This window comes from Thunnus maccoyii, chromosome 5 (genome assembly GCF_910596095.1).
Source record: "Thunnus maccoyii chromosome 5, fThuMac1.1, whole genome shotgun sequence".
NCBI classification, from domain to species: domain Eukaryota; kingdom Metazoa; phylum Chordata; class Actinopteri; order Scombriformes; family Scombridae; genus Thunnus; species Thunnus maccoyii.
Window position 1 is genome coordinate 22,382,283 of NC_056537.1, and position 72,089 is coordinate 22,454,371.

Here is a 72,089-nt window from a genome sequence, read left to right on the forward strand (position 1 = left end):
TCAAAATCAGAAAAAAATGCTTGTGACACAATCATGAAATGACTTTCCTTTTTGAAAGGACAAAGCTCAGATCCTTGTGAGATTTTTATTGAAGTTAATGGTTTCTCCCATGTCTTTCAACAAGGTTATCAGTAATGTGCAGATTCCTGCAACACCATAGGGCCACTGTTTCACCAGCATACATGGTAAATGAAAAAAAGATGTTATCACTTCCTGCAACTGGATCACATCATGTACATTCAAAATGCAACTGTCAGGTCACAATATGGAGTTTTTACAGTAATGTGACTGTCTGATGTATAGGCTGATACACACTTTATAATTATTGTAGTTAAACAAGAATTGAATATGTTATTTTCAACAGACATATGGATTTAATATTTTCTTCTAATACCAGCGAGCAAATTTCATTCCATCACATTGTAAAGTAAACAGAAAAAGCTGATTGGTTTCAATAGTGAATGGAGACTAAAATTTTTGTTGTGTGTGTTTGGCAAGGGTATTCTACAAACAGAATCTGTAGATTCTCAATAATAAATACATATTTCCTCTCTGCAGTATTTGTCTCATTACAGTGTCAGTTCCGTGTCTGTATCTGTTTTGACTGGGACTGCAGAGCAGATGGTGCTGAGGTATGGGCAGGGAACAGTTGGTCTTAATTAACCTTTCTATTCTGTAGTGTCATTAATGTCAATCGGGTGCTGTCACCAGAGATGAGCTTGGACTGAAGAGAATGGGTCAGGGTGCAAATGGGAAGATGAGCTCGGAAACTGAGGAAACTGTGAGGGTCAGAGAAGTAGACAAGTGAACAGTGATACAGAGGGAAGAGGGTTGAAGGTCAGATCAGAGGAAGGGGAATATATGGGGAAGCGGGAGAGTGTACTTTGACTTTGATGTGTGAATAACAGATGAAGAGAGGGAGTTTATAGTTGGTTCACATTGAAGAAATGAAGAGGGCTAAATGCAGGCTGAACCATTGACCTGCATTCTGATGAACAAAAGTTGTTGTTTTGTAACATGACAATAGAAACAGATTAGGAAAAACAACTACTTCAGAAGCTTCTGAAATGCCATGGTCTAGTTCTCTCTCATAACACAATAAAGTAGGGCAGAGAAAGTTAATGGCTATCTTAAAATGGGGGATTGAGTGTTTGGCAGCTTCTCCAGCCAAATCCTGGGGCAAAAACATAGATTAGAATGTCCACTTCACATTTCCAGCATCAAAGAAATCACTGCTTTCCCAAAGCATTTATAAAAAAAAACAAACAAACATAAAAACACTACACAGTTTTGTTCACATTGGACAATACATCCTCCAAAGTTAAAATGGAAATGATGTGGGTGAGGATAACATTTTTTTTTTTCCAGGATTAAAAAAAGGTTTCATATTTAACTCTTAAAGGAAGACAGTGCATCATTTTTTTTTTTTTCAACTAATCTCACAATACTTGTAAGTGGGATGAGTTCATTGTTGATTTGGCTCTGCACATGAGATTTATTGACAATAAGAATAATATGGAAAATTGTCAGCTTTATCTTTTACATTTTGCAGCTACTGATGTAAACATTAAGTGTTAATACATATATTTAGTTACAAATCGTTTGCAAGACGTAGTCACAGCCTCTTACTCATAGGCATCATGCCCATTGTACTTGAAAAAAGTATGTCCCCCCTTTAACTGTTTTACCCTGTTTCTTTTTTTAATATTTACTGTTCTTGTGATGATGCAGTGGCATGAAAAAATATTTTTCAAATTTATACATACATCAATGCCACCAAAGGCATATTGGCATTAGATTTAGTTCATAGTTGAGCAACAGATTAAAACCATTAAAATTTTGCTGCTGGCAGATATGAATAGACATGCAGCCTCCAGTGTTCTCTCACTGTTGTAATAGTGAAAGATTGATCTGCAAGACATGCTCAACAATTAATTAATGAATTGATTTTCTGCTTGGGATTAGTATAGCTGTGCTCTTTTAGAAAAGCAGTGATGTCTTAGGCCTGGAGCACATTTTGTTCACTGATAAGTCAAACAGAAAGGACATTAAGGTCAGGGGAGTGTTCGACAGAGACAGATTGACTGAAGTGAAGGGCAGACTGAGCATATGTTGAAGTGAGGCAAGTGTGTACACAACTGTTCCTACAGTCTAGCAGAAACATCAAAATAGTCAGTTGGTAACAACAGCATTATTGTTGTTACATCATGGTCACAATCTAATGGCTGTGTGTCTTCACCTGAGAAGAGGCACCAGGATTACAGGGACTTCACTTTACAAAAGCTTTGCTCTGAATTCACACTCAAATCCTTTTGATTAACATGTTGATTTATCACCCAGTTGAAAAGTATATGATCTGAAGAAGGAGCACCTGTAGCACAAGTGGTGCTAAATCATGATGGGGCTGCATTTTTTATGAGCTCACTGCATAAAACTATCTGGAGATAATGTTGTTTTTCATAGTTAGGTAAGGAGCATTAATCAATTACTATGCTGCAGTGATGACCCTTGCATACTGTAATAAGCTATACATGAAGCACATTTCCTTACATCATTAATTGATTGTTTTTTATTATTAGTGTGTCATGCCTCATTGGAGCTCAGGCCATATGGACAGAAGACATTACTCTTGTTCAGTGATCAAAACATTTTTTTTGTTGATTACACATTTTTCTCATAACAAGGAATGCCTAACAGCAAGCATACTGTCTAAATCCTGACTTAAACGAAGATGGATGGTAATGACCAGCCTTTACGTGGCTGTGAAGTATGCAGCTACATGGAGTGCCCTCTCCTTCTGGCAAGTCATTAAGAGTGCATCATTGGGGTCTTCCTTCACACCTGGAGAAGCAGGTGCAGGGCCTCGACCTCATAATGGGGTACAAGGTGAGCTCAAATCGTAGACAACTCCCTGTTTGGAAAGTCGGGGATACAGTAGTAGTGCTATGGGTGTGTGTATTTATGTATGAATGAGTGTGTGTGTGTAAAGCACTTTCAAAATTAAAAAAAATCATTTTTACTTTTAGAATGTTTGAAAGCAGTAAACGACAAACTACTCTGTCAATTATAGACTGCAGCTTGCAATCGTATCCGTTTGATGTAAAATATTGAAAGAACACATGTCACATCCAAGCAGTCAGATGATATTTTGCATTCAAAGTATTATCATCTCTCATACAACTATAAATCATTAATTTAATTACCAGTTTAAAGGAGGCTTAGATTAAAGAACTCATTTACAATATTCAACATCAGACCACTCTAATATATGTACTTTGTCAGAGAGATAATGACTCAGTCAAAGAAAATGGCACAACAAGACAGCATCACATTTTACTGTACATCATAAAATGAATCCAGGGCATAGATTAAGTTGCATGAGTGTGTATGTTGTATGATTGTGTTTGTGTGTTTCACGGGGAGTGAGAGAGACATATAGTAATTCTCACCTCATTTTTTTTAATTGTCATTACGCACAAGATGTCTCTCACATGGCAGTTGTATTGAACGAAGACTCCCCATACTCCACTATCCTGACATGAATACAAAGCAGCAGACCCGTGTCTGTAACCTCAAGCCAGCCATTTGCCATGGCATGTGTGAGGGTAATGGGAGAGGACAAGAGGGGGTAGGGATGTGACACTCATTGCATGCACCTCTGGCTATGGCGGGCATGCCTGAAGAGGTATGTGAAAGTGAACTGATTTAGGCTGCTAAGACTAGCGACCGTCCGTCACACCAGCAGCAAAGTAAATTTGAGAGAAATGAGCCCTTATAGATAGTGTATTGGTCTTGACTGCAGGCAGTCAGCATCCATTTATGGTAATGGTGAGGCACACAAACCAAGGTGCCTGCCTCAGGTCTTGCTTATTTCCTTTTTTTCCCCCTTCCCTTTTTCTCTGCATTGTGTGTGTCCTATTGTTAAACCATTGTTACATTTGTATTTTTATTGTTATTCTTTGTCTCCTCAGTTATGTTCAGCACTGACTGCTTTTACTGTCACCAATTTCTAATATTAATTGTCCTTGAATCCTGGGTGCTTGAAAGATTTTAAACGCTCCCTAACTTTAAGAGGTCTTGTTTTCTCTTTTATTTTCTTTTAAACTACTTTGACTGATTTAAAGACTCCTTCATATTTGATTTATGACGATATTTGACTAAATCTGATATAATTCCACAATGTTGAAACATGACACCAGGTTAATATCATACGTTAATATTTCATTCTCCTCTGCTGTAACTTTGGTCATTGAGACAGTGTTCATAGGCCATTATTAGTGAGTGATGGAGTGATTGCTAATGAGGAGGATAGAGTATGCAGCCAAGCCCTAGTTGATGAAGTGTGATAGATAAAGGAAGAAATTGTCCCACTAATGTGTAATTGAGTTTGAAAAGACATCATCATCTTGAGGTGTGGGATGATTATAGATGACCCCCTATTATTTTATTATTGTGGCAGCTTTTTCGATATATTTTTCATGTTTTCCATGTCACTGCACTTCACAATTACAAAGGGACTTGAAGAAACAGGCCTGCTGAGGTGATAATTTCACAACTGATTCAACCATGCACAGGTGTTCATTTTCTGTATTTCATAAACTGTTATATCCAGAGACAGAATGGGACAGACACGTTGATACTGCCATATAATTAATGGGTTAATGATTGGTCAAACATATATCTATGTCTCAATGTGTGTGTCCCTCTCTCTCGTCTCCCTCTTGACCCACTGACACCATCATATATACCATAAAAATGAATGCCATATTGCTCATATTGCTCACATTGTACATTAGGCATGAACCAAGCAGCAACCACCACAGCTTTATATTGAAGCCAGCACGGAGGTCCCTTAAAGTGCAATACCACTGACAACCACTAGGTGCTGGCTCCACAAAGTCCCTGGCTCCAACAGACTCTCATTCCAAAAGGCTCAAATTCTCTCATGAAAAACTAAGTCAATAAATTTTTTCAACAAGTTATTATGGTGTAAATCGCTAAATTCAGGCCCCCTAATAAGTGTACTGGTGGTCATTTTGGAAATTATTGCTCCGTTCATAAGATATAAAGATATAAAGTAGCTTTGATGTCTGCAGTGTGGGCATTGATTGACAGCTGTGATTGATAGTTGGCTTGCACTGTGTTGGACAATTATCGCAATATTTTGGTAAGTTTAATGTTACTTGATAATGATACCTACCATGTTAGTAAGCTAATATTAGCCCAAGTCTGCACTGCTCAGTGTCCCCAGTAAACTAGCATTAGCTTGGGTCTGAGGTAGCAGGGCGTGTTTTCAGAGCATCAAAGGCAACATCCCACACTCCTTATTTGGAAGGTCCTGGCTTCAAAAGGAAAATATGGCGATGACTGTAAGCAGCAACTCTGGGCTTCAAACCAGCTCCAATGCAAACCAATGAGTAATGTCACATCTTGCTATGTCCATCTTTATATAGGCCTACAGTCTATGGCATGAACATAAATATAGGACAGAGCTTAAAGGCAGGCAAAGTGGTTCATTAACATACACTAAAGACACAATGTTTATGTTGCATTTGCAGTTAAATCACATAAGTAGTGACCTCACCATTTTCTTTCTTCATAAACAGCCACTTAGGTTGATTACCTCCTACTCACTACTCTCCATCTCTCGCAGGTCTGTCAGAGCCTCTTCCTCAACAGTATCCCGCTGCTCCATTGTGACACTGTCTGGAAGATTAAACGTACAGATCACAGTTTCCTGGGCCAGACCACCTGAGTGGCAACGAGTCGGGATAACATCACCTCCCTATCTGGGCCATGCCACAGTACACTCAGGTTCCAGACCAGTGGGAGTCGATCAGTCAGCAAGCAAGGCATTAATCTGCTGTGACACACTGACTCTCCCCTTGGAGGACGTCCGGCACTGGGAAGCAGTCCAGCAGCAGTGCCCATTGCTGCTAGAGTAATGCAGGGTGTCAGAAGAGCTGGCATGGATGGAGGGACAGGGTATGGAAGTATAGAGGTGTACAGACAGAAGGAGGGGGAATGCTGAGATGCTGGATCAGCGGAAGAGAGAAGAGGGATATGGGAAGGAATAAGAGGGATGGAATGTGGCATGGAGCAGATAAGGACTATAAGTAAGAAGTTGGTTGAAAATAAGCTGAGTTTAGCTGTAAGATTAGAATGAAAGCTTTATTGGCCTTTTCCTGTTTTGAGTTCAGATTTTGAGAAGTGACTATTTCATCTTTACAGGAATCAGAATCTTGATATATCAGTATTACAGTTTAGGGTTCAGAGTTTATCATGCAAGTTCTCATTCTCTCATTTCACGGAGGCAGTTTCTTTAAAGAATCTGCTATCAGTCCCAAAATGATTGACTTACAATACAAAGATTGACATTCATTTAAAAGAAAAAAAGCTTATAAATTGAGGAGCTGACAGCTGAAGGTGTCATTTGAGGTGGTCACACAGTAGAACACAACATCTCTGATGAAAGCAATATTTTATGTAGTCATTTCATCTGTTATACTTGTTTCTTTCAGTTCCCAGAAGACAAAAAGATTTCTGCACACTGCTTCTGCATTTAAAACACATGTTGAATTAGTACATCAATCAATCATTCCAGTCCCTACAGAGTTCTTTGTTAGAATGACAAGAATTAGATAACTTATATAACGTGGCCTTTTCCTTTGCACGCTGAGGACACTTATTACAGTTAGCGTTAAATACTAATCATGATCTGTAGGAAAAAAGAGGGCACACTCAAAGGCTTATATCCAATGCGCTACAGGAAAAAAACAAAACAAAAAAACCCCCAACATTAAGTCAAATTACACATTGCAATTACTATATATGAGGAGTGTTGACTCACTCAAACACTGATGTATTGATTCAATAAATGTAGTAAAAGCAAGAGCACTGTGCAGGAAATTAGACATTTATCTCCAATGTACCTGAATGGGAAACATTACATGTGTTTTTTTCTTCTTTAAAATCTGTATGTGGCACTTTCTAAATATGTTATGAAACCACCTTGGTAAATTGTTTGGAACAATGAAAGTAAGACATTTGTCAAAAGCTCTATATCCTGCTGTCAGATAAGCAATGACTCACCACATTTTTAATTAAAGCCTATACAAATGCTTACACAGGCAGAGATATATGCACACAAAAGAAATGCATGGGATTGTTTTGTGTTTGAAATGCTCTCCAAACATGGGCAATAACATTTAACATATGCAGTTTAAAGGGACCATATTATGAAAAAAAATCACTTTTTCAGTGCTTGTGCATATGTATTTGGCTTTCTGATGTGCCTACTAACACACAAGCTATGAAATAAGACCACCCAGTCAGTTTGGTGTGGGCTGGCTTGTTCTGTACTCATGTGATTCAACAAGCCATTCAGATTTGATGCCCCCTCTTACGTCACATGGGGCGAAGCTAGGTTAAGCTCAGCTAAGCTAAGCTAAGGGTGAAAAATTTGCCCGTATGATGGGGCTGGACCGGGGGACAGAGCCACTGCTTGCCGACAGACGACTGCTGAGCTATGGCAAGCTCTGCAGAAGAGAGCCAGCTGAGGAGCAGAGCCACTGCTTGCTGAAATATGGCTGCTGAGCCCTGGTGAGCTCTGCAGGAGAAAGCCAGCCAAGGGGCAGAGCTGAAGAGATCTATGTCGCTGCTGCTGCAGCTGCAACTGCAGCTGCTTCCTTGTCTTCTGGAGGAATAAACATCTGATTCTGCTCTGATCTGGAGCAGTTTACCGGCGGGAGGACTTTGTTTTTTGTTTTTTAAACTTCTGGGATTAAATGCATTTATCTTCAAACTGGATTCTCAGCCTAGCCGGAGCTAACACTGGAGTCACACAGCACTACAGTTGCTGTCGTCAATAATAAACATTTTAAATGCTGGTGAGTTTATATGATTTTAATATTACAAAGTATGTACATATCCTTGTATATAAACAACAACGTCGCTGCTGTATTTATGCCTTTAGATGACGTTATTTTGAGTGTGGATGGAGCAGCTACAATGTTAGCATAGCTCTGATTAATCTGAACTCCATTCAAAAAACAAGCATTTTAACAGTTGTTTGCTTGTTTTCATGCGGACAGACCTGACAAAGGATGAATTCAGGTTTTTTACAAATCAACATCATGATGTAGTTATTTCAGCATCTTTCTGATCCGTTTATTGCAATTAAATCACAGCAACATCTAAGTTTATTTACACTCAAACTGCCCATTCTGAACAGGGCTTTTTAGACAGGATGAGAAGGATGGGAAGGCTGCAGTGGCGCTTGATCTTTGTGGTATTTTGACCAAAGCATGTCAGATACATTTTATTAAGACCCCAGGGAACTGTGTTAACTTGTGGAAAAGGGGCATAATATGTCCTCTTTAAATTATCACCTACTTAATAGTTTTTTGTTATGGCATCTGATTTCATTTGGCGGAGATAACAGGATAGTGGGTATGTGGGTGCACACAGTAAACATTGGTTATTTACTTAAAGTTGAATTCACAAAATGAAACTGTCCAACATTTTGGCTTATGTGCACAGGTGTGCAATATAAGACAATATACTATTTACGTAATAAAAATCTTGACAGAAATCCCAAGTTAGTTGCAGTGTATTAATGAAATGCTGTGCAAAGTGGTGGGATAAATCAAATAGCTCTTGTCTCAAGAGTCCCTTCTTCCTCCACCGCCCAGTTTGTCTCCAAGGAATGTTGAGCATAAACATCAAAGCAGAAATTACATTACTCTAGCACTCTGATGTTGAACTATGTTCCAGAAAGTTTCTTTCATATGAAAATACAGAAGGAGTTCCTGTGCTTCTGTGCATGCTAATCGTTCCACCCTCCAGTTTACATAATCAGTGTCCTGCACTGGTGCAGTGACACCAGGGGAGGGTGCGAGAGTAATGGCCCAATGCATATGCCATACAGGGGATCAGGTGCAGTGAAGTCATGGTTGCTGCACTCCCTTAGGGCTTGGAAGACAAAGGCTGAAGACCTGCCCCATAAATGTCAGAGAGAGCACCTGCTGCCATGAATAACTACACAGATAACAGAGGCAGGACACATGCCCACCTGCTGGGAGGGCACACACAGGCCACGGTGCTTCACACAAGAATGAAAAGATTCAGGAAAACAGAGAACACATGCACAGTGTGTTGGTTAATTACCACAATGCATTGTAAAAAAAAAAACAAGATTTGATGTTCTCATTTTGTTATGCTTTTACAGTAGAATTGAAGAGGTTGGAATTTTTTTACAATTAGACCTGATAACTAACCATTACAGTTCCACTGCAGTCAAAAGCAATACCAACAATGAGATTTTTTTATTGTACAAGGTACAAGGTATTTTCCTTTAATTTGTCCTCCATAGGCCTACCAGAAAGAATCATTCAAATTTGAGGTTGTTGAATTCATTCTGTATTTGTGGGACTCATTTAACATTGCCTTGGTTTGTCTCTGAACCTGCTGAGAGTGCAGCTGTCTGTGATTTCTTTGATGTAATCCAGCGAATTTAGAGCACCTGCTGACAAAGCCAGTCTGTTTCTGATAGAAAATAAAATTTAAATAACTCTACAATAAGAAGGAAAAGGAATAGAAATCCAATCACAACTTTAGCTTGGTTAAGTTAATTCACAATCTGCTAATATTAATTTCTGTCAGGAGTGTCAAATTCCCTGTTGGTGGAAAATTCACTTTGCCTCTTAAACCGAAGTGTTGTCAAAACAGAAAATGTATAAACACCTCACATGCATTAGTTCATATAAAAGACTTAATAAGCAAGGAAGTCTTAATAAAAACATAACCAGTTGAAGCAATAGCTATAGTACGATGACAATAAACCACAATGACCATCACAAAGAATTTTGCAGTGTATAATATAATATAATGTGTCATAATCAGTTCAGTTCAGCATCACAAACCCACACAAGCACAAGTAAGAAGACTAACAATGCAATAATAATAGTATTTTTCACAGGACAAAAACACAGTTACCTTGCCCGTTACCTTTTAGAATGCAAAAAAGTTGAGTTCGCACTGTGTTTGCTGCTGTCAGTGATAGCATATAGTAGATGTCTGACTCACCCTTGTGTGTCATCCCTCAAATTTGATGGGAAAACAATACAATAGTGACATCTTGAGTAAATTATGCATCTTTTGTTGCCTGAAAACTAACATTAACTATAGAACATTTTGGATTAGGGTTTGCTTAACTCCCACGGTACAATTAAATACAACTTAAAAGCATCTACAGTTGTTGGTTAGTTTATTGACTTAAATATAACATTACACTTATTTATAATAACTTAACATGATCAAAAAAAAAAAAAAAAAACATTTGGTCCAAAAATAAAAATCCATGAACACATTAGTAAAACACCATCAAGGGTATTCAGTTTATCTGTCTTTAGTTTTCCACCATCCAATGCTTTGGCTGCCAAGGCTATGGAGCAAATGTGGTAAAAGTAGAGCTGATGCTGACATATTTGGCAGCAGGGGTGAGATTATATACTACAGCACTCCCACGACTGCTAATCTAAAACCTTGCAGAACACCCAGATTCACACCATTAATTATTTGTTTTCAGCAAAAAAAATAGCAATACACTACACTCCTCTTCCCTGTAATCTCTCTTGACAGAATCACCATTGTAAATGAAGATGCTGTGTGACTTTCATTGCTTAAAGGGTGGGACCACAGTTGACAGTCAATCAGTGACATGAATAGCAATTTAGTTGGAACATGCATTTTGTATGCGCTCTGGCAAACACAACGTTGAAATTCCATCTCCTACCCAAACCAAGTACGCCTAAACACTGTCATACTCAGTACACTGCACCAATTTAAACTTCAACATAAAATGACAAGTTAGCACTCAAGTTGGATGACAACAAAACCTCCATGTTGACCTTGTCTTTGTTGCTGTAAACAGACATACAAATGACCCGCATCAGAAACAAAAAGTGACACAAAGAGTGTCTTTGAATTACAAAAGCAAAAATGTCATGTACAGTTGCCTGCTTGAGGGCACTGTTTTGAAATCTAGACTACATTCCCTTAACAGGCCTTGTACTTCTATTCGTCTTCTTTCAGAAAGCCAGAGAAGTAAATTAGTTTGTGAAACACAAGTAGAAGGTAACACAACATACTGTATAAGGTGCATGAGAAAGGAGTTAGAAAAACTTCAGGTCCTTGTTCAAGTCATTGTGACCTTGAGCAAGTTGCATTGTGTGATTGTTTTGCCTCTTCTGAAGTTGAATTGTAATGTCCTTTTGTGTGTGGGAATGCCTAAACTCAAACTTATATGTACATATACATATTTCAAATGATATTCTGGTTGTTTGTGGACAGGTTTGTAAAATATTTCAGTACTGGTTTGATTCTAAAAACACATGTGCTTGGTTAGTTAATGCAACACAGCCCTTGAGCCATGACCTTGGCAACTGCCACACGGTGATGTCATGTGCATACATAAAGGTAAACCTGCATCATACTTTGAAACCCTGGTTAGATTAATTGGTTAAAATGTAAGAAAAGATCAAACAACAGATAAAAAAAAACCCAAAAAAGACCCAAAAACAAATCATATGCGGCACAGACAAGCAGTGTTGGGCCAGTTACTTGAAAAATGTAATCATGTACATATTACTCCTTAAAAAGAAGTCAGCCTACACTTTTGGTATTTATCTACCATCAACAGCTAGTGTAATGTTATCCTCAGTTACTGCATGAAGTCCTGTCCTCTTAGTGAAGCTACATTGTTCTCACACCCCACAACGCTGAACTCACTACTGGATGTAGCCTTACCATTAGGCCTAATAGCAAGCCAGCTAAGGAGACAAAACATGCAAATTAGACAACTTTGGAATTACCTGTAGTCACATTTCTCCTCTATTGGTGGATGCTAACAATGATCACCAGCACCCACTGTTGTCCTAACTGGACTGATAGCTACAATTTGTAATTTCATGCAGCATGTTTCAAACACTCTCAAATCTCTGTCCTGTCTCCTCTGTCTTTCCTATTAAAACACCACCAGTCAACTTGTCAACTGGCTTCAGCACAGAGGTTTTGTTTGTTTTTAGATCTGCCTAGCACATGTGGGTGGTGCACTGATGACTGTACAAAAACCGTTTACCCACAACAGTCCAGAGACTGAGCCTTGCCTCTGACTGACAAGATGTACAGGAAAAAGACACTGCTGGGCAATAATATATGCAACGTACCTGTATATAAATACATACTGCATGAAACCATCACTGCTGTATTCAGGTGGGAAGCAAATTAAAATTTTAATTGATAAAATTTTGAATTGAAAAATATATCATTAAGCTCACCACTCTGGTATCTATTTCTGTAGCAATCCACAACCTTGAGCACATGACTATGAAAAAGACTGTATGGGTGGTTGGTACTTCATATTGAGCACAAACTTTGCAAATGTAGTCTGATGGTGAAGACAGATAGGGGTGCAGAGGGCAAGAGGGGCACTATAAATCAACATCTATCTGAGCTGTCACATTTAGTTTGGAGTGATGTCTTCTCAGCATCCCAAAGGCACTGGATGCAGACCCTATAGTACCTCTCCTGCTCCATGACAGTGGGAGTGATTGCATGTTTCACAACAACATTGCTCAGAGAAAACACTCTTTCATTCTCTCTGTCATGTTGTTCTTTCTCTTTTTAGGAGCTACATTGCATTAAATGGACTCAAAGTGACTTTCTGCCCTCAATAGCAGCAGTACAAACTCAAGTATATCAACGTTTTTACAGAATGGACTCTTGGAACATGTCAGATTTGTTTGTATGAATTTAATGGTACTCTGTTACCATATGTAATCTGATCAAATCCCCACCACCTACATTCAAAACACATGAATGGAACCTGTTACCTAAATTGAGCAGATTGGCGTATTAGCTAACAATGAATATTCTTATGAAAACCTTTCTACAAACCACCTATCACCTGTAGGCTTGAAGAAAGCTTCTGAAAGGTTTGTTTCTTGTTCAGCACTTGAAGTCACCTTGGTTTCAGCAGTTACAATAGATTCCAATGGTAGGAAAGGCAGGAAAGCTGTATCAAACATTCACAGAAACTTTTCAAACTACTCATGCAGCATAATCCATTTCTCTGCTGTTCACTTTGCTTTCAGTTTTTCAGCTACTTTGCATAATTTGGAAAACACATTTTCACTATGTATGCCAAATGACTGCCACTAAACTTGGTACATAGCCAGAGATGCAGTCTTGTAGCAAATTTGGTATGTATGCCTACCTGTGAGTAAATAACAGGTGAGGCCAATGGCATTTTCAGAACCTTTTGTACTGTATCTCTTCATCTGGTGGATAAAACTCGATGTGTTAAATTGTGGTCCTATTTTGTTTGTTTATGGTAACAGTATCACGATGCCTTCGACTAATCAACATCAAAATAAATAAGATGAGTCTTATCTTTTCAAGTATTTTTCCATATTTTGAAGCTGTATTTCATCAGACAAGACAGTTTGGTGCTTTATAAGCTATATTAATTATTTTTTTCATTTAAACTTTCTGCATCAACATTGGACATTTTGTGCAGTTATGTTAACTCAGAACATAGTTGTGAGCGACTTGAAGCATGTGTTCTAATAATAGTTGCAAGATATCCTAACTCTTTCTCTGAATGGTGTCTATACTGTTCAAGTTATATGTACAGCATGTCTTAATCCCAGATGTGAATTACAGTCTGTAGGATCCGAGGGAATCAAGGGATGAACACTGTGCCACTATGGCTACTGTAATGCAGATAGCCCGCTGAGTGCCAACTCATCCTTAATTTGAATTACAAAATAAGTAACATCCCGACAGAAACCATGTGTGTGTGTGTGTATGAGAGCAGACCTGCCAACACTCCCTTTTTTCCCAGGTTTCTCCCGTATTTTCACCCCCTCTCCCGCTGTGCTCCCGTTTTGTTGTTTCTCCCGGGAAACTCCCACAATTTGCATGGCCCTCAATCTTTATTATGAATAATCGTCATACAAACGGATCCATAAGTTTTGTATGTTACCCTAGTTGCCAGATCGTCTGTGAAACACAATCTACACACACAATCCACACATGACATACAATTTCAAACCATCTGTCACTACAACCCGATTCAAGGGGCGTGTGCACAGCTGCTCTCTGTGCAGGCAGTCTTTCCTCCTGTCCTCTGTCTTCCTCCCTCTGCTGCTGATGTGATACACTGCCTGCAGGTACTGCTGGTAGAGAGGAGGGGCTGGTTTGTCTCAGCCAGCAGTTAAGTTTACAAGAATTTGCCAAATTTTAAGATACGTGGCAAACTCAGATAAATAGTTAGGCTACATACAGACAGCTTTCGTGTTATTAGATTAACCAGTGCACTGTGGTTGTGTAAAACATACCAGCAGTGGACGGGACGCTGCAGGCAAAGCAGTTGAAAATATTGCTTTTCTATATATTTATGCTTGTTAAACAGGTGGCTTGATTAAGCAGCCTACTTATTGGCTTTTTACTCATGACGGTTTTGTTGCACTTACAGTAACAAGCATTGTTGTTGTCAACTCGAGTAACACGTTATCCTCTCCCAACAGGAAAAAAGAATATAAATCTAGAATATATATGTAAAAAAATCTAATATCTACATTGCTACTACTCAACAGCCCATTAATTAAATCCCCAACAAGCATTTTACCATACACTTGGGTCAAACTTTCATTTTCATTTTCAGTAGAAGCAATCAATAAAAAAAAAAAAAAAAAAAAAGAAAACTCATAATGTAAAACCCTGTTTTGCAAATTCTAATTATGTTAAATTCATCATATTCCTTGATGTTTTTGCTTATTTGGCACAAAACTTGTAATGTTGTGGTCATCTATAAAACATTTTTCTTCAAATTAGGGTATGTCAAAATGACGACTCATTAAATTACAGTACTTTTATTTTTTGATTTTTAACATCTGAATTGTAATAGCCAGGGTAAGAGGTCTGTCAGTGCCAAACTCATTTGGGACTTGAGCAAGCATTTGGGGTTGGAAAGCAATTTAAAGCAACAGAGTGCAATCAGTGAATGTGCCCAAGCTCTTTGTCATGAGGAATTAGCAGCAGCTTGTTTAATGTCTTTAGGATTATGATTATGATGTGAATGGTAATTATGATCATGGTAATGATGATTAAAATGTGAATGCCTCCAAGGTAAAACAAAATGAGAGAAAAAGAGGTTGTAAATGAATCGGTTTTTAAATGATCAAATGCTGGCTATCAGAATAATAAATATGCTGAATGATCAGCTTTGCTTTGATCAATGAATGACAATTTCCTTTACCTTTACTCTCTTCCCTCTTCATTTGTCATGTAAGGTGTCATCTTCATATTATTGTCACACTGCTTGTTTCAATGTTTCTTCAAGAGAACAAATGGCTGTGACATCCATTCTCAGTGTAGTATTGTGTTCACATACTCAGCTGGTGACCTAAACAGCATGTTGACAGTCATTGAGGTTGACTAGTGCTGGGCTGTCTGTGCCCAGCAGTTGATATGTTATGTATGGGTCGACTCATGAAACATTCATTTGAATTATATTTTAACACCAGGAAGACCAACCATGAAGTGATGGCTATTTTGAATCTGTAAACAGAATCTCATATTTTCAAACTGGGCAGACATTTCACTTCTTGACTTTTCCTAGAACCACTTTATTCAGAGATAAGTAGTTTTAGATATTCACAAACACACAAGGATTTTTTTCACCCTCTTGCGCCAGGCAGCTCTATTGATGGGCCCATGTTGACATTAAGAGACACACTAATGTTGCATGTACCAGGACAATTCTCTGGAACAGTGGCCAGCAAAGCTTCTTGAATATAAATTAAGGAAAGGGTACCATTAAAATCCAATTGAAACATTTCATTCATGTTTCTTGGAATGTTCTGGCTCAGTTTTTTTTATTTTTTTTGTTTTATTTTTCATGGTGATACACAGTGTTTTCAAGGTAAAACTTCACACTGGCAGTGTCTTGACGCACAACGTCTTGAGTTGAAGTGAGTAAACAACACGGGAGGATATGCCACTGTCATATTCACCATTGTCCACCAATGCACATTCACTTCTTTTGTCTGTATGGCATGTCCAGTCTGTGCTATGAGCTTCAATTTAGGGGCGTCAAATGGTACAACATTTGTGACTCAGATGATTTGAGATGCCCTTAAGTACCCTTAAGTAACTTAAGTGATATCAAATGTGATTGGAACTGAAAACAACACATTTAAAAAGAAAAAAAAAATCCTCAGAATTCTTCTAATGGGATTGCAAGAAGTGAGCATAGGTCTACTATCTGCTGAAATAAGTGTTACTTAAGACTGCAAAGTATATTAATTCAGACCTCAAGTTTCAGTTCAATTCATCTGCCTCAGACAATGAAATCACATTTACCTGAGCCATACAGCATACAGACTGCATCCTTCCTCACTTACACTATGTAGTTTATTTACATTATTAACACATTTCTTTGGGTGAGAAACTTTTCATGACATTATATTTCGCTGTGATAAAGGCAGCAGAGCTATGATTTCTTCCTTTTAGCTCACAGATCTCTTTTGACTTTGTTACTCTTGAATGTTCTGTTGGAATATGTGCTGGAAACCTATCCAAGGGTGTCCGCTTTTTTGTGCATAAAGTTGCTGTTTTTAATGTGAAATGAGCGCAGATTAAAATAAATACAGTAATCATCACCTTGTGTAACCAAAACCTCCTCAGTAAACACCGTCTCATTTGTAATAATTGTCTACATGTTCTAACTACAATAATAAGCACATGAAAAGCAAATTAATGCATCAATTTCCTTTCAACAACTAAGATTTTATTTAGGAAGAACCTTCAGTGTAAACCACTAGATGACAGTATAACATAATGATCTTGAGATCATGACGATATTTAAATCGTTTGATCTAATTAAATTGACCAAAAGTTCTGGTTGGGGGGATAATGTCATATTCAGACCTCCTACAAGTCAAAGCCAGTCTACCGTTGTCATTGTGGGTCTGATGCGTTGTATGCCACAGTTTTACAATATTACAGACTAGTAGCTACAAGTACTGTCAAAAGAGACAAAACGAGTGTAATATTCCTTCTTTATTGATGCAGTTCTGGAAATGCTTGCTGAGGTTTTGACCAGGATGACATGATGAAAATAACATAATAGACTTGATTATCCAGCACTGCCTCATTGGTTAGTAAAAAATATGTTCTAGATTTGGGAATACAAGCTCATTTCACTCGATGCAGTGGTGTTTTGTTTGGTTCGGTGAAAAAAAAAAAAGAGCAAAGGTGGATCTCCTCTATAGCTATAATGCGGTATATCTGTATAAAAAAGTGAGAATATATGAGATGAGCCTCGGCAAGACCCACGTATATGTATTAACATTAATGTTAGTTAGCCAAATTACTAACACTATATTGGCTAACGTGCCAGACAAAAGACACTAGCGTTAGCGTTAATATTACTTATCATAAGCAAATCGATTATGTTTGCTGGCTTGGTGCCGATGAGCCAAACACTTTTTTGACCTGTTCGCTTCCTTTGATAAAGTTGTGTTTACTTTTTTGCGGTTCCAGACTATTTTTGGGGGGGGTGAGCCTTGCATGTCTTGCAGTAGAGGAGAGTCGTCTTATTAGGTTGCTTTCATCGGGTGGAGCAGTTAGAATTTTTGTAAGAAGGGAGCGGTCCATCCTGGCAGCGAACTTCACTGCAGGTGCAGCAGGAGTGCAACACCTCTGTCAGGTATCATAGTGCGTAGTGTGAACAACAGCGCTGTTTGTGTTTATGTGTTGAAATTCATATTAAATGAATTGAATGAATTAAAAATAAAATGATGGCATCATGTAGAATTAGGATATTGACCTAAACTGGTGAGGATAAAATTATTTTTTTCAAATTTTTGGGGGCAATTTCTTCCCCTTGATAACACTTCTTAGGGGCATTCTGAGATTTCTTGGGGCATTTTTGCCCTTGCCCCCCGCTAATTTCCGACGCTGATACTGGCACTCACTATCCATTCCATTCAATAACTGTACAAGATACAAACGTTCATTTGTATCAGCCAGTGCCATATACTATACGCTTTACATGTAGCTAAAGCTACTGTTGCCTGGTTTTCAGATTTCCATGAAATAACAGGCCCATTCTTAGTTAAATTAAACCGGTACCCTGGTTGCTTGCTTCTGACAGTTTCTTTAGTTCATTTTTAAGCTGAGCCGTATATTGAGTAATAAGCTTAAAGTAACTAGAATAACTAGTGGTGTAACGGATTGTAGTTGATCCGTGATCTGTACGGATCGCTCCCCACGGTTCGGCAGGCATATGAACTGCGGATTAATTGCAAAATTTAATGTCTCAGTTAAGACAAAGTAAACAAGACAGTGTGTCGCTAACGTTAACAGGGATTTTGAAGAGCAATGATAAAACCAGCATCTAACGGTTCCGAAGTAACATTTGAGTTATATTTACCTGCTGTTTAATGTGCTGCAGCTGAGCAGCTAATTAGCATCTAGCTGCTAACTGACGTTAGCGGTGAATATTACCATCAAGTTTTGATGATGTGCACAGAGGCTGTTTCATTCACTGTTTAAAAGAGCAAGGTTTCATGCCTCACATTGCAATAACTGAGCATTGAATATTTTATATATTTTATTTTATTTAAACATTGGACATCTTAAATGTTGTTTTCATTTAAGACCATGGGCAAAAGTTCCTTGCTGTTTCTTGCTATAAGTGTGTTACAAAATTAATGGAAAACAAAGTTTTAATTGTCTCCTCCCTTTTTTTTCGCTGATCCTAATAATCATCTGATCCGTGACTCAAATCCATGATACAATCTGAACCGTGAGTTTTGTGTTCATGTTAACACCCCTAGTGTTAACATGTCAGCTTTGTAGACTATATTTTGTATGTGGTGCATATAGATGTGAAGAGTGTGTAAGTCATGTATTTGATACATGCATTAATACTTTCTGATGTGAACCTACACTTTTAGATCTGTGAATGTTTTTTTTCTTTCTTGTATTCAGCACTGATCTAAACCTGTATCACATTATAAGCTTTGTGCTACTTTATATATTTCTGTATACTAAGAAAATACATAGGAAACATGTGTAATCATGTGATATGTTGTCTGTTTTTGATGAGAACATAAATTTGTTTTCACAATAGAACAATACTATAAATTTGAATTTCACTTTGGTAAAATGACACATTTGAACCACTCCGTGGCTAAAATGAGCACTTCTTTGTTTAGAGACATTATGTATATGCTAAATGTCTTTAAAGAAGCAGCCTTTTCACCACTCAAGCGAATTGTTTTATGGGCATATAAAATTGCCCCCCACCCCTCCGATTTCATCAGGTGGGACAATGATATAGTTTGATGCGGTTTGTTGTAAGATTCCATGTTGGTTTTCCTCTGGTCCTCCCCAATTTTTTGAGTCACCAGCCACCACTGCTGTACAGTGACTTGTTCAATTTGTAGACTAGCTTTTCACCTGTGTCTGACTTAATTTCAAATCCTTCAGGTTGCTCAGGTTGCTGATGTCATGTTTGCAGCCAGAGAAAAAGACTCCTTGTAGTCTATTCCTGACACTTGACTATAACCCTTTGCAACATATCTGGCCTTGTACGTTTCAGTCTCTGAATTGTCTTTAACTGCATAGACCCATCTACCCCCATCTGGCAGTGTGGTCAATGTGAATGTATCATTTCCCTTAAGGGAATCAGTTTCCTTCATAGCACTAGCCTTGAAGGTTTGTGGTACATTACACATCACTCTGTAGTAGTAGTCACTATTAGCTAGTATCTGGTCATCACACTCCGCTTTACATTCATAGTCATTCAAGTACTGGGGGCTTTACCTCTCTCTATTGGGATAGCTTGTACTATGACTATATTCTCTGTTCTGTCTGAGTGCCACTGTCACTCTCAAGTTTCAATTTGAGGCTCTTGTATCTCCTTTGAACTTTGATCAGCCATCTTGGCTTTTGGCATGGAGGATACAAATCTCTTCCCATTAGGATCATCATAACTCATTTCCAGATCCGTCTGAGTTTGGTGTTCGACTACACTTTTTGTAACAAACTTCACTAACTTCTATTCAAGGACTCTCCCTGTGTCTGGGTAGTAGACTAGGTATGATGGGCTGTTTTCATCATATCCAACAAAGATCCCCTTTTCACATCCAGAGTCCAACTTCTTCTTGTCCTGTTTGCATGCTTAGTAGACCGATCCGAATACCTTGAAAGATTAGGCTTCCTCCCTGTCAACATGTAGTGTTGAGTGTGTCCAACATGTTTGTTGTAGCACCTGTTGCGAAATACTGCAGCAGTCATTACAGCATATGCCCACAACTTCTTTGGTAAGTTGGTCTCAAGTAGCATGCATTTTGCCATTTCAAACAGTGTTCTCCAATTTCTCAAAGTGGTCAGTAAGGTGCTGAAGTCTCATGTCTTATGGCATTCTTACTAAGCAATGACTGGAGGTCTTTTGCTGTGAACTCTGTGAAATTGCCTGATCTAATACACATGATTTTCCCATAAGGGACCACATCAGCAATGAACTTTTCAGTGGCTTTGACAGTATCATTCTTTGCTTTCAGGAGGTACACAAACATTGTTCCTGAATAATCATCAGTAAATGAGAGTGTGTATCTAAACCCATCTTTTCCCTCTGGCTTTATAGGGCCAGCCAAACCACTGTGTACAATCTCAAGTGTGGCTTTTGCTCTTTCATTAGGCTCTCCGTTCCTACACCTAACAAATTTCCCTTTTGCGCAGACTTCACAGTTTAGATTAGATTTATCAACCTTACCCTCAATTTTCATTCCCTCTGTCACATTCTCTAACTTGACACATCATTATACTTACAGTGACCAAGAATTTTGTGCCATGTTTGAAAATCATAAAAAACATGACATTCAAAACAACACAAGACAGAGAAAATGTTCTGTGGATATGACAGTATGTACAATGCCTTTGTCAGCATTGTATTCACCCATGTGTGGTCTTCAGCATTGGTTGCTTGTTTCATGTTGTCTCTCCTTTTTCGTCAGCAATTTGCGTCTTTATGAGTTGAGCTCTTGCAAAACCTACACCACTGTCTTCGTTCTCTACACTCACCAGTGCATTCCCGGGCCTTATGCCCTTTCTGGCCACAGTTGTAGCAGGTTATCTCTGAGCCCTCTTATCTCTCCCCCTCACCCAGCCACTTGCCTTCATCATGTTGTCATTGTTGGCATTAAACTTCTTGGTGCTCTCGTAGCTCTTAAACTTGGTTTTGAACTCACCAAAAGTTATTTTCTCATCAAGCCTGAGACAGGTCTTGATTACTGGGCCATACTGCCTAGAACCCCCCACCCAATAAATAAATAAATAAAAATCCCTGATCCTGATCGACTAGGTGGAGCAGTGCTCAATGCTAAAATGAAGCCATGTTATTTATTTCCTGTCTTGCATTTCTTTTCTGTTCCATTTTGTTTGTTTTGCATGTTTCTTTTCATAAAGTCAGCATATGGTTTTTGATGGTGATTCACTTAAAACTAGATTAGAAAGGAGCAGAATAGAGTGACCAGGCAGGAAGAAAGCAAGAGTAATTGAAATGAAACTTACCGGCCATTTTTAATAGTCATGCAATACTTACTAAAGCATTAGCCTAAATGTGGATACTGACTAAAGCAGAAAACCAAACAACTTTGATTCACCATAGATACACAACAGTAAGTTTCAAACAACACACAACTGTGTATAAAATTGTTGACTTTGCATTATCAGGGGAATTCTATTTAGGAGATTGGTAATGTGCTCAGTGCAGTTCTAAAGGCGCGCTAAAAGATTTATTTCCTCCCTGTGCATATAATAAATCCAGAATAGCATAATTATGGTGATTACTTGATCAGAAAGAAAATTTCCCTCCCAACTGCCAAGATCTGCCAATTGTGGTTTCAGTCCCTAAATGACAACTTCTCATCACTTGTCTCCTGTCAAGATGGTGACACAGTGGCGATTTGGCAATTAAACGGTACAGTATGCCAACTTATTAATATACACATCTGTTGGTATGCCACATTCTGCCTGTTTAGCACGTTGGCCCACAGCCTTCCTTCTCTCCCTCCTTTTATTGTCACTCTCTCCTTCCCTTTCTTTCACTTTCTTTCTTTTGGTTTCCTGAGGCATAGAACTCACCACAACACAGGCTTGTCTTCCTTACAGCTGATGCATTTAATCTCTTTCTGTTTAGACACCAACGGGATAATGTATTCTTTGTCAGGATGCAGGATTTTTGTTGGGAAAAATTACATTATTATTCGGCATTCCTGTTAAACTGAAGCAATTATTGTAATTGCAAATATCTCACTGTGTGCAATAAAATGGTTAAGGCTAAGGTGCCCCACTCAGGGGCTCCATTGACATACTATCAGCTTACTCTTCATAGCTTTCAAACAAGTCACCAATCACATTAGGAATAATCTACAAATGTTGTAACAGATGTAGCTGTGCAAACTAAGGCTGAACCATATGTGTAGAATTATATATCAGTAGTGAAGAAGTGAAGTGGTGAAGAAGGGAGTGATTTTGGACACAGTCTACGATGTCTTTGTATTTTGCCTGTTTGCTTTCTGTTCCCTTTTACTTTGTGTAAAAGGACAGATTTTTTCTGTTGGCATTATGTTAAATTGCCAAACCAAACACTGATGTTGTCTGGCCCAGGAGGAAGAGCAAGCAGATGTTGGGGAACTGTGTTCCAGTAGGATCGTGGAGGTGTGACAGTGAGGTGTATCAAGAAGATGGCAGTGGGCAATGGACCAAGAGATCTCTTGAGTGGAGCTCTCGCTGGTGAGTAAAGGCATCAAAGTAAGCTCCAGGCGAGATTCTGATTCTGAATGTAGCGCTGGAAGATCTTTCACAATCTTTGTAATATTAAGACATTTAGAAAACTATAATGATTGAAAGTTATCCACTGTCTAAGTATTTATTAATCCTTTAAAATGATTACCGAAACACAGTTTTGATCTTTTAAATGTTCTGGCATTTAACCATAAGTGGTTTTGTATTTAATATGCTTCACACACAGTATGTATTATCTTTTACAGGCTCAACCATTTCAACATGTTGCCTGTTTATACACGGTACCAGAAATAGAGTTGGGCATTTTTAAACATTGTTAGGCTCTGTGGATTGTGTTTTGTGTGAGTGCAATTTTGTTTTGTACATTCTGATGATGAGGTTCTAATTATTGCCATATAACAAGTTGAAAATATTTATAAAATGTAGCTGTTTACATGCCAAGCTCCGTATAAAATCCAACCTGCAATTATGAGGCGTTATCTGTGTCCTGAAAAATGTCTCACCTTATGAACCAGCTGTTCAAGGCTCATCTCAGGCTCAAAGCAGAAACCAAGCCCTGCTAATGTGAAATGGATAGAAGCCTGTAATTGTGAGCCGCGTTCCAGCTGGCATCTTGCCCTGGAAGAAGACGCATACCCTGCCCCTGTTTGGGTCCTTAACCAGAACTGTGTGTTTCCCCTCTGCACACAGCTAAATGTTTAACCTCTTCAATTACTTTTCTGTTGAAAAAAAAAAAAATTCTGGGCATTGCTGCAATGGCGCCATTCCAGGAAGGATCAGTGGCTGTCGCTCCTGCTCACAGATCAGTAAGAACTAAGGCCTGTCACTCTATGATGGAACAGGAGCTCTAGGGGACAGAGGGCACATTGACTCAGGGCATGTTTTCTTTTCTTTTCTCCATTCCACAAACCGGCAAATCCAAGGTTTCTGGTCTCTGCATGTGTCCTTGTGAAGACCACAAATGTAAGGAAGGAAACAATCCCCAAATAATTTTTTATACTGGAATGGCATCTTGGTGCTAATTTAATTTAAGTCTGTTTTTAGCCATGGACTGGTACTGAGGCTGCCTAATTTTCAAAATCATCTGGACAAATCTCAGAATATATTTTTCTGACAGAATTAAAGGGCATCTTCACCGATTTTCAAGTTGATTCCTATGGTTTTAAAGTGGGTTGAATTATATATGAATGACTTTAAACTTTCCTCTGTCTTCCCTGTAATAAAATGTCCCTCTTCATCCAGCTGCAAAAGTCCACTGGGTGATGCAAAACGTATCATCTGGCAAACTTTGGAGATCTGCCTTTCTTTTCTGCGTTTCCTCATTTTCTGGAGTGGTGTCTTCAAGGTCTGTCAAAGGTGGGTCTCCCAAAACACTCATTCTACTATGTTAGGCTACAAATAGGGAAAAACAGACACTAAAATATCAAACTTTGCCAAATATTTTAAAATATCAGGATATTTGGAAGAAAAGCAGTTTCATGATACACAGCGCGCAAGCCAATGAAACTGAGAATTTTGATCCTCAAGTGGACAATATAATGTCGGAGCAGAGATTTGGCACTACTATTACAACTTATGAGGTCAAATATCGTGCTGTGAAATCAGACAAAACATGTATGGCATATGGAGGAGAAAGCAACCACTGGAGCTAAGGTACAGTGGCAGCCGAAAGAGAGGTGCCGGGGTAGCTTTGCAGCATCGACCAGTGAGGATCATCAGAGAGAATGGAGATAGAACTGAAAGCTCCTGCAACAGACTTTGTGGTGCTTTGGTAAACCTGATTTTGTTTTCTGACAGGAAATTATATCGGACTTTGCCAACTCTGAATACTCCGAGTTGTCAACTCTGCTGCATTCAGCTTGAGCACTTAGGTCTTGGTTTCTCGTCATCCAAAACAATAAAAGAAACATTGTTTGCTTGCAGTTTTTCACCCCTTCATCCACAATTGTTTGCCAAACCAAGCTGAAATGAAGATGGCAGACTGAGAGGTTTTTTGACTATCCACCGGCACAGATGTGCTCTGGCAGCATCCTGGCTTGTGTGCAGCTCTCAGTAAGTTTGCAATGATCCGCATAACTAACTCCAGCACGCTTTTTACTTTATGATCCTTGTACACTGGTACAATATATCATGACTGATGAGGAAGAACATTTTTTAAATGAAAATAACCCTCAGTAAAGAGATATAATGCTGCTCACTAACTTTGTCCCTGCTAACAGGCCTGTCTGCTGGGAAACCCATTTCCGTAAACAAACCATCAGTAGTGGATTGGACAGGACTGTGTGCAATGCATTCTGTTTGTTACGGGATTCCCCCTTAAGAGCGATATGGGGAATCTTCAGCCTTTTTACCAATTTAAAAAATAATTACACATTTCTACTACATAGGTGACCTAGTTTTAAGAAATCATCATATTCATGGTGGTGAAGTTTCCCTTTAAGTATTCTGTGACAGTATATTATGTAGGCATATGCATTTTGTGCATGATCTACCGTGGGTTTCAGCACTGAAGTGATGATTGTATTGTGCTACATGTCCAGTGCCAATATCTGTCCCAGTTTGGCTTGTAAATTGTTTGGTGTATTTGCAAATTGCATATCTAGTTCTTTGATTTCAAGCCCAGTGATTTGATGTATGTACAGTATGCAATAATGGAATTGGGTCATCCCTGTCATGAGTACTGGTTACTGTAGTGTAGTGTAGTGTGTAATATCTCAGATCTGTTTTGTGTTTTATATTTGAATTTACCTGATGTTTAGTCTCTATCCTCAAGAGACCTGGCATGATGCGTTGCCGTTGGCTGCACCCCAGCTCTCAATTTAGGAACAACAGTGCCTCCTAGGGTAACAAATGGCAGTGCATAATCTCTGTTGTCCTCTTCCCCCTCCCTCTCTACCTCTGTTTCATTGTTTCTGTTTTTTTGGGGTAGAGCCTTCAGGCATTCTGGGCAAGACATGATGCAGCTCAGTTTTTGCAAACATGTAGGAGGCTTTCAAACAACTGTTGCTTTTCATAGTTGCAATCAGTAAAGATAGCATGTGGAATGCTGTTACAGTGTTGGAAGGCAAAGAAAAAAAACACAGAAAGGAGCTTTTGAGTAAGGATGGGGCAGGGAGAGAAAAGCATTCATCAAAGAAAGTAAGAGCTTCTTTTTTTTCTGCTTTGCTAAGAGTTTTTGTTGGAAACACAAATAAACACAGGCTGGCATGTTAATCATCTTTGAACAATGAAGGTGTTTGATAGTGAAGCAGTGTAAGCACAATAATTATGTCTCAACATATACTGTATGTTTAACTCCTTACAGGGCAAGGTTTATGCCGCAGTAACTTGACAACTTTTCCAGTTTTCTAAGCTTTTTAATAAAATTGGTATTTTAATGCAACAGTCCGACTAAAAGTTATTGTTCAACCATATCACAAGTATCCTTGTTACTTAAAACCCAAAGATGCCCTTCTGCTTGGGTTGTTAGCGGGTTTGAAAATCTAATGTTGGACTTTTTTCTCACGTTCACCTATCCAACTTATTTACTGAAATTCTTGGTCAGATAATTGCTTCTCAGGTGGTACCACAGAGTACAAATGAGATGTTTCAATTGGGTCGTTTTTTGATTTAGAAATTAAAACTCTGAGCACCCCCCACCACTATCACCACTGAAGATTGCAGGTCTTCTCTTGCCCAGAGAGCATTTCCATGAGGCTTAGCAATTCCTCAAAAGCCTCCTTTCATTTTCTGACAGTGTCCCCAGTTGACGTTAGCATTTCTTCATTCTTATGAAAACAGCCTGGTTGTTGTTCTCCCTTCACCTCCTGATTTGCTGAAAAGTTTCCAGAATATGTTAGGCCAACTGATCAAGCCATCTTCCATCACCTTTCCAAACTCGTCCCTCACCAGGGTTTTTGCATTGAACCCACAGAAAAGGCAACTTCACTCACCTGATGTCAACAAGCAGCTTCTTGGGTTTCCACCTTGGCAAACACTGACACCAGCCACAGCATGCTGGGGCTGTCCATGTGATCTTATTCTGGCTAAGATCTTGTTGAACAAGTCATATGGGTCTTTTTGATATTGTATTTTTGTTGCACTGTAGCACTTTCTATCAACATTTTTCATGATATGTAATGGGGACGCAGTTAAAATATTGTGTCTTTAGCAATTCCAGAGGTGTTTAAGAGCCTGATATTATATCAGCTTAAATATTTTGAAAACAACAGACATTATTTTATCTTGGATCAAACCCAGTTGAACTTATTCTAAAAAGGGGACATGACCAAAATGTCAATTTTGGCCCCGTTAGCTAGGGGTAGGCCCAATTCCAAATACATTATTTGGAAATTTGGCAAAACACTATTTGGCAAAGCACAAATAGTGTTTTTTTCAAGTACATTTATTTCATACAAATATTTTAAAAATTATTTGTTTTGGGGCAGGGAAAAAAAGATGTCAAATACCAGCGTGCAGGTCGGTTACCTCACTATCTCAGTCTCTCTCCTCTGCTCCACTGTTACATCTATCAGCAGGTCTCAACGAGGGGAGTCACATCCACCTGCTACATGATTCACATTTCCTTATTTGAACATCACTCCCGATGGAGTTAGGGATGTTGCCCGGAGATAAAGCTGAGCTACTGACACAAGCAAAGTGTTTTCAAGGGACTCTCCATAACCTGTTGTTCCACTTCTCCTTTCCACAAAGTTAGGTTGTAAAAAATAGGCAATAAATGAAAAGTGAAAAGCAATAATCGCCCTTGAAGTTCTTCTCTACATGTTACACACTGTGCTGTCTCTGTGTTATGGGTGTATAATTAAGTAGAGGTCTTTCTGCACATTTGTGAGGCATTTGATTTTAGCTCAGCAGTCAGCGCAGTCGTCTACGATCTGGGAGACTCCAGTTCGAGACCCGGTGTGGGGACCTCCTTCTTAAGGTAGTTTATTCACGAACACTTATTGTAACACAAATTTTCTAATAAAATAATAAGTAATAAAAACAAAAACATGATTTTTAAGCCTATTTCCATTTTTATTTGAAAATAAATACAAATATAAATAATTTTGCTCCCTCAACAAGTATAGATACCAATACAAATACTGGGCTCTTTGCACATGTCAACCACAGGCCTGGTGCCACGATACTGTAAAAATTGCAACTGGGTAGGTGACACTCAATTTTTACATGGATGTAGTCCCCCGCCCCCGAGACATCACAGAGCTGCACCGGCGTGTGTACATTACAGTCGGTGTGATGCTGTTAGAAAATACACATCACTCAATGTAACGGTACTGATTAAATCACACAGTGTCACAGCTAGCCAGTGTTGCACAATACTTGTGCCAGCCTAGGTAGTGATTTCCAGAGACCTCACGGCACTGTGCTGGTTCATACACGTTACAGTCAGCATGATGCTGTCAGAAAACATAACTCACCCGATGTAACGGCACTGAATAACACGCTTGCCTGCCTTTGTGGCCGCCGTTTCCGCTTTGTCATGGAGTGGTGTGTACAATGTGTCTCTCTGGCTGAGTGTGCGGCATCAGGTTGCATTATCTCTCCGTCAGGGAGTAACACACCTGACGCACACTTATCCCAGAGTGAGGGGTGTGCATGTGTGGCATGTTCTTCCTCATCAATCTCCAAACGGGAGAAAAGGAAGATTGGACACAATAACACAAAGTCTACTGCTGTGTTCACGGAGCAGCCAGCAGTGGTGCGTTCATGGGTCGCCCCTTCGGCTTGGCTCCTTCCACACCAGCCCCTTATCTGCAGTGATGTCAAGAAGCATCACAGCGCTGTGCCGATGTGTGAGCATTATGTTTGGCGTAGTGCTGTCAGAAAACACACCTCATCTGATGTAGTGACTGTGAATAACATGCCTGCCCCCTGTTGTTATGGCAGCCATTACCATTTTGCCTTGGAATGGCGTGCACAACTTGTCTCTTCAGTGAAGAGCGAGGCATCAGAGAGAGTTATCTCTCCATAAGGGAGAAATACACCTGACACGTGCTTGACACAGAGTGAGGGGAGTATGTGCGTATTGTGTTCTTCTTCATCGATCTCCACAAGAGACGAGGAGGACTGAACACAATGAAACAAATATTGCTGTTGCTACATTTACAGAGCAGCCAGTGGTGGTGAGTTCACAGACCTCCCTGCTGGCTTGGCCCTTTCTGTACCGGCCCCCATGGGCTAAACTCCTGTATATGGAGGGTTTGGCAGTGAAGGGGGCTGAAGCAGGATATCACAGTTTCCTGACTACTGCTACGCAACTGGTCACTCACCCCCTGATGCAAGTTTGACACGGCACTGCAACCGTTACATGCACAGGGCATGCTGGTGTCCTTTTACTTATACAACCTCATTGTCACAGCCAGGTCCAAGAAATAGGCCATTTACTACACAGCCAAGTTGATGCTACACCTAACCCGCTTAGGTTTCACCGTCAACTGGAAGAAGAGCACTCCCCAGCCATGCTAATGACTTGAGCATCTGGGAGTCATGCTCGACTCAAATTCAGTCAGTTGGTGACACAGGAAAAATTAATATTACTGCAAAGATATGAACGCTGTCCATCCTGCGCATTATTTGTTCATATCCAAATAATCTCTTCCTGTCACCACATGTGCTATGACAGACTTGATGGAAAACATGGTGACATATCCAGTAGCACCAAAAAAGGTATGTCACTGTGCAAGATGTAATTGATTTAATACATGACCAACCCCGAAATTGCAGTGCATCTAGTCTTTGGTGATCTAAAATGTCATATACTGCTTCCATCACACACAGCAATGCATGCAGAGCTTAAATCACAAAATTGTCCACATGGCATTAAGTGCTACTAGGAAAAAGACTCTTAGCCAAGTGTGCAAAATGTTCAACGTTCAATGCTCTGAAATAAGTGTCTGTTTTTTAAAGGGGAGCCTCACTTAGAGTCATGTAAAAAGATGAGAAGCAAACTACTCAGGGAGAAAATAGAATTTTTGCAAGGCAAGGAATTGTGTTTCTGATGTTTGAAGCATTGCCATATGAGTAAAGGCTGCAAGAAGAAGTTGTGTTGGCAGGTGTGTTCCTTGATGTATCCAACTATTTTGCACTTGACAAACTGAGATGATTCTGGTGATCAGGTGGGCAATGATAACGGTCAGAAGCAATCAATCACTGGTGCTTTGTTCTGTGCATAAAGTGAAACTTAGGACTTCCCTTGAGGAATAGTGCATGTAAGAAAATAAAGCAGGGTTTATGCATTTCCTCTCTCTGTTTCTTTATAAAACACAGAGCAGTAAACAGTACAGTATTCAGATGTTTGTTGTTAACCAGTTGAAACTACAGGATCGTGTTTAGATTTGTCCAAGCTCATAAAAGTAAAGGACAGTCACAAGGTGTGACATGTGATTCCTAACCCCCTGCAAACTTTAAAATCTACAGCATCAGTCTTTTCAACAAATTCCCCAAAACAACATATGTTTATTTTAAAGTGATAAGGCCCTCTTGCAGCTGTAAGAAAAATTAACCTTGTCAGTTGGAAGCAAAGATGGAAGTAGAATGGCACTGTTAGAGAGCCACAAAGTTTGCCGAAGAGGGAGGCTGGGGTGGATGGATAGGGCAACAAAACATCAGACTTTGCCACAGGATACCACTGTTCACTTTCAGTTTCCTACTGACAGTCAACAAATGTTTTTCATGAATGCGGTCACCCCTAACCTAACTCTATGTTGTGTCGATGGTGACATCAGATCAGAAAACGTGTGTCGTTCTATTGGATATGGACAAACAATGTATTTTGACCTTTAATTTGGAGAACTTGTTGCCATGTTGACTTGTTTCCCTGGCGGAAGTGGTTACTATAGAAACTGGATTGTAGATTTCACCTGAAACAAAACCCATAATTCTCGTATTTTTGCACCCTGAATCCAATTAAAAGCGAAAGCATGAAGGAATAAGTTTAAAATGCTTAATTGTGCATGTACCAGTTCACAACAGTGTTTTGTTTCCTCCAAGACACATCCTTATCAATCCTCGCCAAATGCCAGGAACATGTGGAAAACACTTTAAAAATGTGTCACCAATGCCTATCACCTGTAGAAAAAGCTTGTCGGGCTAACACACAGCCAGCCACCAGTGTTGCTGTTGTGGGGGAGATAAGGATGGAGGGGGAGTGGACAGAATGTTGTGTTTGAACTTCAGATAGCTAGTGATGACTTAATTCTCTTTTCTGTCTCAGTCGTGCTCTCCCTGACCTTTCTTTCTAATCCCTTTTTCTCAACCACAGTATTTGTCAAAGGCTTGGGTGGTGTGACCTGCTTCCCAGGGTGATAAAATCAAATTCTTTTCATGCATGGCCACTCTTTCTGCCTGCATCCCGATGTATACCCTCACAAGCATGTTCAATAAAGTGTACATAAAGAAGCTATAGTATATAATAGGTAATGTTAAACAGTATGTGCATGTTCAAGTATGACTAGATTATTTTTCAGGTCTCTTTGTCTACATGTTATTTTAGTATTATCCTAGTATTTTCCTTGCTAGGGTGTGTTAGGATTCTCAAACAGTATTGTATAAAAATTAAAATGAGTTCTTCATAGTAATGTGGGCAGGAAGCATGTGTTTTTGTTTGTGAATATGTATGTATTGTGCTGTACACTAAGGCATTTCTGGCCCCAGTGTCCCTTGGGTGCTTGCCCTCTACCGTCTTGTCCCCTACAAACACAGGAGTGGAGGTGGAAGGAGGTGCATGTGGGGGGAGGGAGGGGGAGGGTAATGTACGCTGCATTATTTATCGGTTCCCATCCATGTCAATGCTTTGTGCCTGTTTCCCTGTGACATTTCAGGGGTTGGGGAAAAAAAGCAACAAAACAATGTAATGGAGAGAAAGACCTTCAGCACAGCACAATGGAGCTGAAAGAAGCGTGACAGATGAAGCAAATGCCTCGATTACCACTCACAATTTCCTCTTGCTACCTATCAGTGCAGCCTGGTGGGATGCTATATAACATGAACTCCTCATAATTATGTGAGAAATTTATTATGTTGGATATGCTTTCCTCCTCCTCATCCTATCTTCACAGGCATCTCTTTCATCTGTCAAGTCTAATGAACAGATGTTGCTCAGCTGTTAGAGTCAACATGATGGACTGAATCGCTGGCAGGCACATCCTTCTGCTGAGAGAAAGTGAGAGGGGTCATCTGGACAGTGAACAGCATGCCAGGGTACCTTGACTCTCCTGTGTTTCTCACTTTCTTTCTTCCTCATCACTGCCCTCGTCTCTGACATTCAGGAGCCTTTCCACCCCAAGCTCCGCCCCCAGCACTCTACCACCCACTGTCCTGTCCATCTGAGCCCTTGTCAGCCATTCTGTTCGACTGATCACTTACCTGTAATGTGCCCTTGTCCGCAACTGGAGAAGCCAGCTGGTGAAAAGGTCAAAATTTTTATAATAAGGTCAGCAAGGCCTCTGAGAGGTGGGTAAAGGAGGATTGAGGAACAGCAGTAGGGGGGATCTGATAGAATGAAGGTTACACGAAAAGCCACTCAATATTTTTGAGACATTGAAATCATATACTGTAAGCAACTGGGTTTAATGGGGAATCTGAAGAGAGATCACACACTTTATTTCTGATATTGTGTAGGTCAATAAAGATTTATACACATTACAGTAGAGGTCTCATTCTGCTTACCAATCTATCTCCCTCTATTTACAGTAAATGGGTGAAACAATATTGACAACATAACACACACATCTCAAAGATTCAAGATTTATTGTTCATTAGTACATTTCTCTATCTTCCTTTGTTAGCATTGTGGTGGAATATGATTTACTGAGACTGCCAAGCTAACATTGTAGTCCGAAAGAGTAAATTGGGTCTATCATTTAAAGCCGTAATGTTTTTCTTTCTTTCTTTTCTAATCAATACATAACTAATATATCGACCTGTGTGCCATAAAACACAGCAAACAGGCATGTTTAGCAAACACTTGTTGAAAACAGCAGTAGCACTTAAACAGTTTTTCACATACACTCATATAGTGTGGTGGATTCAAAGTAATGGCTGGCTTTCTCACAACCATTTAGTGACCTTTCACTGCTACAGAGGGTGGTTATATGTGGAACATTACAGATTAGCTTTAATAACATAAAAATGTAATTTTTAACATACTCTGAGCATTACTTTCAAGCTTAGGGAGTGAGTTAATCACATATGTTTAATTAAATGTGCCAAAGCAATAGATAAACAAATAGAGTAGCAGTAGTATTCCCCTTTAAAATAAATGAGCTCAATGCTTCCCAACTTCTTGACATTTTTAAAGATACATTTTCAATAATAAGCAAGAGAGAGAATTGATAGTAAGTAAGCCACTTGAGTGGGCCAATAGGTAGTTACCCAAGGCAAAGCAAAAGTATTAATAAATAACACTACCTGGCCAGCAAAAAGGCACTGTAGTTGAGCAACTCTATCACCAGTTAAGAACATCAATATTGGAGAATTTTACACCATTCTTCAACCCTGGAATACCTTCAATAAGTTTTAATTTCTGCTTATGCTTTCTTCAGTATCTTAGGAAGAGATTGTGGGTTAGGGACTGGTTATGGCAAATAAACTATGGTTAATATACAGTTAAGATTAAGGTAAGCCTATGGCTCAGTTAATAAAAAGACAAACATTACTTGCAGGCCTGTAGAGGTGCCCCTGTAGCTTTGGGGTTAGGAAGATGAACCATGACTTGCAACATCCCTAATTCAAATCTGGCTGAGGACCTACTCTACTATCACTGTCTAAAAAAGGCATAAAATAGCCAACATTTTGTTGCTATGATCAACAAAATCCAAGATGTTTGTGATTTGTATAGACCACAATGCCCCCAATTACCCCATGTACATGCTCATGTTAATGCTAGTGCTTCCTTCTAACACAATTGAACTGGTGGATTTTAACACCCTCACCTCCACCCAACCCCCTTCCCCATTAATCTTCCTGTAACAGGACAACACTTGCTCCCACATTGAAGTGTCCACCTGCAGTGAAAATTGTTCCTCTACCCATGGAGTAACCAGCACTTTTTGACATTTGTCAAAATGTGTTTTAGACATACTTAGAGTGGTTTATCAAATTTGTCATGGGTGCAATAACTGCAGCAATGTTTTTCCCAAAATTGGTGATAATAACACACCATACCTATTTAATGCATGACTAATTTCTTAGTAGTTGGTGGCACATAGTGAATGATAGCTGTAACTTTATCCTGTACTACACAATTCCATACTGGGCCATCTCCCCCAGGTATGTGATGGCCTTGGCAGACTCACATTTTCCCAGTTTAGTCAACAGTAACCAAGCCAATCTGTCAAACATCTTTCTCTCTGTAGCATTTCCTGTTTTGTTGTCTTCAGCAGGACTCACTGCTAATCAGTGATGTGTGTGCTCAGTCATTGTAACTGTGTAACTATAGGCCATGTCTTGTTTGTCATCATTGTTTTCAGTACATTTACAATGTCCTCAACCATATCCACTCTACTGAGAAAAACCCCAGTGGATGCTCATTTATCCAAGTGTAGTTTTGAGTTAATATTGTTGCTGTAATCAGCCATTGATGCTCCAGCAGTTACTCCAGCAAAGCACATGTTGAGTTCCACAATGCGGAAACATCTTCAGTCCAATTATGGTCAGGGACATTTTGCAGCTCCTGGTTTAGATGCTTTCACACAGTGAAGGGAGTCAAACACCAACGCTTGGATATGTAATGCACTACATTTTACCAACAAGATTTTGAAATAGATTATTGGGTCTATATTACATATCCTTCATATTTTCAATCATCCTCATGCTACAGTCCTCCCAACAAGTGTCATGATAGGCTGTCATATGACACAGAGGTGTGATAATTCCACCATGAAAACAACTCAAGCCACTGCTGTCTCTGCTTCTTTCTTTCGAGGGGGGTCAATGGTCTGCTCTCCTGCTCTCAATACAGAACAATACAGAAAGATCTGTTGGAAACTCTGTTATGTCTACTAAATGAAGCAACTACAGAACCTCTTTCTCACAGTAAGCAAAAACCATAACGCCTACAACACAGACCACAGAGCCTACTGTCTGTGCCCTGCACAGAAGACTGCATGTGGGGGAATTCTCTCTTTCTGTCCCCCTCTCTTTCTCTGTCTGTCTCTCGCCACCTGTGACAGATGTGAACCATAAACAGAGGCCACACAGACAATGTACTGTGGGTAATACAACTGGATCACAGGCCAGACATCAGGAGGTAACACAACAACAGAGGTGAGAAGTAAATTCAAAACAGGGGGTATTATAGTCCATTTTTTTGCTATGGACAATGTTAAAGGGGACACATGCATATTTATGGGTCTAAATTTTTAATTTGGGGCACTACTGGAATATATTTGCATGACTTTACAGTTTAAAAAACTCCCAATTTAAATTATATTGACCCTTAACTCAGCCCCTCAGTTCAGCCTCTTTCTGAAATACACCCTTTTAGCTCACGTCTCTTTAAGGCCCCCATCCTGAGGAGTCCAATCAATTCTGACTGGCCTGATCTTCAACACTGTGCCCCACGGAAGACTCCGGAGGCTACATCAACATACCATGAAACAAACTATAATAGTAGGATTTCACTACTTTTCCCATTTTTTACTAAAAATGTCAATTTCTCAAATAAATCCGTACACGTTCAAGCCCGAATGCGATCCAAAATATAAGAATGGACCACGCAAACTAATGGAAAAACCTTAGCAACAAAGGCTACAGAATGACGGGCTGTTTATGGGCATGCACAATGAGCCGACGTCAACTTGGCAAGGTAGAAAAAAACATTGCAAATTAAGCATTCAGAGCAGGTTGAAGCCCTGGCTTTTGACTTGCAAGGAGAATTTCTACATACATTAACCTCAAGTTTTGAAACTCTGACCATGGTTAGCAGGCCTGGACTGAGCCAGCAGGCCAATTCCCGTTGGCCTACTTGATTCATCTGCTGATTGGCCCGGGGTGTCAGGCCAATATCAAAATGTAAAATTATTAAGATAAATCATAGCAAAAACACAGGACAGCCACAACCATTCAGACCTGTAGGCATGCAGTCCACCCCTCCCTTTCGTTGCTTTTGACCTGATGGTAATATCCATACCTATCGTGACACCTGGTTGATCCAATGCATGTAGCCTCCTGCATCAACAACATCATTGCCTGTAAATTTTCCAGTCTGTGTGCAAAACAAAGTTAGGTAAAATGCAATATGGATGGAACAGCAAAAGAGAAAAGGTGAAGATGAGATGGAAAGGGCAAAAAAACGAACAAATCACACACAAACACTAGCCCCCGTCAGGCATGTATCCAACAATTATTACACCATTAGTGTTAGCTAGATTGCTAGGATAATCAATGCATTTCCAATGGCCGTATTATGGTAAGTAATTACCATCTTGATTAGCAACATCACATTAATGTTAGCTAACAAGCCAGTGGAAAGAACTGTTGCACACACGTTTTACATATGTTTTAACAATTGTGCAGCCACTGCCCTGTGTTTACTGCTGAGGACCTCCTCCGTTTCAACGGCGGCAATGGTGGGACCGTTTTCAGCTGTGTGACATCTCACTCCACTGTGACAAGAGTGACCTGGAGCTTGAGATAGATCTCTTAGTCGATGATGTGTCCCCGGCTTCGTCCAGTGCCCTGCCACCGCCGCTGCCGGATGCCTTGGCTGAGACTGTCCCAGCGGCCTCATGACACGTCTGTGTCTGCAACATCACTGACCTTTGGAAAACCAACTCCGACTTCAGTTCACTGTGATTTCCCAGAGGTTATGGCCATGGCGGCAGAGCGTGTAGCACTCACAATGCCTCCCTCTTATCCCGCCACACTGGTTAGCTGGCCACGTCCAGGCTTTTATGACCCAGCTCATCCGGCTCAAACAGCTTTTCTTTAGCTTCCTCTCTCGGACATTTAGCAGTGTGTCAAAGCGTCTGGGAAGGAGCCACTGAAAATGAAGTCACCAGTCTCAGGTCTGATTTCCTTCCTGAGGGTGTAGGGTCACAAATTTGACCCACGGAATGGGTCAACTTGCTGAGCGACAGAGGAAATGGACAGAAATTTGACCCATTCCATGGGTCAAATTTCGGGTCATCTGCACCAGCCAATGACCCAATTTAGGGAGCTGCTACTGCCGTGGGGTGTGTAATGTCGCTTGCCAAGTTGGGCTCACGTCACGTGTGGCTGGGACACACCGCCCTACAGAGAAAGGACGGAGAAGACCTCCTTGGCATCCACATAGCTCTGGATGGTCTTTTCGGGTCCATTTCCTCTGTCACTCAGCACTTTGAGAGGCTGGAAGAGGAGAAGGTGCAGCTGAGCCACCATCTGCCGCTCGCCCCTTCTTCTAGCCAGAGAGGTGATGAGGTGCATTGCTGCAACACCACAGTGAGGAGGAGAGCGCGCAGGCAGGGCAGACCACCATTAGCAGCAGCCACCTCCCAGACCACCTAAATGGAGACACTGCAGCACCGGCCCTCCCGCAACCACAGAGCAGCTCATGCCAGCACGCAAAATGCCAGCAGACCCCCACTGAAGCCCTGCACATGGGGAGAGTCTGCGGTGCTGAAATGACTGTCACATCGGCACGGGCCATGTTCAACAGCCACCCCAAGGTGGTGCAGCAGATTTGGAACCAGTTTTGGAGAGTGAAAGTGGACCTGTTCACCAGTTGAAACAACACCTGCTGCCCGCTTTGGTTCTCCCTGACACCGCAAGACAATCCATGCATTTGCACACATGCTATGGCCAAGGAGGCTACTTCACACCTTCCTCCTCTTTATGTCATTCTTCCTCTGCTGGAGAAAGTGAGACAAGAGCAGTTGTCGGTTATCCTGATAGCCACAGACTGCCGTTCAGTGCCATGGTACACAGAGATGACCCAGATGTTGGTGGTTATATTGAATGCACGGCCTCTACCAATGGACCCTGCTGCTGTCTGCTGAAGTGGTTTCAGGATGTTAGTAGCAGTGAGACGCTGCCTTTTATACTGTGTGAGGCGCACTTAATTGGTAGGCGTTTTTCTGATTGGCCAGCTATTACATGTAAATTTCAGTGGGCGATTGTGTGCATGTGACTGGAGAAGAGTATTACCCATAGAGTTCAGTAGAGTCCAGCAGAGGGCTCCGCCTGTGCTTATAGAACTAGGTTTACAAAATCTTAACCTTCATTTCATTGTGAATGTTTGTAGATGTTGTGTACACCCCCCCGAAATAAATACTTTGTTTTTGGAATATATTACATTGAAGGGTCTGTTGTCTCAAAATGTGTTGTTGGTCTATGATAAGGGTACTCAAATATAAGTCTTAAGGGTCTGCTTACCAAATTTCCCCTAAGACAAAGGTCCACAGGTCAATGGTGCAAATAGTCCCACACACAGAACATGCACAACAAGAATAGCCTAGGCTACGAACTATGTATAAAAAAGCATACTTCAATGGCAAAAATGGCACCTTTTGTCTTTACTCATACCTTATTTTCTTATTCCAGAATCATAGAGGGGCTTCTTGGGTCTGCCCAAGACCCATGCCACTCAGGCCTCCATTTCCTGCTCTTTCTGTGTTACTGACCCAACTATTATTCTGCTGGTAGCTTAATATGGTGATTTTGGTCAGATTAATTTTGTAGTTGTGTTATGCTGCTGTGATACTCTTTGAATATTTGGCTATGCGGAAACTTAATCGTGTGTGCTTATTTAAAAGGTAGCCTATGTATGTGAGAGATGAATAATAATCATGCAGATTTATTAAGTTAATTAAGTACCCCTGGTCTATGAGCTGGCCTGACTAGATTTCTGGCCTGAATTTTTGTCCCAGTCTGGCCCTGATGTTTATCAAAGGTATCTGATACCATCACAAAAAAGCATATTATGTCCCCTTTAAAGCACGTCACTTCACATCTCCTTTGCTGATTTCTAAAATTACTAAAAGGTACTAAAAGTTCTTACAGTTGTAGTCCATGTGGCAATAGCTGGGGAGTTTTTTTTTTTTTTTTTTTTTTTTTAATAGTGTCAACTATGCTGCGGAATTTCACCCCAAGGAAATTCTTGAGTGTAACCACTTTGGGACCCAAAAAAGAAAGGTCACACAGGCTCAACAGCACCACTGTGATTCCAGAAAAACGTGAACAGTAACATTATTAATACTATTGCTTTTGCTAAAATGACAACAGGTCAACCCAAATCTCAAAATAGAAAGTATAACCTCAACAAATATTGCACAATCCCTATTGGCCCATTCGTTTGCTATTAAAAGATGCTAGGAGCAGGGCTGGGGCTTACACCACACTGTCCAAATGATACCCAGGTGCTATACTGTAAGGGATCAGTGAAGGGACACCATCACCGGGGAATCAGACTGCCATAAGCTTAGGCCCAACAGCTCCTGCCCAGCACAGAAAAGAAGGAGAAAGCAAACAATTAACAACACTATATATTGGGCCAGCTGAATGCCACCACAGCGGTCAATTATAATTAAAAAGAATGCATGTTAAAACACACACACATCACACGCACACATGGTTGACCAAAGGGAGGGCACATCACAGGAGGAATCCGCAAATACAAGCGGAAGAAAAAGAAAAAAGAAAAGAAAAAATATAATAATAATAATAATAATAATAATAATAATAATAACACCCAAAACAATTAAACACAGGAAGAAGAAAGAGAAGAGAAAAATCTTCTAACAACCAAAAAACAAACAAACAAAAACCTAATGCAGCTAAACAATAAATCAGACCATATAAATGAATCTGTAGTTAAAATAAACTTCAAGAAAAAAAAGAAAAACGGGGAAAAAAATGAAAACATACACTCTTATATTCTTACAGAAAAACCAGTAGCTTCAGTTCATTCCCAGCTGAACTGAGCGAAGACAGAGCCACAGAGCCAAACCAGTTGCAGTGCAAAACAAAACACACAAAAAAACAATAGAAATAAAACCAGTTGATATACAGATGGTGCCTGCAGAGTAGAGATGCAGAAACATAGAGGCAAAACAGCTGATGTAGTGCCAAAACAGCAGAGACAAAACAAAACCAGCTGTTGTAGAAATGTAGATCTATAGAGACAGAACAGCAGTTGCTAAGGGAGTGGGGGCCGGGGGTTTGGAAAGGGCCACCCACTGTAGTACACAGCCTGGCTTCAAAAATACTACAAAATTACCAACTGAGAACTACACCTGAATCAAAAGTAATGCAAACTCATGTATACATACCAAAGAGAGTGAAGGTGCAACTTCCCAGCAGCTGGAGGGGGAAAGCCACAAAGCCAAAGCTCAATCACTGTCATGGCAGATCAGAGACCAAAAAGAAAAAGTTACATTTAGCTCGTTTAAAGTTAGCGAAATAAAATTAAGCCAGTCTACCCTGACACACAAATGACGCTGCATTAAACAAGGGCTTGAAGCGAGGCGATATTACTCTGGTCTGCATCCAGGAGACGAGCAGATTGCGCTGCAAAGCAAGGAGCAGAAGAATATATAATGCCAATAGCACACGCTATGAACCTGAAGCACAGGAAGACTAAAAATACACACCTTACAAATGCTGTGAGACCAGATTGCAAGGAAACATGGCAGACATACCAGTACGCCAAACTGTGCACACTCCAGCCGCATGGAAATCAGGCTCCAGAAAGAGGCAGAAACTTCCATCCGAGGAACAGTCACCTGCCTATATATAGCGCTGAACGCGCTGCCCAGTAATCAGTGCACAGCTGATTCATTGTATTCAGCCTGGTGCCAATTAAGTGAGCTGGAAAGAAGAAGAAGAAGAAGAAGAAGAAGAAGTGAGGAGAAAACCTAATCTGCCACACCGGCCAAGACAAACTGGACTTCTGCATAATTAATGGAAAAATTTTCTTAAAGACCTCAAATTAGCCCGTTTCACAATTCTCTGATTTAGTGTAAAAGTAAAAGCACTAAATCAATTGGATTATCAATACTGATATTGATTAATATCAGATACAAAATAATATAATATAATAACATATCATTTTTCATAATGACTACCACTTTACTTCATAATTACTACCATTGTGCATACAGACCTTTTACTCTTTACACTTTTATTGTCCTCGTATGGATATTTTCCTCATGGCTTCAAGCTGTATCATGTCACTGCTCTTGTCAGATTAGAACCATTTCTCCATCTCATGTCATGGAAAATCCTAAATTCTTTGACAAATATATTCAGATGGTTTGGCGATGACAGGTTCTGTGCTTAGGTATATCCACCATTATAGACTGACAGCTACAATGTCAGCTTTAAGGAGCAACTGCATAACTTATTTTGCTAATGTAGATTAGTAAACATGTAGTTGAATGGGAGGTCAAAGAGCAGCCCCTCATGGAATACACTTAGGTGCAGTGTCACGTGTGTTGCTTTTGCATTCTTAAAACTTATTGACAAGCAACTGTATTCCTCTGCAAAAAAACACATCTGATGTCAGAGTTGAGAGACTGACAGGGTCCTTGACTTGTGGGGTTATCAGACTAACTGATAAGGCCTTTCAATTTCCTCTGGACTTTCATCTGTCTCTGCAGGAAGTCCACACAATGAGGGGGGTGTAAGGGGAGTCCATGTTGTCCCTTATTCCCAATTCAATATGAAATGCAATTGCTTTGTCTCACGTTTTACTCCCAATCTGCCACACTCGAACACCTTACTCATCTAATCTCATTTCTGAGGAAAGAGCTCCCCTGAAATGAACAAAGAGAGGCGAATAAAAGGGATAAAGATATAGCATCATGTTAAAAACGTAAAAGGATAAATAAAATAGTTGTGGAAATATATACAGTATGGTCTCCATGAAACACTGTATAGGCTGTAGCTCTAATTTAGGATGCTCTAATATATGAAAGATTTTAAATGCCTAAATAAAAACAAATCAAACATAAAATAAAGTGAAATATGATTTACGTTGTTATATGTGTTTCCTTTTTAAGTATACATATACTGTGACCCCACCTGCATCATGGAAAGTGACAAAGACATTGTGAGTTCAAGTTTTTTGCTTGAAATCACATAATCCCTGTCAGTAAACAGTGGGACCTACCCGGCTCTCCCTGCCAGAGACAGACACTGTTTTCCAGGGGGCAGTGTGCCAAAGCGTCAGGCTGCGGCAACTTTCCCACATATGAATCTCATGTACACCCCTTGCACTAACTAGTACATCCAACTGCACAATCCAACATACTCTACTGTACTATGCACTTTCAAGTTTTGCTGTTCATCACAGCATGGCACATGATCACTCATTACCAACTAGTGTAGCTCACTAGGAGTTCTGCGTAAGATGGCAACCCTCACAGGAATAGCTTTATGGAATGAGCAGACTGAACAAACCCACTCATTCATACAGAATATTCATGGGCCGTCATGTCAACAAAGAAAGATTGGCTGTTGCATATGTTTACAAGAGAAAAAGAGATCCAATAAAAGAGCCCCTGACTAAAATGTGAGCCTCGTTCTTGATGTAAAAGAAATAAAACGTTGTTCGTTGAAAGCTTGACCAATGCCGGTGCAATAAATATTGCCTGTATTCTAATGCACCTAATAGTGCACCTAATAATTTGTAAATACGTATATATGGTACCCTTTACAATATAATACAGGAACACCACAAACTATGGCCTCATTAGTTTTGACAAATATTCAATATCATAACCTTCATAAAGATACTATGAGATGCACAAAAATGTATCTATGAATGGATGATTCTCTTCCCACATGTTGCCCAAGTTTGAGCAGTGCTCTGGAAGGTCACTCCCCTGATAAGGATTTTGCGCCTGCTAATTTGGGATGACAGCCCATGTCATCGAGAATGTTTTTTCTAGGACCTGATTATCATCAGAGCTGCCCATGCAAATGACAGGGAGACCTTAAGGGATATCATTTTCTATTAAAATATGTAAGAGTCTAATTACAGATAAATGTCACATTAGCTGTGTGAGATATAGAGACCTGGAGTGAATAGGTGGTCGAGGAAAGGGGCGGAAGGGGCCAAACGCACTCATAGAGTGATGCGTGAAAAGAGGAGAGAGAATCAGTGAATCTAATAACACTGTCCAACATCATTAACACACTTCAGTTAGCCTAGTTGTTTTTATAGGTAACATGAGAATATGGATTACAGAATAAGTACAGCAAGTGTATATGATGTATAGGAATATGATTATATAAAAAAAAAAAACTCACTACTGGGTTGGGAGATTTGTGCATTTTGGTTTGTCAGTAGGTACAAATGCACAGAAAGGTGTACTTTAAGACTCAATGGGCAACTCAATAATGTTTCATTTAATGGCTTTGTATTCATCGTTTTACAAAATATATATAGTATATGCTTGATTCAGCATGTCACAGGTGATTGAAAACAACTAGAATGTGGTTGTAAATAATCCAAACTGAAAAGGCTAAGTACAGCTTCTGTGCTTGGTTTACAGATGACACAGACATTATTACTTTATAATAGAGCCTGACTCTGTGCTGTAGCAATGAAGAAAATCCCTTCTCTGGGTAAGGTTTTTTTCATGTCCTGAACTCAAATGGTAATGTTAAGTTAGATTAGATGTGGTTAGCTTGGTGTCAGACTTCAACTGGCTGGGCAAAATTTACTCTCACGCCATGGTGAAAAACGAGCAGTAGGAAACAGGGCAGGGTTCTAAGTATAATCTGCTAGAATCAACATGACTAACTGACTACCATTAACATTTCACAGGTTAAATGTTTTATATAAAACCCTTTGGCTTTGTGGCTGCTAAACCTGTGCAAACAAAACAAAAAGATATCGTGTAATTCACAAAGCACCCGCAAAGGATGTAATGCACAGCAAACTGCGCTGCCAAGCAAATAGCATCATGGTGCACCTGTTTTATTTGCATGCATGTTAAGTAGGTAATATTCAACATTTGGCACTAAATTGACCCCTTTCTATGCAAGTAAGCCTTGTGGCAAAAATAGTCCAATTCACAAAGACCAGCGCTAATTGCCGCACACATTTAGGGTGGAGTTATTAGCGTCTTCAGATAGTTGGTGTTAACTGCACGTGCACTCACTCCCCACTCTCTCTCGGACTCTCTCTTTTCAAATTTTCATGTTTGTTAGGCAATGAATGATACTGAATTGGTATTGAATGATATCAAGGGCAAAATCTTCAGTCATACATTGGAGGGATATGGAGTGGTAGGTTTATCTTGGACTATTAGCTACTTAAAATAAAAATGTCCTGACAGCTCTAATGGAGCTTAGGATTCATCCACAAGGGCTGCCTTATTACAAACAATTCCACCATATAAACCTGGAATCTGTGTGTAACAGCTGACCTGTGTAGATGTTTATCAGAACACTGATTAATTACCGTCAGATCCTGACCAATCTGCTGTTAATGAAGTTACTGCTGCTATGCGTAAATGTGCACAGCCTCCTTCTCACTTTGGAGATGCACATATCATTTCAGCTGCTGTGTGATGCTGCAGCCAGCTGTGACACACAGCTAGCTGTGGGCAACAAACATAACATCAATACTGATAGGCCTATTTCTTAGAAATCCTGGATACATTCAGTGACACCTGAACAATATTATTGTAAGATTCAGACAATAACACACGTTTCAGACCTTCCTGAGGCACATTAATAGCTGCAGCTGATTTTGATGGACATTTCAATAGATTATGTTATAGATGCAAAATACTGGAGAAGTAAAAGAAGCAAAATACAGAAAAGTTGGTTCGTGATTGCGGAGAGCTTTGTGTGTACGCACTAGGGGTGTGCCCTAATATGTGATTCGGCAAAGCACAAATAGTGGGTTTTTTATGAACATTTATTTCATACAAATATTTTTTAAATGATTTGTTTTCAGGAAGAAAAAAAAAAACATGTCAAATACCAGCGTGCAGGTCTGTTGCATCACTATCTCTAGTCTAGTCTCTGTCCTCTGCTCCACTGTTACGTCTATCAGCAGGTCTCAACAAGGGGAGTCACATCCACCTTGTACATGACGTACATTTCCTTATTTGGACATCACTCCCGGAGTTGGGAGTGTTCCCCAGAGACAAAGCTGAGCTACTGACACACACAAAGTGCTTACAAGGGACTTTTCATAACCTGTTGTTCCCCTTCTTCTTTCCACAAAGTTAGGTTGTAAAAAATAAGCAATTAATGAAAAGTGCAAAGTTCTTCTCTGCACATTACACACTGTGCTGTCTCTGTTATGGGTATATAGGTCTGTCTGCACATTTGCAATGCACTTAGTTTTAGCTCAGTAGTCAGCACAATTGTCTATGATCTGGGATACTCAAGTTCAAAACCTGGCGTGGGGACCTCCTTTGTATGATAGTTTATTCACTTATTTTAGTTTAGATAGTTTATAAGACACTTATTTTAACATTTTAATATCCTAAAATTAAAAACGTAACAAAAACAAAAACTGGATTTTTACACTTTTATTCCAATACAAATACAAATATAAATAATTTTGTTGCCTCAACAAATATAGATACAAATACAAATACTGGGCTCTCTGCACATCCCTAGTATGCACCTCTGCTAATTAAATACTATAACTAATAGAGCTAATTTGAGTTCTCAGCAGTTTTCATTATGGAACAATCTATGTGCTGAAATGTGGAGGAAAGCCTGAAACACTGGAAACTGCTCCACTCACTCAAACAGACACAAAAAAGGGCAAATTGCACTCTGCTGCAAAACTTTATGGGTGTGTTTGTGCCAGCATATCATTAGCACGCAATCTTTTGTGAATAAGACCTTAAAACAGGGCAGATTGCAGGTGCAAATGCTAGCCCAACTCACGGTGCTATTAGCTGGTGCAATCCATTCATTGTGGATTTGGCCCTTTGTCTTTACTGTCCCTGCCCTTTTTTAATCATTGCCAGCTATGCAGAATCCCTCTAATAAGCCTTTCAACAGGCAACATCTAATAACAATGATACCTCCATCCTTGTAGGTGTGCCAGTAAAGGTAAATTGAAATTAGACTCTTGCCCAATTGAAGTGCCCTGCATTCATCCCAGAAAAAGGATATGATTTCATGGTTTTAGCATTGACATAATGTTGAGGGGAGTGATTCCAGAGTGATTACAAACTGGAAATAGTCTATGAGAGCAATGTAGCTTTTGTAGTTTTAAAGTATGTAAGTATCTGCCAGTGTAATATTGCACAAACTGACATGATGATCTAACATTGTTAGAACAATGACTTTTACATGTTCTAACACAATGTCAGTGTTTCTGGCCAACTGTGAAAATTTGTACAATTAAAGTTAAACATCGTTGAACTCTTACCTACCAAAGCTCATCTTTGAATTTGTCCATTACAGGCTACAATTGATGTAAATGGTAGATGAGAGTGAATATTCACAGAGATTGTTGCTAATATGACTGTAGAGTATCTTCACCCCCTTCTTGTGAGTCAGTATACACCACTGACACTGACACAACTGAAATGAAATGCAGCCATTCCCGATGTTATTAGTTGCCCGTTTGTTGGTTAAGTCAAAATAGCCTTCATATAAACTGCCTTTTCTGCTACTTGCATTCTTTTAGCTTTATATTTAAACCTACATTGAGTTATCTATACTGTTTATAATTTTGGTATTTACATTGAATAAAATCTCTGGATACTGTCATGACCTATAGTACAAAAGCACTTAACTCTATAGCTTTAAGCAGCTTTAAGCTTATTGATGCAATGCAAAAAGCTCTGGTTAAGTCTCACTGTTCTTACAATTGGTGGACCCAACAACCAGCTCAAAGCTGACTGAATGTTAAACTTAATTCATTAAGTGGCCAGAGACACAACTCCAATGGGATGCCCATATTCAATTATCAATGGCTAATTAAAAAAAAGTTAATGCAGGCAGACTCCAATGCAGTTCAAGAAGAATGCATTTTAATCAGGTTTTGGTTTCAGCTGTTCTTTGTCCTTTAAATATCTGTTTGACAGCAAACTGTACAAAGTAAGTGTAGAATTACTACACTTACACTGGAATTATCCTTCAAGTTCCCCTTCTCTCACTTTCAACTGTTTCTAGACATTTTCTTTTTTTCATTTTCATTTACATTTTCTTTCTTTTTTCTTTATTTCTCATTCTAAAGGGAGTTAGCCTCAAAATAAAACAGTGGGTACAGTCAAGACAAGTGTGTGTTGGTGTATGTGTATATAACAGTGTAGGAGAAAAAGAAAATGAGAAAGTGAAATGAAAATATAAAAGCAAACTTTGTCCATGCATTTCCCATTTTTATTGGGGTCACAATCTTTTTTTGCTCTGTGTGATGTCATCAACTTCACAGTCAACAGTATACACTGAAACCAGCTCTAGCCTTTAAAATACCTTTCTTTTCTTGGCAACATAAAGCCAAACATGACTGAATGTTACTGAGGTTAGCCTATCACTTATTTTCATTTTCTAATTTGTCATTAAATGTGATTTTCCTGCTTTGGTTTTGTGTGGAATTCTGCCTACATTTCATAAGGAAATTGTAAAACCTTTAATGAACAAACTCATTAAAATGGGGGGTTATTTTCAGAAATATCCCTGTTGGCTTCCACATACGAGATTGAAACCATGTTTCAATTACCATGCAGCCCCAAAGAGACAGACAGCTTTCAAGGCTCTCTCTGAAGCCACATCATTAAAATGTAATGAGAGGCTGTCCAGTGGAAGTCATGTATTGTACTAGGGCACACTCAGTGCCCCCTTTATAGAGAATTGTGTGTGTCCCGGTCCTTCTTTACAAACTATGAAGGAATATCTTGGTTGCTTATTTCCATTACGTTATTTTTAAGCAAATTTTAGAAAACAGTGACAACCACCTGAACAGTGGCGGTAGGGGTCAACTATACATTTTGAACCACCCTCTCCCATTTAGTGATTGAAATAATATCAAAATCAATACTGAAGCATAACTATAGGGAGTCAAGTTTAAAAAAGAACAAACATTAACATGTGGGATGTGCAGGATGCAAACTCCAGTCTCTGATCTAAAAGTCCTGTACTTTGTATGTCCAACCACCAATCTCCTACTGTATGTCTTCTGCGTAGTATATCAAACTTCCTAGATTGGAAGAGAATTTGCCACTTAATGTAATGTGATCAGTAATAACATTTTCTCAAAAAAATGAATTGGCAAAGCAAGTCAGTATTATATAAATTTACTTTATAGGAGATAGGGTTTCTAGAAAACAGGACAGAAATAGAATATCCAGTCTTATCATGATGATATCATGACCTCATGGAAGCTCATGGAAGCTGAAGGTGTACAGTCATGCCAGGAGTCCAGAGGCTTTGCAGTGGATTCAGGGTCAGGAAGAGTCAAGTGGCCTTGTAGCCATGAAGAATTGAAGAGCTGCTAAGATGAGAAGATCTTGCAGTGTAGCCTCAGTGGTGTTGAAAGAGGTGGTTGTGGGATTTGCGAGCTTCTGTGTGTGCAATGTGTCTGGTCATGTCAAGTGACCTTCTCTCTGTAGTATGCAAAATATATGCAAATCATGCCCCCCCCCAATCCCTCCCTGCAAAAACAGTGACAGAGTGACATCGAGGAAAATATCAGAAGATTGTCATTGAAAAACACATCAGAATTCATTAAATGTCAAAATGAAATAAGATAATAGAATTGCATAGTCAAAAAGTGAACCAGTATGTTACATTTATATTTTATTTAAAGCTTAACGCAATGTTTTTCGGTGCCAATACAGCTTTTTTCAACATAAGTGTTTCAATGCCAGCGTTTCTTTTTTAGTTCATGTTTTGTTTTCAATGGCAAAACTTAAAGTCACTGTTCTGGCTCCATACAAGTATAGTGTGTGTATTCATAGCCTGGTATATCTTACTCCTCTGCGCTGCAGACCTCTGTTACTTAATAATACAGACAGTTAATGTGATTAGAGGTGTGTTGTTTGGGGTTTGACCAATCAAAGTTTATTGGTTTAACAAATCATAAGCAAATACACCAATGTCTTCACTCTTCGAGCATTTAGGGAAATGGATAACGCATTCTCTCATTATGTGATACTCATGATATTGATTCTTCATATACACTGATCTGGTCAAAATTACTTTGTCCACAGCCATGCTGTTTTCTTTTCATTTTTTTTTTACCCTTCAGTATAACACAAAACCAAGCACACTGAAGACTGTATAACCAGTTAGAGCCCCAAGTATGATTCAGATCTCTCAAAAGTGGCATTTTGGTCTTAGTACACATGAATAAACCAAACATCCAGTAATCATTGAGATCAAGAAGGCCAGATTGAAAGCCAAATCTCCCCACCAGTTGAAGACTCCAGAAGTACAGTATACAGTATGTATACAGCACAGATGGATAGTTGGAATGAAAAGTTGGAGTGCTTTTGCCTCAGAGGATTTGAGATGGCTCAGGGCAAGCAGCCCCAAAAGGGACAAGGATGAGGGAATAGTAAAAAAATGTTTACTCAAAAGATGGGTTATAAAAAGTATAAATAGCATGAGAAGGGAAGAAAGATTACAGGGGTACAACACTCTGTGTGCCAAGCAGGGCACACACAACACACTGTCTGTCAGCTGGAAATGCTCCCTAACTTGGAAGGACAACAGGGGTCGGGATTTGGCCATCAAGGGTACAAGCTGTCAGTGCCTCCCCTTATCCTGTCCCTTGGTTCCCTTCACTAAATCCCTGAGTTAGACATCAAGGCCATTGTGATCTGATTTCATCCTATGTAGTTCAGCATTCCCAGTTTTTTCTCTCTAGACTGTTGAAAAATACTTCTATTGAAGCCCACTTGCTAAGAAATGTAAAGAGTACAGAGGCTGTGAAAAAGTGAGCACATCATAAGGGGAAAAAAAGAAAAATTGTTAATGCTTTGTTGTCTGCTTTGTCACCTTGAAAGGAAAAGTTATGAACTTAATAAAAGAAAAAATAGTTGACAGTACATAATTCTAAGTTTGCTTTTGTCAATTAAACCCATTTTGTGCAACAACAAAATTCTAATTTGGTTATTTCACAGCTGCGTCATACCGATGGAAATGTGCAACTGAGAGAATATCCCTCCAGATGGGGTAGATGGTGCAAGTACTAAAAAAGGATAGGGGGAGAAAGCTATTTGAAATATGGTCCTTTTTTTCTACAAACTGAGCTCCAGATGAGGGCTGTTGAAAATGTAAGTAGAGCCTTGTCAGACAGGACACCAGAAAGTCACAGCTGTCCCTTAACAACACAAAAAAGAAAAAAAAAGTAGGTAATGCAAAAGAGATCAGTGTCTCTGCTTTGCATCAAGATACTGACACCAGTCATATTAGCTGTGTTTACACACATATAAAAAAGTAAGATTAAATGGAATGAAAGCCTACAGCATATAAAAAGCATTTAAATATCCTCAATATTATTTATATTAAAATTTGGTAAAATGCAGTAGTCCCTTTTTTGGTTTCACTGTCTAAATCAACTTTACTTATGCATGTCAGTGCAGTTTTTTTTCTTAGCTGATCTAATATCTTTGAACACAGTAACCTTACAGTAAACCTTCACATTTCACCCAGTCTATTACAATGTGTTAACAACAATGTTTTATATAGTGTTCAACTCAGCATAATGTTTGGGGAATAAATGTGAATCAACACCATCCCGTCCATGAAGCATAGAGGTGGTAATTTAGTTGAAATAAATTCCGCCTGCATCTCTCTAGTAATTTTATGGCTTGCAGCAACATTGCACCCACACAGACCTCACTAAACTCACATAAAACTCTTATATACAAGTTATGGATGCTTGTTTCACTCTGATATGCATTCAGTGAGTGGAAAAATATGAGGCTTTCCTAGAAGAAAAAAAACAGAAGTGCATCTCTAAACCATTTGCATATGTATCTTTATACCAACAGGTTCATGCAACAGCAATGTCATTTCTATACTTGCTCTGCCTTTGAACAGACAACAGAAAATGGATTTTAAATGTTATACAACAGTCTTTGTAAAAGCCATGAATGAAGTTGCCAGGAGGGTGGGCATGTGCATTGCCAAGATCAAGTAAAAAAAAAGAAGCATAACCCTCCAAACCAGCTTGGTATTTGCCCTCAACCCCCCTTGGCCCACTGCCTAAGACCTGATTCTTAAACATGTTATAGAGCCAACGGAGAGTCTGTAATGATGCATTTTCTCTTGGTTGGTAATTAGAGACTTAAGAGGATAAACTATGTGGACCTATGTACAGGAACTGGTGCCAGCTCTATCAGTCAAATACATTGTATCGCACTCCTCCTCCATTGCTCCAAACCATTTCTCATCTACTTTTCAGTGGCTATTGATCTCCAGAGCAACAATTCTCCACAGGATGAATGGTATTACTACAGTAATGACAACATGTAGCTTTCAGTCCAAGAACCAGCAACAGAGCATGTAGCCGGCTTCATAGCCGGCACACACTGTCATGTATTCTGACAAGACCATGCAGAGAGAGGTGTTCAGCAACCACCGTCATGTGCGGGCTGCCAATGGCTGCCCAAGATTAGACGCCAGCAGTGGTGGGATCTCTTCAGCATTTTGACATGATGCTCTGCTGTGAGGAGAACAAGTCAGAGCTCATGATCAATGACAACGAGTCCCCTGCTCTGGCCGACAACACGCTACTGCTGCTCCCGGTCAACCCCGCTGAGACAACAGCTTTGTTGCAGATGATAAAGATAAGATCTCATCGGTGTCCGGTACATCAGTGTCCCGCAGAACCTCGCTGCTGGCGTCTGTCCGCCGGGACTTCCAGCAAGTAATGACCATCACTGTGGCACTGCTACTGCTGCATCAGCCGACAGTTTGGGTATGTTGGGTGTTTCGTTGGCATCTTTATAGCAAAATGCCCACAAAGAGGGGATGAGGCAAGGCCTAACAGCACGACGGAGAGAAGGAGAGAGAAGCAGCAGAACGGATCACCCATACTCCTGCCACCTCCACTTCTCAGGCACCGCAGCACCACCCCCCTCCCTGCCTCCCTAATTCTCTATGTCACTGAGGTGAATTTTGTTCATTCCATCACACACAGTGTGTTATGGCTGTCTGGTGTTGCACAACACACACACACAGATGTTGCTCCCACACCCCCTCCCGCGAAGGAAGCAGAGGGCCTAGGCACTCATGCCAGTTTAGGCAGTGATGTCCAGTGATGTCCAGAGAAATTATGATGGTGTCAGAGAGCACATCTCACTCAAGGTAACAGCACTGAATAATGTGCTTGCCTCCCGTTGTGGCCGCTGTTACCCACTGTCATGGAGTGGCGTGTGCAAAGGTTCTCTGGCTGAGTGTGCAGCATCAGGTTGCATTATCTGTCCATCGGGGACAACACCTGACACCTGCTTATCCCAGAATGAGGGGCATGCATGCGTGGCTTGTTCTTCCTCATCGATCTCCACATGGGAGATAAGGAGGATTGGACACAATAATGCAAAGTCTGCTGCTGTATTCACAGAACTGCCAGCAGTGGTGCATTCACGGCTCTTTCCACACCGGCCCCTTCTCTGCAGTGATGTCATGAGCACTATGTTTGGTGCGATGTTGTCAGAAAGCACACCTCACTTGATGTAGCAGCTCTGAATAACACACTTGCCCCTGTTTTTATGGCTACTGTTATCATTTTTCCTTGGAACGGCGCACACGACGAATCTCTTTGGTGAAGAGTGAGGCATCAGAGTGCATTATATCTCCATCAGGGAGGAATACTCCTAACGCACGCTTAACAGAGAGCGAGGGGAGTATGTGCCTGTCATGTTCTCCTTCATCGATCTCTACATGAGAGATGAGGACTGAACACAATGACATGAATATTGCTGCTGCAACGTTTACTGGGTGGCTGGCAGTGGTGTGTTCATGGATCTCCCTGCCGAAGCAGGACCATCCAGGCAGCAAGAGCAGGATCGACCCTTGCTTCCTACAAAGCAAAGTGGTTGGGATTCTAAGGCTGGTGCGAGGAAAGGAGATTAGACCCCCTGACATGTGCAGTGGGAGAGGTTCTCTCTTTTCTACAGTATCTGGTGGAAAAGGGGATGTCTCATGCCACTGTTAAAGTGTATGCAGCGGCTATTTCCTCCTGTCATGAGGGTTTTGGTGACAGACTGGTCTTTGCCTACTACTGTTGGTGCTCCTAGTGAGTGATCCCTATGTCTGGAAGTCTTCTCTCTGAAGGTGTGATCATTGGAGACAGTTTTGCTGCTTATACTAACTTCACTTAAGAGAGTGAGTTGTGTGCCCTTTCGGTTCACCCCAGCTGTTTGCTACTTAGTGGTGATTGCAGCGGTGCCACTCTCAGACCAAACCCTTCCTTTGTTCCCAAGAACATAAGGAGTTTATTTAGGTCGAGAACTATTCAGCTAGAGACATTTTGTCCTCCACCCCATGGGGATGTCAGGGAGGCAATACTGCATCTATTGTGCCCAGTACATGCGTTGGCATGTTATGTTGAATGCACGGCCCCCATTTGCTGCACTGAACAGCTGTTTGTGTGCTATGGAGAGGGAGTGGCTGAGAAAGCCCTATCCAAGAAGTGCCTAGTTAGTTGGCTTTGTGAGTGCATCTCCCAAGCTCCCAACTGCGGTCCAAGCGCATTCAACATGTGGTGTAGCAGCATCAATGGCCTTATTCAGTGGGGCAAGTGTCAAGGACATATGCATGGCAGCATCTTGGTCTACACTTTGTCCGTTCAAAGGTTCTTTCTCTTGGACATGATGGTGTCAGGGTCTGTGCTCGCAGGGGCAACTCAGGACTTGTGAAAAGAGTGTCAGCTCTGGAACACCTGACCCCCCCTGGGCAATATGCACCTGCATTCTCCTGTGCTCAATGATGACTTGGGGAATGAGGTGTGCAGGGTGTCTGTTATATGGTTTTTGACCCCTGCAAGGTTGGGCCATGGTTACACGCAGTTTCATATTCATGTTAACCGGGCCCACTACTGCTCCGCTGAAGCGGAGGGCCACAACAACTAACCTATGCCCAGCTTGGCTCAGTTAGGCAGTCTGATGACATGTCGCTGCAGCCTACTGTACCAGTGGCGGCTGGTGACTCAAAAAATTGGGGAGGACAGGAGGAAAACCAACACGGAATCTTACGACAAAATATATCATTGTCCCACCTGATGAATTTGGAGGGGTGGCAGGCAATTTTATATGCCAATAAAACAATTTGCTTGAGTGGTGAAAAGGCTGCTTCTTTAAATACATTTAGCATATACATATTGTCTCTAAACAAAGAAGTGCTCATTTTAGCCATGGAGTGGTTCAAATGTGTCATTTTACCAACAAAGTGGAATTCAAATTTATAGTACTGTTCTATTGTGACAACAAATTTATGTTCTCATCAAAAACAGACAACATATCACATGATTTACACGTGTTTCCTATATATTTTTAAAGCTTATAATGTGATACAGGTTCAGATCAGTACTGAATACAAGAAAGATTGAACACTAAAAACATTCACAGATCTAAAAGTGTGGGTTCACATCAGAAAGTATTAATACACATATCAAATACATGACTTACACACTCTTATCTATTTGCACGACATACAAAATATAATCTACAAAGCTGACATGTTAACATTAGGGGTGTTAACATGAACACAAAACTCACGGTACGGATCGTATCACGGATTTGAGTCACGGATCAGATCATTATAAGGATAATGATTTCCATTTATTCTGTAACACACTTACAGCCAGAAACAGCAAGGAACTTTTGCCTATGGTCTTAAATGAAAACAACATTTAAGATGTCCAATGTTTAAATAAAATAAAATAATATATATAAAATATTCAATGCTCAGTTATTGCAATATGAGGCATGATACCCTCCTCTTTTAAACAGTGAATGAAACAGCCTCTGTCCACATAATCAAAACTTGATGATAACAAACATTCACCGCTAACGTCAGTTAGCAGTTAGATAGCTAATTAGCTGCTCAGCTGCAGCACATTAAACAGCAAGTAAACATAACTCAAATGTCACATCGGACCCATTAGATGCTGATTTGATCGTTGCTCTTCAAAATCCCTGTTAGCGACACGCTGTCTGCCCATGACTTATACTTAGAGCAGTTTGTTTACTTTGTCTTAAATTAGACATTAAATTTTGCAATTAATCCGCAGTTCATATGCATGCCGAACCGTGGGGGGCGATCCGTATGGATCACGGATCAACTATGATCTGTTACACCACTAGTTAACACTTGTTATTCTAGTTACTTTAAGCTTATTACTCAATATGCAGCTCGGCTTAAAAACGAACTAAAGAAACTGTCAAAAGCAAGCAGCCAGACCTCCTGCACACTCATTCACTAATCATACAACATCAACAGGTGACTGAACAACCACTCAATTAAAAACAAATTAATGAGTGAATCCAGCTCACTGTAACTTCAACAAGCAAACTAACCTTACCCACAACACATTATATGATCTCTGCTGCATTCTTGTTAAGGAGATAAAAAACACAAAAAAGCCACACAGAGACATTTAACCATCAGAGATGAAATTAGCGACCAAAGAGTATCTGACTCACGTTATCTGACGTCTTCTTCTTTCTATCATGGAGATGAAGTATTCATGTCATAACGTCCATTTGTAGCTGTTGGTCATCTTGTATGTTAGTTAACAGAACTTTATGGCTGCTGCTTAACCAGTCTGATATCATTAGCAACAATGACAAACAAGCTAACTCTCCTGGTTGTTTCTCTGGTTGCTTCTCTCTCCAGCCTCCCCAGCAGCGTCCTGCTGCTGCTGCGCTGCCCGGTCCAGATAATTTCTCCCATTAGCTTAACAACAGTCCTTAACAGTCCTTCCATGGATGTATAAAGAGTCCTTCAGGCTGCTACAACAAGCAAGCTGTTGCATCGGCTAAGCAAGGAGCTATCCACTGCTGCTACTCTGCTTTACAGTGGAGAGAATTGAAGATGAATTCTGGAAACTATCATTGGACCAACGTGATGTCAATATTGCATTCTGGTTGTTGATTGGTAAGGGAGGACAGCCTCCCTTGGAGCGTTATTTTACGTGTCATGGCCAATCAGATTAGCATGAAAAAAAATGAAATACATTAAGTCCAATGTAAGAGATCCCGCCCTGCGGAGGACAGCAGGCACCCGCCCTCCTCTGTCCCCCACTCCACCTCCACCAATTGCCCCCCCACCACCACCACTTCACACACACTGCTCTTTCTCCTCCCACCCCGCAGGTGTCACTGTTGAAGCATTTTAAACAGAATTTCAGTAATGGATTTTTTCCAAAGAAGAGAGAAAAAATACTTTATAAATAATGCTGAGATTTGTAATGGTTTATTTCAACCAAATATTCTATTTTAAATTTTGATCTCCCTTTTGCCTCTCAAAAAATAGAGGAGGATCAACCTCCTCTGCCTCTATGGACCAGCCTCCACTGTACTGTACTGTACCCATAGTGTCCAGTAGAAGGCGGAGCCTGTTTGAGATAGAACAAAGGTTACAATATTGTAACCCTAGTTCTATAAGCACAGGCTGACACCTCTACTTATGGACTCTGCTGCTCCTACACTGTCTGCTCAAGTGGTATATAAGGCACTGCCTTATATACTGTGTGAGACACATGTAATCAGTAGGTACGTCCTGATTGGCTGGCTACATACATGCAGATTTCAGTGGGCGATTGTCTGTGTGTGATTGGAGGAGAGTATTACCCATAGAGTCCAGTAGAGGGCTTCGCCCATACTCATAGAACTAGGGTTACAATATTGTAACCTTTGTTTCAGGCTTTTCTCCACATTTCAGCACACATATTGGTCCATAATGAAAACTGCAGAGAGCGCAAAAGCCTGAAATTGTGTGTCTTTAATTAGCAGAGTTGCTCACATACAGACCTCTCCAAAATCACAAACCAACTTGCATGTATTTTGCTTCTTTTACTTCTCTAGTATTTTGCTTCTATAACATAATCTACTGCTTTGTCAAGTGTCAAAATTCAGCTATTAATGTGACTTAGGCAGGTCTGAAACATTTTAATGTTTGAATTTTATAATAATGTTGTTCAGGTGTCACCAAAAGTATCCAGGATTTCTCAGAAACATCAGTACTGATGTTGTGTTTTTGCCCACAGCTGGCTGTGCATCAGATTCTTTCCTTTGAGTTTATTAAATACTTGCAGCATCATACAGCTGAGTAAAAGTAAAAGTAAGTTTCCAGACTGATAAAGATAATGTGCGCATTTATACACGCAGCACAGCAGCAGTAACTTCATCAGCACTGGATCAGTCAGGATCTGACTGTAATTCATGTTCTGTGTTCTGCTACACATCTACACACAGATTCCAGGTTATATGGTGTAATTGTTTGTAATAAAGCAGCCCTTATGGATAAATCCTGAGCTCCATCAGAGCTGTCAGGACATTTTTATTTTAAGTAACTAAAGGTCCAAGATAAGCCTACCACCCCATACCCAGTTGATCCCTCCAACGTATGACTGAAGATTTTGCCCTTAATATCATTCAGTAACAATTCAGTATCATTCAATGCTTCACAAGCTTGAAGATTTCAAGAGAGGGAGAGAGAGACTGAGTGTGCCTCAGTTACCACCAACTCTCTGAAGATGCTAATAATTTCACTCTAACTGTGTGTGGCTATTACCACTGGTCTTTGTGAATTGGACTGTTTTTGCAACAAGCTCATTTGCATAGAATTTTTTTCTTTTTTTAAATTTTGCGCCAAATGTATCCATATTACCTAATTTACATATGTGCAATGTTTTGTCAATTAATTGGGAAATGGGCAGCTCAATAGCAGTTGTAATAAAGTGTAACAGAACATCTTGTTGCAGCTACAGTTTTGTAAGCAGCATGGTGACTGATATTTAAAGAAAATATCACACGGAAAGGTTAATGTGGGAAAAGTTAATTAGTTTTCCCTTCATGATCAGCTTTTCACCTACATCGTATCATTTATAATGTGCAAATGATTCTTAAAAAATTAGGCAATAACACCATTTTTGCAGTCCACTTTGTGTACAATTCTGATCATTGAGGCAAAACTCAATAAAATGAAGAACAATTTGTCAATCGTAATGTAATTGTGCTTGCCTATAATGTTAATTGCACAACAAAACAATCTTTAAAAAAACTCAAACTCACAAAATATAGCCCCTTTCAGACTTGTGTAACTTGGTTGAGGATGTCTACAACCTGACCTTGGCAGTGTGTCTCACAAACACAAGTGTTACTCTGCATGCTGGCTCCTTTGACAACTGTGTGTGTCTCCTGCTAGTGTGAAAGCAGAGCAGCATGAATCTCAGTAGTCTAAGGTCATCAGTTAATCCTGCTTTACACTAACTAAAGATCTTTGCACCACAAAATGTCTTTTGAGGTATCTTAATTTGACCTAGTAAGGAAAGATCCTGTATTTTCCTTAGGAGCCTGACACACCAATCTCATCACAGGGAACTAGCACTGACAAAGGCTGACTGATCACATGCTTTGTATTGCATCAAGACACTTCACAGCCTCTGTTAAAAATCTAACTAATCGTCTTTTGCCTGGAAAAAAAAAGAGAAGGCCAAATCAACAAATCAAACAATGGCCCAATGGCAAACTGACAGCTTAGTGCGCTAAGACCCTTAAGTCAAGTACAAACAAGTGTCATGTAGGAGAATATGGGTAAATAATGCATAACTGGATAACATTTTTCTTGAATGAATATCTATAATACATTATATACCTATATAATGCATTACCTCATGCATAATACATCATACACAATGCATAATATATTACTAAGAGTTACTATAAAAGCCCGTGGATCATTATTACTGTATGTCTTATAAATAGTCATAATACTTTACAGGTCAAGTAGCAATTGCTCATTATAACAAGCTTGCTTTAACACCCTTATGTCAACTCATTGTCTGCTTCAAGTAAAGTGAGAATGCTGTGAAAATACTGCAGAGCTCTTATAGAAGCATGAGGGGACCTTCATTTCATTCTTTGGTCCTGCAGCTCTTTGAGAGAGTGTGCCAGACATTCAGAGGAGGTGGTGGCACAAGAAAACAGAACAAGAACCTTGTTGTTGAAAGAGGATCTCTAATAAATTCAGTGGCAGCCGTCACAGACACCAAGTTTTTTAAACAAAATATTTAACACTCAAAATTTCTCTAGCCACATGTCTAAAAACATTAACGGCATAGACGATATGTAAAATAAGTAATGATGCAAATTTTGTGATATTTTCTTCCTTTCATCAATAATTCAGCCACATTAATGATAAATATACAATCATTTAAATTTGATATTTGAATCATAAAAATGAATACACGCAAGCAAATTATTTAAATCGTAATATTGTATAACAGTGCATTACTTAATGGATGCAGCATCGGTACATACAGAAATAAATCCAGTTGCATTTGTGCTTGTGCGTGAGTGTTTTAGCAATTCCACAGTTTGGGGTGAAATTTTGAGGTACAGTAAATTGACTGGGGATGAGTTTTTGGGTACAAAATTGGTTTCACTGCAGCCAGATTCAGAATGAGTGTGAAAGGAGTCTCTCTTGATTGGGGTGAGATTAAGGTTAGGGTATGCCGCAAGGCAATGCATTTAAGTCAATACAGTGTCCTCAAAAGTGACTGAACTCGTTCATTGTGTCCGTTAATTGATGAACTAACCCTAACTCTAACCCTAACCCTAACCCCATAAAGCAGTAAAATGAAGTCCTTAAACAAATAACATTTCAAGGGCTGAGAAAATGGATACACAGTGGTCATGAGAGCAGGGGATGTTTTTCAATAAAATATGTCTTGTAAGCAAGTTAGGTGTAGAGTTGCATACTGATTAGATGCATGCATGAAGCATTTTTGATTGCGGTATTTTAATTTTTTTGTCGTTGGCCATATTAAAAAAAAAAAAATCTAAAATGGGCTGATGGCTGGCTAAGTCTTTCCCATTGCAGCATTAGTCTCTCTCTTTTTCTTGCCAGCCTCTAAAATCCATAGTCTATGATTTATGACCATTGTACCAAATATATATGGATCATTACTTTACAAACACACCTAAATATGTTTTTTTGCTTCACAACCTTCTCATCTAAATGGGAAGCTTTAGGCCCTGACTGCAGAGAATAGTACTGTGTGTGAAAAGTGTAACCTCTGATTAACTTCATTTTAGTTCAACTTAAAGTTAACTGTATCAAATGTGATCTAACATATGAAACAGCAGCAAACAGTTAACAAAGCAACTTAGTAGTTAGAATGTCCTCTCAGTGGAGGACCTGTATGGGCTTCGTCCAGCTAGTATCCTCAGATAATAGCTGTGTCCCAAATCCATACTACATATTAGTTCTCAGCAGGTTTTGAGTCTATAGTGTATGACACTGGAAAAGTGCCAAAATTAAGTATAAATAAAAATACCTGATGTTTGAGTTTGCTGGTGATGCACACTACTGTCCCGCAGTGTAATGCACAAAAGGAAATATGGGTGCTCCTCACAGCTACAAAATGAAAATAGGAATAAAATAAATAGTGAATGGTGGTGAGCCAGCTCCAGGAGGATCTTGGAAACAAAAACTAAGTATTAAATCACTGGAGAAATGTTTTTCTTTCTGTTTGTAAAGTGTAATTGACAGTGCTTTTCTAAAGTTGCAGTTCCACTGAGGTCTGACAGTGCACTCTATATCATTTCCTGTTAGTATAAAAATATGTAGATTATTTGTATATACCCTATACAAGCTGCTTAAACAAGTATAGTATAAAAATAAGTGCATATATAGCAGTACATATTATATACAATTAGTATGTAGTGGATTGGAGGGGGGGGTTCCTGGCATCTGGGGGAGATTTTGGGTTGGACTTAAAAAGATTGATACAGTAAGATGCAGCAGTAAATCTTATTACCGGATGCACCTAATAAGCATCAGGTCCTCATTTTGCAGGTTTACATGTAAACATGTGCACACTCACACATGCATAGGTACACACGCTCATTTAGTTAAAATTCTGTTCTTCTATTATCTGGAGTTTTCAAGCAAAATACATATAACAGTCTGCTTTCTCTTGGTGTAGGTAGTCGTTTTTATATCTTAAGGTTACAGACAGAATGTATGCAGGTTTAGTTTCCTAAAATAATCTCCTATCAAGCTGCCTGAGTAGTATGAGGCCTTTGGTTTGGCTGAGAAATATACATCCTGCCTACTTGTCACCCTGCTGCGTTGCATTTCTTACTCAAGAGCAGCAATTTAATGGTAAAATGTTCCAAATCCTGGTGCCAACTCAGCTCTCAAGGGAGACGCACAAATATGGGGGTAAGCTCATGTCTTTGATGTCATTACATCCTAAGTCAACTCAGTCAAACTCAATTATTCCTCTGATCAGGTTAAGTGTCAAGATGATGTTAGAACACTTCTCTTACTGTAGTATCTCAAGAGCACAGACTGAGACACCCACTCACCAGGCTCTGCTCACATCCTTCACATCATTAAGCCCTTAAAGCAAAGTAGCAATCCACAAATTGATTGAGACTGTATCTCCAGCCTAAACCAAATACCACTGAAGACTGACAGGGCAAAGGAGGTGCATTTTAGAGAGGAAGCCCATGACATATTTCTCCAATTGCTCTTTTACTTGAAGCCTTTTCCCCCTTATTTATCCCAAAATCGCCTTTTTTGAGCTTCAATCCCATCCACTACGGAAGAAAATATGGTGATGTACAGTGCATGAGTATGTGAGAAAAGCGGAACCACATGACATTTAAAGCACTGACCCCCTTGATCGACCTCACCTCTTTGTACAGTCTCAAGTCTTAAATATGGATTCATGTGTTTGTGGGGAGGGGGGGTTGAGACAAGAGGCTAATACAGTAGTCGCAGTCAGAACTAGGGTATTCACTCCTGCGACACCAAGACTAACACAGGACAGTGTGTCCAAGTCCCTCATGTGCCAAAAAAGAAGCTTTTTGAGGCAAGCCACTTCTTTTACCCCTCTTTTTTTTCCTTCCAACGTAGCTTGCAGCTTACAAAAGTGAATTCCTATCCTTTAGGACATACCAGATGTATAGTACGTGACAAAGCCATAAAATGCTCACACTAAACACGCTAAAAACAACACAAACACATTAACACACTTGCCAACACACACATGACAGCATGCGCACACACATAAACACACATACAGTGTATTCACACATCCCTCTGGGATATATAGGACTGCTCAGCTCACCCATAAAACCCAGGCTTATCGCTTCTATGGGCCTCCTGGTTCTGCAGTTCTCCAATCCATCCCAAGGCGCCTCTGATAATCAGCCGTCTCTGTTTGGCCTAAAGTCTGGGTGAATATCCCAAGGTCTAGAGATATGAGATCCAAGCCCAAGCTTTAACGTCTCAGTGTTCAAAAACAGTGCAGCTAGAGTGAAAAGATGAGCAGATCCGCAAAAAGCGACCATGCTGCATGTGTTAAATGTTTTCTGTGGAAAAACATCCAGAAGTGCACTTGTTTACATCAAATGTAATGAGTGGATTTGGACCTAATAAAAGACTAAGAGGCCCTTGCTTGGAGATCAGAGGTAGTCTTGAGGCACGCAGAGTATCATTTGTATTTGTCTTGGTCTAACATCACATGCTGGCTTGCTGTTATGGCTTAGTGCCCCCCCCTCCCCCCAAGTGGGAAGGAAGAGGGGGATGGAGAAGATGTTGAAGTAAGGAAACGGGGAGGGGGGTTAAGAGAAAGAAAATGAAAAGATAAGCCACAACAAGTACAGGCTTATCCAACACCCTCCTATAATTGAGACAGCTAATGCATTACAAAGACAGTGTAATCCTAGGTGTCAGAAAGTAATTACATGTAGCTAATTACTAAATAATTAATGTAGACCGTTTAACTGGACAGACCAATCTGCAAACTTGCCTTGAACTGAGTTTTATGTTTGTCTCTCTTTGGGGTTAAGCAGGATGCCTCGGGGCCTCATGACACTGGAGATAGCCCTTAATTACACTGTATTTCCATAATAGCTGTCAAAATGTACACCCATATGAAGGACATTTTCATCGCCCAGCTTTGCAAGTGTAGTCTTGGTGGGCCACAGTGAGGTAGAACAAATTGCTCTAAGAATAAAATCATAATGGAACTATAATTATCCTTTAGCACCTGGTACTCATAAATCTGTTACTATGAGGAATGATATATTGAACTTCAGTGGCACCATCTGAATGAATTTATGACAAATTCTGTCACAGTTACTCTGGATAATCTACTGAACTTGCTGTGAGCAAATGTCATTAGAACTATTTTCAATGAGAGAAATAAGTCACTACAGTCAATAACATTGTTTCTAAAACCATGCATTGCTAAAATAAAGATGATAATAGCAATAATAATAACAACAATAATAGCATAATAGTAGCTTTTCTTTTGTCTTCATTAAAATACAGTAGAAATGTACTGAAACATTGTTTTTATTACAGGGTTTTTTTTTTATATAACATCAAATAAGATCATATTTTATGTTTTTTGTCATATATGCACAAATAAATATAGCCCCTCTGTTTGCCAATTGTAATTCACAGAAAAAGGCATTTACAATATGTTATCCTACATGTATGTTTATGTAAGTACTGCATGAGGTATGTATGTTTGTATATATATGTAGGTTTGGGGTCAGCTGGAATTGAAAACTGACATTCTCTGCATTGCCAGATACCATTTGTGAGAGAGAAAATATGCGTTATTGTGTTGTTGTATTGTGAGCTGATCATTTAATTAATGGAAGGTCAACCTTTGTCGATCATTGTTGATTGCAAATTAAATCATAATTGAGTAAATTAGTATGCGTGCAAAAAAAAGGGACCAAGCTTTCAACTTGTTTAGAAACATCGATTCAATCTTAAAAGAGACATCACCTGCCTTTGCTTGCATTTGTGATACCAGATAGATACATTTTTTGCAGGTACACATTTGCAAATTGTGACTTTGCTCCATTGCAAGAACATTAATTTTCTCTTAGGAGAGCTGGTCTGGACTCTCCACTCCATTAGGAAACTGTCAGTACATTATGGTGGGATGGCATTGCTTTTAAGGGGGTGAAAGGAACTGATCTGATTGGCCACGACTGTTACAACCCCTTACACACCCACACATAATGTATGATAATGGATTCTTTCTCATCCCACCCTATGCCAAGGCACAGGTGGCTATGCTTTGCACATTGCACCTTAATTCATTAAAATAAGGGCCTCAAAGTCAAGAGAAGAGAACATAAAATATAAAAACCATAGAACAGTTAAAAGAAGAGAAAAAAAATGAACATGACAAGGATGGTGGGACAGGTTGGCCTTGACCTCGGGATTAATTTCATACCATATTAACAGAAATCAACCGTGGTCACTGTTAAAACTCCAACCCATGCATAATAAAAGTTCTGCAGCTTAACTTCACCCAGTCTGAATCAAGACACTGTGACACAGTATGAGTAATTTGTATGATCCTGCCAACCTTTGTGGTAACCCTTCCTTCCCTAGGAGATTCCGCAGGTAGAACATATCCCCTGGAATATAGTCCTTACTGTTCTTTATGTTAATATTATGACAACAGTCATCCCCTTACCCCACAGTTCAAGGAAAATACTATATTTGATCATCTAATGTGTTTTTTTCTGCACATAATTGTATTTTTCTCTCACTTTTAATTCTCTACTCCCTTGGAAGTTTCACCATCTAGGTCAAGGGTATTGGAGGGAGGCAAATTGCTGTGACTGCTCCATGAAGCTTGCTTCACAGTAAAGATACTTCCAAAGACACAATGACTTTCTCATATATTTCTGTTTCCACATTAGGAGTCTGAGGTAAACTTGAGAAGCAAGATGAATCCTTCATCTAATACAAATACACATAACAATGCCTCTAGGGATCAAAACTCCATTATCCTATAAAAAATGCCCATTGAAATACAGTACTATGAGAATGAGAAAATAATATATGAAAGAACCAATGACAAAAGAATGTAAACAGCCAGCCTCCAGATTCACTCATGCAGGCCCTATACTGTTGCTGTAGCCATGTAAATGTGACACTAACAGTCTCTGATCAGGCTCTAATGGTATTCATAGTTGCCAAGGGTCCTTTCACTGCAATATTATTAAGGTCATTTTTATTCATGATATCCCCCAAATTGTCCTTGGAAGAAACAGCAGATTATGGAAGGCTGCTGACCCGTGGGTTGTGAATAAACATGAAAAACAATCAGTGTTCCATTTAAAGGCAGGCTTGAGCCTTTGGGGCAAGATTGGAGAAGGGGGGCATCATAAGAATAATGAAATCATTAGAAATGAATTGAAGTGAGAATGAATGATGCTGTCCTCTGACACCTCATCTAGTTTTGAGCCTCTATATTATGTACATTGAAAATTAAAGATGGTCATTTAACTCTACAGCAGAAGATGCAGTGATGCCTCACTAAGTTTTTGTTCTCAAAGATTTCTAATGATCATAATTATGAAAAGTACAACTTACTCAGTGATTTCTCAGTCCCCAGCTGCTGAGATTTCAGTACTTCAGCTGTGACCCACTTCTTTCGTTTGAAACCATTTGCAAAAAAAAAAAAAAGAAAAGAAGCAAAATACAGTTTTGCCAGGTTGCTTCTTGTGCATTTCACCTTGCTCATAGTCAGTGCACATTTTTGCAATGTAAATATTTCAAAAAGCACACAGATAAACAGAGCATACTGCACTACAAGGACACTGCTACAAAAACGGATCAGGAGTTTCAGTTTATGTCAGTCCCTGCAGCTTTCCATAATATTCCACTACTGTGGAATATTATACAATTGGAATGGGAGGAATTGTGAATTATCAACTTGGTATGTTTTATTCTGACATATACTATATTGTATGTGAAAGAAATTAGTTTATGTTTTTTTTTTTTTTCCTGTGATCATATTTTTTCCTATGTTTACATGCCAATACATTTTGTTCAAACCAGTGTGTCCAAAATGTATGTAATTCATAGCTCATCACTGATAATACTTAGTCAGGCCAAAAGTGAGACACCTGCCTGTCTCTGTCCCACACTGAAGCGACACCATTCGATGATGTCAAAATTTAAGCTAGCTTTATGTAAATGTGGCTCATCCAGCCTCTTGTAGTTTTGGTTTTTGGTGTTTGGCTTTTTAAAAACCTTGGAGTGCAAGTGTAAACAGAACATAAAATCCATTGTGCAATATGATTTGCTGGTTCAATCATGAAGCATGAACACGTCACACAAAGGCAATCTGCTCAGGTAAAGTAAGGTAAGTTAAGTAAGCACTTTAACTATTTTCGGCACAGACATCAGAACAAGTACAGAATATGAACTGTAAGGGAGAACATTATGAGGCAGATGAGAAGGAGCCCACTAACAAGAAATAATTTTGTAAATTTGCAAAACCACCCCCTGTCCCCATCCCCAGTCCACATATACCATGGGTTATTGACGGCCAAAAAGGCAAATCTAATCCACCCGGACAAATACCACAACACATTCACATAGGCTACATATATACATAAACAGATATACATATACAATACACACGTACTATCTGTAAAACATACACATACACATGTGTACTCACTGCAGAGGAAAAAACAACATTTTTGCCAGATACATTACTGTAAAAAACATGTTCTCGTTATGGTGACAGAAAGAGTAATTCAGGCAGCATTATGTTTCCTTCCAAACATATTTGCTGTTGTAATTTGGTAGTATAATAGTATGATTTCTAGGAGACAAGTTTGCTGAAAGCACTGATGAATGTAATTTAAAAATCTAAAAGCAAAATATGTGGATTATCCAAAGATCTCAGGCTCAGCTATTTTAATTGGGATTATTTCAGGTCTGTGGAGTATCCACAGTAACCAGGAAATTCATTCATGAAAGAGATGTAGCTATTTTTTTATTTAAATAATTTTCACTGCTGTGCCACAACAGCCCATCCTCACAAGAATAATGACAGCATAGGTCTAAAAATCAGGCCAGCAAAAGCGACCTATAGTTACGTTTATGCAATCTAGAAGCCATAGTAATTATTACCCAGGGAAGTGACACAGTTCAGATGATGTCAGCATAAGAGGACATGATAAAATGATTTTTGCCTTATTAAGAGTAGGCAGGTTGGGTGGATGGCTTGGTAGTGAGATGGCAAAAAGTGGACTTTACTGCAGGAGACCACTGTTTGCTTCCCATTTCCAACTGCAAGTGTCACGTTTCCAGCCACAAGTTGACATATATTTTTTTTAAAAACGTAACATTGTGGTGTTTACTGTTGCCATGACGATGAAGGTTGCCTAACTTTAAGAAAGTAAAAAACTAATCTCAAGTGATCATTTGAACCCAAACCATGTTCTTTCCCTAACCTTAACCAAGTGGTTTTTGTGCCTAAACCTAACCAGACCTTAAACACAGCGTAGTCATACCATAAAACATTGTTTTTTAATAGTGATTTGTAACAGTTTTGGAAAGCAGCATATTACACTCCTATGAGTCATTCTGGGGTGCAGGTACAATCAACCTATGTGGTCTAGTCCCTATCCATATCATAGAGGGCACTGAAAATATTCATATATGTTGTTTTGGGAGTCATTGGAAATAGACCTATTCTGTCGTTTTGGTATGAGGACGTGTTGGCCACAAACATCGATCCATTTTTTTGTTCGTCTCAGATGACTTAATCTCAAACAAGTTTGAGGATTGCAACATTTTTGTTGTGTACAACTACCCAAGATGAAGAAACCTATTGGATTTCTCTGTGACAACATGACCTTTCTTCTGGTGCCAACATCAGACCAAAGTCTTGCTGCCAGCTTTTTTGCTACCTCTTCAAATCTCTGCAAGAGGTTCAAAGAAGTGATTTTTAAGTACTGCCACTGTAAATGGTCTAAAGCCAAAATATCTCTGATCTTCTACATCAACTGAACAGATCATGTAGGTCAGCCAGTCTTCTTATTTTTTCCAGAATAAAATCGAAACATGGTTGAGCTCCTTGTAGCTTCCAGCTGCAGATATCTGGGACAACATCTTATCTAAGACTTGCTTTAACAGTTATTACTACAATATCAAGGCTAAAAATGTAAGTGTTTATCAGCACTTTTAATTAAACACTGGGTAATGCATCTATCTTGTTGCTATGTGGAGATAAATTGGACAGTAGTTTATCTTTATTGGCAGAAATCATTGTGTTAACCCTGCCTTTCAAAATCTACATACTTCTGGTTCAAACTAAGAGAGGAGCACACACTTATGCCTGATGGAATCAACAGGAGAGTGGATTTGGCTGTATTGTCAACTAGAGTTTAAATCTGTCACCCCACATTCTGTTATTGAAAGAGAAGGGGATAAACAAGTGGAATGGCTGCCTATAGGCAAAATCCGTTCAGGAATGTCCATGGAGAGACAAAGGCAAAACTAAAACGAGGCGAGAGACAGCATTTGAGTGACAATTAACAGAGCAAAGGGATGCATGCAGGTTACGAAAGTCTGTCTCCTGCAAACAAATTGAACTGTAGCCATTCACCTAGGCACAGTAGTAAGAGGCTTTTTGTCTTTTAGATCTTGACAGTTGAGTTGAGAGCTAGGCTTAGGGCATAGAGGTGGCAGTTACCATGTCGGGGTGTTATATATTTCCCATCAGCACTTTCCAATAACGTGGGAGAGGCAGGAAAGGGCCCAGTGTCAGAAGATAGAGGGAAACACTGGCTGATGAAGCTACTAACAATCACTGATAAAGTCACTCTGCCTGCACCAACCATTCAGGCTCACTCAGACAATTAACTGTTCATCCCCCACCAGCTTGATGTGGGGGGTAAAGGCAGGGGGTTAAACTGCAGCTTAGATTGTGCCTGGCAGCTTAAACAGTTCTTTAACTGTGTACGTCTGCACATCTCAGTGGACTTACTTCCCCATTATGGCCTTTTTTAGACAATTTTATATTTTATGTTCATTCATTTATGCACACATTACGGCACTTAATTAAAGAATAATAGAATGTAAAAGACATGGCACCACAACATAGAAAATGCAGTGAACATGAGGGGAGAAAATACTGACGTGAGAAATTCTAATCTTTTACAGATGCTTGCTAGTTATAAAACTTAGATAGGTTTGCATGAGTACACATGTTGTGGGAGTACAGATAGTTATTCAGCCATTTAAGTCTCATGGAACCATGTGCAATCATTGATAAAACTGTTTTGCATAAACACAATTGCAATATTCATTTTAACAAGCACCTGCTACCTGTTCTGCATTTTTTAAACCCCTCTTGGGAAACAGCTATTTAAACAGCTATTATTTGCACATGTGTGGGTAAATAGGTGTATGTGTGTTTGATTTTGTGTTTACGCATCTAGAGGAGTGGTGGTGATGGGAGGGCATAGAGTGCATGAAATGTATTTTGTATTTCCATATACACTGTCTGCATTTGCGTCTATAACTCTGAGTCGGCATGCAATCCCGAGGTTTGCAAATGCATGCCCAGTATGCCTTTTTTATTTCCAGCCCTGCTGGTAATATGAGAATAACGACAGCTTGGGGGCCTGATGAAACTGACCTTGGTGTTAATGAGCTTCTCACAGACAGACAGCGGTCCTCTATGCACCTTAATTGACATGGCACCCCTGCTTGCGCAGTACCACTTACCTGTGTCAATCTTAAGAAGACTTCTCAGCCCATATCTGCCGTAGCCATTTGTTCCAGCCATCCTCTCAAGGGAAGCACCAGCATTCTCATCATCCTCTCTTAAGTGCCTTTCCATTTATTCCATCATTGGATGCAGCCCTATTTTTAATTTCTATTTTTTCACAGTTGTGCGCCTGGGGTAAATTAATGCACTTTGTGGATTGTGTTCAACAATTGCAAGTAATAATTTGGAGCTAGTGAATTGGATGAAACTTTTGAATGTGTGATAAGCTCAGAAAGTATAGTTGTTTTCAAATGAATAGGACAACACAATTCCCATAGAGAAAGTTCATTTTGGTGTAAGCCAAGTATACTTTTAGGTAAACTTTTGCTGACCCTGAGGTATGTCAATGTCATTATGCTCCATATTTGTTATATGTTACCTTTATACAAATTACCCTGTAGACTTTCAGTACATACAAACTAGTTCTGATTGCCATCATAAAAATCCCCTTTGCAAGCGCCTGTAAACATCACAGATGGGCTCACAACCAGCATGTGTATACATGTCAGGTCTGCTGGTGCATGCAGTCACATGTGCATGTAGATACACAAGGAGGTCTTGTGAAGGCAGTGAGGATAATTCATATTTTATGGACAGAACAAGTCAACTGTGTAAAGTTCAACAGAAACATCAAAGAAAATGAACAGCAGCAATGACATTTTAATCGAAACGACCACCCATGTAAAAATAGCATTGTTGACAGAGGCATTGCATGTATAGTTTTTGTCACCCCAACCACTCATAGCAGGGAAGACAAATAGATCTCTTTTTTTGCTCATGAAGGTCAAATATAAAGAGGAAAAGAGCGAACAAATGCACATAAGACAAATGCAACTGAAATAACTGTATAAAGTGAAGCATACCATTTTAATGTAGTTAGATATAAAACATTTTGTAATTGTAACTTTCCTCTATGTGAGTATCTATTGTACCTTGATAGCTTGTATCTTGGTATTTATCCAGTGTATTGAACAAGTCAAACAAGAGGACATACCTATGAGCAATTCTGATACAAACATAAAGACCCCAAACTGTAATACCTTAATGCTATTTTTTTCAAATGTCAAAATTATAATGACATGGTGGACTGTAATATCTCTCAATGATGTGTTTTATTAATTTTATTCAAATATAAAGGGACCTTCATTTCACATCTGAGGAACATCACAGTATATAATAATTATTTCATACCTCTGCAAATATCATTTTCATATGGGGAAAGAGTAAGGTGCCTCTGGCTGTGAGGTGAATTGGTCATGGAATTTTGGACCATTCTTTGAACATCAATCACGGCCTGACACTGGGGGGAGCATTGCTATTCTTCACATCAGTCACTGGCTCCCTCCTGCCCTTAACACTTCAGCACAGGACATGTTCACGCACTATCAAAGTCAGAGAGCTCCATTCTGATGACAGTAATGGCTGAAGAAGGGGGGAGGTAAATGGCGAAAGAAAAAGAGACATTCTCTTCATGTTCAGAATTGTAATATACAGTATTTACCTTTGATGTAGGAGGGAACTCATATTGCATATATTTGGCAAGTATAATTTTTAGCTAGTGCTATTCCAGCATATTTTAAAAATACATAACAGCATAGGCAACTGTGGTACAAAGTATGCTCCTAAAATTTCCATTCTATTTGTATCAAGTCAATTTGTACAACTTTCTGGGGCTCAAACTTTCCTGGCCTTGTCCAGAGTGACAGAGTGACTACAAAATCAGAATTTACCCAGTAAGCTGAAACTTGGTGGACCAATAATGAATGTGGCTTTTCATTTTTCAGTCTGCACCAGCAATGACCATGACTGAATTTAAAATGTCCAGCTACCACTGACTCACTGTGGTCCACAATGATGTAAAAAAAGCAACACAGACATGAAAGGAATGGAAATGGGTGATAAAACAACAATACTAAGGATATGTAAATAAGTTTATTCAATGTTTACTTTAAAGTGTTGGAGAAATATTTATGCAGTGACACTGTCAGTCACTTGGTGTTGGGGTGCTGTGATATTAACAACACTATATTATATTTGAATGATCCACCCTGTTCAGGCTAAGAGGGGCTGGAGCCTATTCCAGCACAGGTTGGGTGAAAAGTGAGACCCTGGGTGCATCACCGGTCAGGTTAAAGCATATAGTCAGACAGATAAAGTCACAATCATATCAGTGAGAACGTGCAAACTCCTCCACAGCCTGTCAGTGCTAAAAGTGCTACTATAGACACAGTAATCTGATAACACCTTCAATAATTGTCAGTATTACAATTTTGTGATGCACATAACCAAACTAATCTGCAATTAAACACATCACCACAAACCAATTAACCCACAGGGAACCTGGGTCAGTTGCCCACTTTTCTGGTCAACAATCCAACCTTGCAGGCAATGTAGCATAAAGGGACATTCACACAAATGTGATTGGATGAACTGGAGGTGTTAAATAAATAAACCTGTTCTCCCATAAAGTTCACAGTGTTTTGGTAGTCATTGC

At 39.6% G+C, this 72,089-nt stretch overlaps 2 long non-coding RNA genes across 5 annotated transcripts; one reads left to right on the forward strand and one right to left on the reverse strand.

The window, feature by feature from the left end:
* The first annotated feature begins 7,395 nt into the window (after positions 1-7,395).
* On the forward strand, positions 7,396-26,352 carry LOC121897991. Of its 4 annotated transcripts, none has more exons than XR_006096325.1 (5): positions 7,396-7,889; positions 22,747-22,872; positions 24,127-24,240; positions 24,808-24,936; positions 25,104-26,348. It is a non-coding gene; the product is annotated as an uncharacterized LOC121897991 (long non-coding RNA). The 4 variants fall into 4 exon arrangements; XR_006096323.1 differs by lacking the exon at positions 7,396-7,889 and adding an exon at positions 17,396-17,776 and having other exon boundaries at positions 25,104-26,343; XR_006096324.1 differs by lacking the exon at positions 7,396-7,889 and adding an exon at positions 17,396-17,776 and having other exon boundaries at positions 22,747-23,847; positions 25,104-25,194.
* Positions 26,353-39,011: 12,659 nt separating this feature from the next.
* Positions 39,012-40,666, reverse strand: LOC121897992. The gene is made up of 3 exons (XR_006096327.1): positions 40,506-40,666; positions 40,137-40,203; positions 39,012-39,302 (listed from the first exon to the last, which is right to left on the reverse strand). It is a non-coding gene; the product is annotated as an uncharacterized LOC121897992 (long non-coding RNA).
* Between the last annotated feature and the right edge of the window lie 31,423 nt (positions 40,667-72,089).